This window comes from Trifolium pratense, linkage group LG3, assembly GCF_020283565.1.
Source record: "Trifolium pratense cultivar HEN17-A07 linkage group LG3, ARS_RC_1.1, whole genome shotgun sequence".
NCBI lineage: Eukaryota > Viridiplantae > Streptophyta > Magnoliopsida > Fabales > Fabaceae > Trifolium > Trifolium pratense.
This window is the reverse complement of record NC_060061.1, coordinates 22013471-22077322: the sequence shown is the minus strand read 5'-3', so window position 1 is coordinate 22077322 and position 63852 is coordinate 22013471. Positions and strand designations below refer to the sequence as shown.

The 63852-nt window shown below is 32.2% G+C and overlaps 10 protein-coding genes across 14 annotated transcripts; 6 read left to right on the top strand and 4 right to left on the bottom strand.

Moving 5' to 3' along the window:
* Window positions 1–4452: 4452 nt before the first annotated feature.
* LOC123914767 (long-chain-alcohol oxidase FAO1-like) lies at window positions 4453–22416 on the bottom strand. The gene is made up of 3 exons (XM_045965939.1): window positions 22372–22416; window positions 5263–6334; window positions 4453–5150 (listed from the first exon to the last, which is right to left on the bottom strand). Exons 1-3 carry the CDS (start codon window positions 22414–22416, stop codon window positions 4453–4455), a joined length of 1815 nt encoding a protein of 604 aa, XP_045821895.1.
* Window positions 22417–30527: 8111 nt separating this feature from the next.
* Window positions 30528–31271, top strand: LOC123914766. Its single transcript, XM_045965938.1, has one exon. The coding sequence runs from the start codon at window positions 30528–30530 to the stop codon at window positions 31269–31271; it is 744 nt and encodes a 247-aa protein (XP_045821894.1).
* Window positions 31272–38520: 7249 nt separating this feature from the next.
* LOC123917329 lies at window positions 38521–39732 on the top strand. The gene has a single exon (XM_045969018.1). It carries the CDS (start codon window positions 38766–38768, stop codon window positions 39669–39671), a length of 906 nt encoding a protein of 301 aa, XP_045824974.1. The 5' UTR covers window positions 38521–38765; the 3' UTR covers window positions 39672–39732.
* A 1601-nt stretch (window positions 39733–41333) lies between these two features.
* On the top strand, window positions 41334–42439 carry LOC123917330. The gene has a single exon (XM_045969019.1). The coding sequence runs from the start codon at window positions 41490–41492 to the stop codon at window positions 42339–42341; it is 852 nt and encodes a 283-aa protein (XP_045824975.1). The 5' UTR covers window positions 41334–41489; the 3' UTR covers window positions 42342–42439.
* Window positions 42440–43112: 673 nt separating this feature from the next.
* On the bottom strand, window positions 43113–44995 carry LOC123917337. Its single transcript, XM_045969030.1, has 2 exons — window positions 44605–44995; window positions 43113–43644 (listed from the first exon to the last, which is right to left on the bottom strand). The coding sequence occupies exons 1-2, from the start codon at window positions 44831–44833 to the stop codon at window positions 43541–43543; spliced, it is 333 nt and encodes a 110-aa protein (XP_045824986.1). The 5' UTR covers window positions 44834–44995; the 3' UTR covers window positions 43113–43540.
* Window positions 44865–45574, top strand: LOC123917334. The gene has a single exon (XM_045969024.1). The coding sequence runs from the start codon at window positions 44982–44984 to the stop codon at window positions 45483–45485; it is 504 nt and encodes a 167-aa protein (XP_045824980.1). The 5' UTR covers window positions 44865–44981; the 3' UTR covers window positions 45486–45574.
* Window positions 45575–48505: 2931 nt separating this feature from the next.
* Window positions 48506–49602, top strand: LOC123917332. The gene has a single exon (XM_045969021.1). The coding sequence runs from the start codon at window positions 48533–48535 to the stop codon at window positions 49370–49372; it is 840 nt and encodes a 279-aa protein (XP_045824977.1). The 5' UTR covers window positions 48506–48532; the 3' UTR covers window positions 49373–49602.
* A 1368-nt stretch (window positions 49603–50970) lies between these two features.
* LOC123917331 lies at window positions 50971–52619 on the top strand. Its single transcript, XM_045969020.1, has one exon. It carries the CDS (start codon window positions 51564–51566, stop codon window positions 52407–52409), a length of 846 nt encoding a protein of 281 aa, XP_045824976.1. The 5' UTR covers window positions 50971–51563; the 3' UTR covers window positions 52410–52619.
* Window positions 52620–52809: 190 nt separating this feature from the next.
* Window positions 52810–55606, bottom strand: LOC123917336. Of its 4 annotated transcripts, none has more exons than XM_045969028.1 (3): window positions 55287–55606; window positions 54604–55120; window positions 52810–53172 (listed from the first exon to the last, which is right to left on the bottom strand). In XM_045969028.1, the coding sequence occupies exons 2-3, from the start codon at window positions 54899–54901 to the stop codon at window positions 53030–53032; spliced, it is 441 nt and encodes a 146-aa protein (XP_045824984.1). In that variant the 5' UTR covers window positions 54902–55120; window positions 55287–55606; the 3' UTR covers window positions 52810–53029. The 4 variants fall into 4 exon arrangements, with proteins under 4 accessions (XP_045824984.1, XP_045824983.1, XP_045824982.1 ...); XM_045969027.1 differs by having other exon boundaries at window positions 52819–53172; window positions 54598–55123; window positions 55283–55606; XM_045969026.1 differs by having other exon boundaries at window positions 52819–53172; window positions 54598–55120; window positions 55283–55606.
* Window positions 55607–56236: 630 nt separating this feature from the next.
* On the bottom strand, window positions 56237–59202 carry LOC123917333 (replication protein A 70 kDa DNA-binding subunit C-like). 2 transcript variants are annotated; one of them, XM_045969022.1, is made up of 3 exons: window positions 58822–59202; window positions 58650–58729; window positions 56237–57508 (listed from the first exon to the last, which is right to left on the bottom strand). In XM_045969022.1, the coding sequence occupies exons 1-3, from the start codon at window positions 59094–59096 to the stop codon at window positions 57186–57188; spliced, it is 678 nt and encodes a 225-aa protein (XP_045824978.1). In that variant the 5' UTR covers window positions 59097–59202; the 3' UTR covers window positions 56237–57185. The 2 variants fall into 2 exon arrangements, with proteins under 2 accessions (XP_045824978.1, XP_045824979.1); XM_045969023.1 differs by having other exon boundaries at window positions 56237–57505; window positions 58822–59164.
* Between the last annotated feature and the right edge of the window lie 4650 nt (window positions 59203–63852).

Genomic DNA, 63852 nt, shown 5'->3' with positions numbered 1-63852 from the left:
GATTTTTGTACATAAAAATTCATAAATAATTCATCTTACGTTAAAACATTCTAAATTTTTATCAGAGATGTTCTTGTAATATTATAAACATTAATATAAAAGAGAATTAAAAAATGTGAGAATTTACAATAGTTTGATTAAAAGTATGGACGAAAAATCTTGACAGAAAAAACTTCAGGATCAAGAAGTGTGAAAAAATCTTCAAAGACTAAAACAAAAAATCTCGAAAACTATAAGAACCAAAAACATATTTAACCTTAAAATTTATATTCGTTATAATAATATTCGTAAACAAGAACAAGACACAACAAGCTCTTGCACCGTGGAACTCGCAAAAACTAAAAATCTTTATGAATTGAAACTCAAGTTCTACAAAATTAAAATTGAAAATGTCACCGAAAGACTGATTACATAAATTTCTCTCGACTTGTATTTTTCCTTTAAGATTAAGTTTTCAAGCAGCTCAATTTTAATTCACTACAACAAATTTATACTACTTTTTGCGATAATTATTATAGTCGTTTGAAATAACTTCCTGAATTTATGCAAAATAATTTATTACAAATAAATTAAGAATTTAATAATAATTAAATAATTTTTAAAATTAATAGGTCTAAAACTACATATTTAAAATTTTTGTACTACTAAAATATGTCAATTTTTTTATATAAGGACTAAAATTATATTTAACTTTTTCTATAATATATATTATATATAGTTTAATGGACACTATTCTGTCAATATTTTCTTTATTTTATTTTTTCTTTCAAATTAATACAAAAATAACACACTATATTTATTAAAAATAAACAATATGTATTTATTAAAAAACGAAAAATTACAAACAAAAAATAAAATTGCATGCATGAATGCATGCATCCTCTCCACATGTCAATTCTCTCTTCTCTCATAGCATGCACCGTCTCCACATGTCTACCATGCAAGCCTTGTCTGTTTAATGATACTGATGCAGCTATGTTTGGTCATGATTTTCTTACATACTATTAAGTGCCTTTAGTGCAAACCCTGCTATCTGGAGCAGGTGTTAGGTAGTGGAGCAGAGCAGGTGTTACATACTTGCTTAATATTGTTTTTTATTTTGACTTGTGTCATTGCATTAATTGTAGCTCATAGGAATGCACAATAAACGGAAATGGATCAAATTGATACTTTTTAAATGTAAGAGACCAAATTGAAACCTAAAATAAATGTAAGGGATTAAATATGTAGTTAAATGTGTAGTATCCTAGATAGTTGTCTAATCACCTTTCTAAACCCTAATCCACTTAAAACAATGAAAACCTTTCATTTAGTCACATCACCCACTTACATCCATTTAATGTGTAATAATAATTAATTATTATTATTATTATTAGATTATTATTATTATTATTATTATTATTATTATTATATTATTGTTGTTGTTGTGTTGGGTTATTTTTTTGTGGTTGTTTTATGTTACTATTCATTTTAATTTATTTTTTTCATTTTATTATTTGTGTATTTTATTATTTTTTGTTCGAAATAATTAATGATTTTGCTAATAATCTTTTGTCTAATCTTTGTGTATATAAGAAATTGGTCGATTGTCAGCACTACTTACTTATGATTTTGGTACGCAAATTCATCGTCACGCTCTTTTGGTTGATCCAAATTAAAATCAATTTGAAGTGTTAGTAAAAAAATAAATTAATTAAAATTTAATAATGGTTGTTATGCTCCAATATGTTTCAAATTAATATAAATGACATATTCGATAACGAAGTAGTTTATTCGATTCAGAATCCTCCATTGAGATTTATAATACAAAAAAACTTATTTTTCAACATCAATTTATTTTCTGTGGTCAATCATATGTTGTCATTTCCAGAGTTATTTTAAAGAATGAATTAAAGATATTGCTAACCAATGTTAATGAAGAAGATACCAAGGTAACTCCAAATGTGATGTATAAATAAGTTTTTTTTAAATGTATAAACACATATTTATCTATATCACATTTAGATAAGTTCTATTGTTACTATTATTTTGATAATACCTATTATTTCAATTTTAAATATACAAATAATTTTTTGACGTTATAGAATAAAACAACGCATAAGACTCGTGCATCGCACGGGTAAGCGTCAAGTGCCGGAACATCTGATTAAGCATAATAAAAATAGAAGAAAAAACTTCAAATTAATATTGCTGGTAACATAGACTAGTCTAATAAATGGTCTATAATAAATATAAGGAATAATTACCTTTAGATTGATCTCTAATAGCATATATGCACCCTCTCCTGTCTCTCCACATGTCAATTCTCTCCTCTCCATCACTTGTCTCACAATATTTTCTCTCTTTTTTTTTTATTAAAAAATAAAGAATATTCATTCATTGATAGAGTACATATATATATACAATACAAATTCAAATTCGATAAAAACAAAAAACATAAATCTGCGAACAAACTCACTGTATCTATATTAATAGTATAAAACGGCAAATTACATAAGCCTATAAAATGACTATATTGAAGTGTCCGGAATGTTCATGCCTCCGAATCTGTAATGTTGATGACACCAAAATCGACATTGATTGGATCTACACTAGATCAAAATTAATCTCCAACCTAAAACAAATTAACACTGCACAAAAACGGAACAACAAAGTACTCCGCACACAGATGAGACATCATAATACTTCGTACAAAGACAGGACAACAAAATACACCGTACGAAGATGAAAAATCAAAACAAAAATATGTGAAAATCACACTTATTTACCATAACGAGAAGTAAAAATAATTTGGAGGAGTGATTTCGGACTAAAATTGACCTTAAATCATCCCTCTTCGATAGAACAAAAAGGAAAAAAAATTGGTAACAGCTTGGATTAAAATAAAAAAGAGAGACATTTTCTCTCTTTGGAATCTTTGTAAACTAAAATTTTGTATTTAATTTTTTAAAAAAATATTGTGATAAGTAAACGTCTGATTGTAATTTTAAATTTTTTAAAAGCATTAGATCAAGTGAATGTAAAAATGAATGATTTTATGATAAAAGCGATTAAATCAGTTGACACCATCATGGACATAATTTTAAAAGCATTGGATCAAGTGAATGTAAAAGGTTTTTTTTTTTGACTTGTGTCATTGCATTAATTGTAGCTCATAGGAATGCACAATAAACTTAAATGGACCAAATTGATACTTTTTAAATGTAAGAGATCAAATTAAAACCTAAAATAAATGTAAGGGATTAAATATGTAGTTAAATGTATAGTATCCTAGATAGTTGTCTAATCACCTACCTAAACCCTAATCCACTTAAAACAATGAAAACCTTTCATTTAGTCACATCACCCACTTACATCCATTTAATGTATAATAATAATTAATTATTATTATTATTATTAGATTATTATTATTATTATTATTATTATTATTATTATTATTATTATTATTGTTGTGTTGGGTTATTTTTTTGTGGTTGTTTTATGTTACTATTCATTTTAATTTATTTTTTTCATTTTATTATTTGTGTATTTTATTATTTTTTGTTCGAAATAATTAATGATTTTGCTAATAATCTTTTGTCCAATCTTTGTGTGTATAAGAAATTGGTCGATTGTCAGCACTACTTACTTATGATTTTGGTACGCAAATTCATCGTCACGCTCTTTTAGTTGATCCAAATTAAAATCAATTTGAAGTGTTAGTAAAAAAATAAATTAATTAAAATTTAATAATGGTTGGTATGCTCCAATATTTTTCAAATTAATATAAATGACATATTCGATAATGAAGTAGTTTATTCAATTCAGAATCCTCCATTGAGATTTATAATACAAAAAAAACTTATTTTTCAACATCAATTTATTTTTTGTGGTCAATCATATGTTGTCATTTCCAGAGTTATTTTAAAGAATGAATTAAAGATATTGCTAACCAATGTTAATGAAGAAGATACCAAGGTAACTCCAAATGTGATGTATAAATAAGTTTTTTTTAAATGTATAAACACATATTTATCTATATCACATTTACATAACTTCTATTGTTACTATTATTTTGATAATACCTATTGTTTCAATTTTAAATTTATCACCTATACAAATAATTTTTTGACGTTATGGAATAAAATAACGCATAAGACTCGTGCATCGCACGGGTAAGCGTCTAGTTCCGGAACATCTGATTAAGCATGATAAAAATAGAAGAAAAAACTTCAAATTAATATTGCTGGTAACATAGACTAATTAAGATTTTCAGAAAGATAACTTAGTGTAACATGTATGTGTTTACGGCCTTATGTGGTATGGGGACCTCGTGTATAAGATCACAATAAATACATTGAAAAGTCTAATAGATATGATTTGCTAATTTTAATCCTTAATTAGCACTAATCAGAGATTTTAACATATATCAACATTTGCCACATGCGTAGAAAAATAAAATCAACAATTTTTTTATTCTTGACCCTTTCTAAGAAAATCTACAATTCTACTTGAGATACAATAAGCTGTTGACTGAATAGTAATCATAGGATTAACACCAATAGCAGTAGGAAGAACACTAGCATCACAAACAAACAATCTTTCAGCTTCCCAACTCTCACCATTTTCATCAACAACACCCTCATTTTGATTCACACCCATTCTACAACTCCCTATTTGATGTGCAGAACTATACAAATTCCAGCTCTCACCTGGCCACAATACTCCATCCATAGGACACACACTATCTATAAACTCTTCAATTTCATCTTCACTGATATTCTCATTAATTCTAATTCTTTGACCATCACTTCTATGTGTCCCTACTTCAACTACTCCTGCTGCTATAAGAATTCTCACTGCTTGTTGTAAACCAGCTCTCATATTCTCTTTATCAGTTGAATCCAATTTATAGCTTACTCTTCCTTCCTTTGTTACTTGTCCACTTGATTTGTCCCTTATTATTGTGATTAAATGTGATGTTCTTGGAAAGTTTAGCATTCTTTGTTTGAAGTCTAGTCCTGATTCCCATGGACATAGTGATGCAAATGATGCTGGTCCTAGTAATGGTGTTTCAATTATGGCTCTTATGTCTGATTTTAAATCATCACATGTTGATGATGATAGTACTTTATGAACAGATGTGATTATACCTCCCTCATAGACTTTACCTGTTATAAATCATAGGATGAAAGAGATGAAGATTACTTCGTGCCAATAACATGGTTAATTACCAAAAAAACTAACTAAACTCTTAACAAAAAAATTTATTTTAAATAATACCTTTGAGATCTGATTTTGATTCTGGAAAGTATCCCCATATCATTAACACAGGGTGGAGATGAAGGTTTCTACCAATGTTTTTATTCTTTAAACCACTAGATATCATCAATGGAGGTGTCAGAAGTGCACCACCTGCAGAAATTGTTACTTTGGCCTCAATTTGTAGCTTCATTGTGACTCTACTCTTTAAAGTCTTTGCCAAAACACCCAAACATTTCTTCTTTCTTGTATTTCCACTCCTGTAATTACTTTCAAATAAAAACCTCTCAGCTTTGCATCCTGTTATTATCACACCACCTTTTTCAACAGCATCTACAAGCCATGTAACTTGAGTCCCTTGTTTCTCTCCTTTTGGACAACCATAACCACGTGAACCACAATAATGATTGTTCCCCGATGAATTTCTTGGAACATAATCAACTTTTAAGCCAAGATTTTGACACCCTTTTCTCAGTACTTGATTTTGTAACCCTTCTTGTGTACAATTTTCATTGACACCAATTCTCTCACACACAGTTTCCATAGCAGATAGATACTCTAAGCTTGAAAATATGGAAAGTTTGTGTTCCTCTGACCATTCTTTTAACACTTTTTTTGGTGTTCTTATGCAAACTGACCAATTAACAGCTGAGCCGCCACCAACTGTTGAACCTGCCAAAATAAGTATTCTTGAATCAACAGAAGCTAACATTCCTCCACATTCATATTGTTGATCCATCGAAGGACCTTCTAGTGATGAATAATCCTCTAGAACAAAATAGTTTCCTTTCTCTAGAACAAGCACTTTGTGTCCTGCATTTGAAAGGACAGAAGCTGCTACACCTCCTCCAGAGCCAGATCCAACAACTACTGCATCAAATTTTATTTTGAGTGTGTTGTTTTTGGAGTCTAGTGTAACATTGAGGCCTTTGTTAATTAGAGATTGTTGAAGAGTTGAGTCATTTTCGTGCATGGTTTCTATAATCCCTTTTTCAAGGGGTCTCTTTTTGCTAAACTTTCTAAGAACATCACATTTAATCACAATAATAAGGGACAAATCAAGTGGACAAGTAACAAAGAAAGGAAGAATAAGCTATAAATTGGATTCAACTGACAAAGAGAATATGAGAGTTGGTTTACAACATGCAGTGAGGATTCTAATAGCAACAGGAGCAGTGGAAGTAGGGACACATAGAAGTGATGGTCAAAGAATTAAGATTAATGAGAATATCAGTGAAAATGAAATTGAAGAGTTTATAGATAGTTTTTGTCCTATAGATGGAGCATTGTGGCCGGGTGAGAGCTGGAATTTGTATAGTTCTGCTCATCAAATGGGGAGTTGTAGAATGGGCATGAATCAAAAGGAAGGTGCTGTTGATGAAAATGGTGAGAGTTGAGAAGATGAATGATTGTTTGTTTGTGATGCTAGTGTTCTTCCTACTGCTATTGGTGTCAATCCTATGATAACTATTCAGTCAACTACTTATTGTATCACAAGTAGAATTGTAGATTTTCTTAGAAAGGATCAACAATCAAAAGATTGTTGATTTTACTTTTCTATGCATGTATGAATTCGCAATGAATTTGGTAAAATCACAATAAACTATACTATATTTGTAAACACTAAACACTTATAGGACATGAGATGAAGCATTGGGATCACGTGGGAGCTATAATGGATGTGAATTAAAAGAAATGTGTTGTTGATGAAAATGGGGAAGGCAGCCCTTCATTATATAGTAGTTATAACTTATGGCACATGGTGTAGTAATATAGGTGACATGGACAAGTGGTAAATTTGTCGACCATGGGTCAGTTGATATTTTACTAATAAATTAATATTAATTAATTAGGATCATTGCAAGTGGTAATGTGTACCAATAATACTCTTTATTGATTTATAGTACACTTTTTTCTTAAACAAGATTTATACTCTCTCTTATAAGTAAAAACATTATTTTTTAGATTTGTTCAAAAAAATAAGTCAATAATATAAACTAAGGCACCGTTTGACCGAACTTATTTTCGACTTTTTATTCCAAAAAAATAGAATTTGAGGCAAACAGTTTTCTTTAAAGTACTTATAAAAAAATTTGCTTAATTTTTATGTGTAAAATACATCAATAATGAGTTTTTGGTAAAATTAATATATGCAAATTTTTTTTGTGGAAAATGAACTTTTCGGCTGCTCCCCTCTTCGAATCCTCACAAACGTAAAACCATATATCCTATAATTAACTGATATGCTTTGTTTTTTTGTACATTAACTGATATGTTCATAATATGCACTATTATTTAATCACCTTCATGTCATGTGCATTATTATTATTATTATTATTATTATTATTATTATTATTATTATTATTATTATTAAAAAGTGCACTATTATTTAATTTTTTTTATAACAAAAAAGGCATTATTATTAGTTTTCATTGTACTATTAATTAAAAAAATAAGAACCCTGTAGTATTTTTCTTCTTCAAAATATGAAATTAATCATTTCAATAATTATACATGTATTTGGATTAAATTACACCTATAGTTCACAAGTCCCAGCACAACTGACAAAAAAATGTTAAAATTGTTAAGCTGAACGCTATGATCGGGGTTTAAACTCCGGCTCCCTCACACCGATAATGTTACGCCGTGTAATAATATTTTAAAAAATATAAATTTTATAAAATATTATTTACAATGGATTTAAAGTATATGTCATTTAAATTATTTATATAAAATTTTACACAAATTTAAAATTATTTGATTTGTTATTGAGACCTACTAAAATTTAAAATTTATGCACTTTACTGAACATTAGGGAAGATTTAACTACAAATAGGTTAGGTTTTCCTTATTTTAGATGTTGCTAGCTAGTTGTTTTGTTTCCTTTGTTGAGGATTTAGGCTTGGTCCCCCTCTTTTGTATCCCACTTTTTATTTTTATCTATGATATTTGAAGTTAAAAAAAAAAAAAAAAAATACTGAACATTTCTTATTTTTATGAATTTCAAAAACATATTGAATTATTTTAGATTTGTGTAAAATTTTACATAGATGATCTAAATAATATATACTTCTAATCAAATGGTAGATTTTATAATATATTATTAGTTAAAATGTTATATTTATTTAGATAAAATATTGCACACCAAATTTTAATATTTGTTTATTATATTTTTAAAATATAATATCCCTAAATATAAATGATTTAATAAATTTTTTTATGAAACAAATATAAATTAGAGTTTACTTTAAGTTTTTTAAAAATGAAATCACCACCAAACAACTTTAACTTTTTTTCTAAAGCACTTATTTTAAACTTTATTTTAAAGTAGCTTTTAAACCGTAAAAAAGTTTGGTCAAACGGTACCTAAATACATTACTTTTTCAATGAACTTAAAAAGTAATTTTTTTTTACTTATAATAGTGACCGGAGAAAGTACTATTTATCGAAGTTTATGAATTTTCATGGAATTATATAGCAGTTTTTGTTTTTTATTTTTTATAATGAATTATATAGCAGCTCTGATATTTTTAATTGTATACTATGTAATTATTATTTTTTATTGACTTTTGAAATTGTTTTAGAAAGGAAATTATTGGTGGTAATGAGCCATTAATTCTTGCTGGTTTGGGAAATTAACAGTTTTAGAAATATATTAATTTTTTAAGATACAGATTTGAGTAACCTTGAAAAAAAAACAGTTTTTTTTTTTTTTGGTAGTAGAGAGGGCCTAAGCCCCAGTTTTTTTTTTATTTGACTGAGAAAAAAACAGTTTTCTTTTTAAGTAAGAAAAAAACAGTTTTGGAAACTAATAGTAATACACTATATTATACTTTACTTTTTTTTTTTTTGACGCATTTTTTTTTATTATAATATTTATACTATACTTTTTTTTGACGTAAGATTTATACTGTACTTAAAAGAAACAGTTTTGGAAATTAATAATACACTTTATTGATGAGTGAAAGAAAAATTGATTTTTTTTTTTTATAATTAGCTGTAGATCGAACCCGGGATCTATAACGTACTATTCAAGTTCCTCACTACTAGACCAAACCAGCTGTGAAAATTAATAATACACTTTATTTATGCTGTGGCTTAAAAAAATTGACTTTAGGTGTTAGTAAAAAATAAAATTTGTTAAGTTTGGTAAAAAAAAAAAACTGATACTTTTTTTTTTTTTGACAAGACGCAAAACTTTGCACCGTAAAGTTAAGGATATGCTTTTCTTTTTGGTAGAGTTTTCAGGATTTTCTAATAATACACTATATTTTTTTGACGAATCTAATAATACACTATATCGAAAAAATCAATAATTTTTTAGATATACTATAGTTTAATGGACACTTTTCTGTCAGTATTTTCTTAATTTTTTTCTGTCAAATTAATACATAAATAACACACTATATTAAAAATAGGAGAATATTAACATGTGCACGTATGAGGAATTAAAAATAGAAATTATAACTTTAAAAATAAGCAATATATTCTACCAAAAATAAATAAATAAAATAAAAATTATATTTATTAAAAAAACGAAAAAGTTACAAACAAAAAAGATAAAACTATATATTTATCAAAATATATAAGGAATCAAAAATAGAAATTATACTTTAAAAATAAACAATATTCTACCAAAAATAAATAAATAAAATAAAAATATATTTATTAAAAAAACGAAAAAAGTTACAAACAAAAAAGATAAAACTATATATTTATTAAAATATAATTATGCTACTTTCAGGCTCTTGTGTAATTTTTTATGTTTCTTCTGGCTAGTTGTGGCTTAACTTTTGTATAATGACTGACTACCTTTTAGTTTCTCATCTTGTGCTTGAGGGGCTGCGTTTTGTTTTAATATAATTTTCTCTTAGTTTCTTAAAAAAAAAAAAAAAAAAAACTATATCCTGAAAAGCAAACAATATTATATCCTAAAAAATATAACAAACAAAAATAAGTTAAAAAATCATTTTTTTAATAAAAAATTTACAAAACAAACACATTATTATTATGCTGAAGAAATATAAAAAAATACTAACTTCTTAGGTATGTAGAGACAACAAGAAATAGATCTATCCTTCAAAAAAAAAACAAGAAATAGATCTAGTTCAATGAAAAGTTTATAAAGAGCTGGATTAGACCTGATTTAGATCTGGTGCAATAATGTAAAAACAAATATTCAGATTATATAACAAATAAATTGAAAACATTAAAAATGTTTAGATTATATTCTTATGGTGACTCACATATTTAGAGAAGGTAATGTTTGTGCTGATAAACTAGAAACACAGGGTTATCTCTTGCTCATATGTTTGTGCTGATAAACTAGCCAACATAGGGTTATAGGGTTATTGAAAATAATAGAGAAGGTAATGTTTGTGCTGATAGACTTAAAAACACAGTGTTATCTCTTGCTTATACGTTTGTGCTGATAAACTAGCCAAAATGGGGTTATTGAAAATAATAGAGAAGGTAATGTTTGTGCTGATAAACTAACAACACAGGGTTATCTCTTGCTTATACACGGGTTATCTCTTGCTTATACGTCAGCACAAACTAGCCAACATAGGGTTATTGAAAATAATAGAGAAGGTAATGTTATTGAAAATAATAGAGAAGGTAATGTTTGTGCTGATAGACTAGAAACCCAGGGTTATCTCTTGTTTATATGGTTATGGTGTTGTCTGTATTCTCACTGGTGAAATAGATATATACAGGTTAGAGTGTGAAGTCAATCATAGAAAATTAATATAATTACACATAATGAAAAATAATTACAAACATAATTATACTTAATGAAAGAATATTCTTTCTTTCTATATCACCTTATTTTAGATTTGTATTATGTACCAAAAATAAATAAAAATTGTATCGGTTTTGGTCTAGTCACTTTTTTTTTTTTAGTGATCTTTCCTTATTAATTTTTTTTTGTACTGATCTTCTTTTTTCTTACATAAGGGTACTGATCTTTCTTATTTATATATATTTGGCTTAAATGTGTAAAAGGTCCCTGCACATATGGGCCATGTGAGTTTTAATCCCTGCATTTAAAAAAAAATTCATTTTGCCACTGTTTTTTCATTTTATTTTAAAAATGGTCCCTAAACCCATTTTTTGCTGAAATGACACATTTTTGCTGATGTGTCACTGTTGACTGGACTTTAGAGTTGATGACTCATTTAATTTTGCAGTGAATGAACCAAAATACCCTTAAATAAGTAATTTTTTAAAAGTAAAATGAAAGTGACACATCATAAAAAATGGGTCTAGGGACCATTTTTAAAGTAAAATGAAAGTGCAGTAGCAAAATGAAAATTTTAGGACCTTATTAAAATTGCTTATTTTTTGAATTTATGCAAAATCGTTTATGTAACTAAATCTATATTATTTATAAATTTTTACAAACAAAAATTGTATTTTTATAAACTATATTTTTTGATAAATGTAATTTTGCCAAAATTTTAATATGTACTCTGCTCACATCTCTTTTTTGCTACACCACCGTAAGAGTCCGTTGGTATGAAGGAAAAAAAGTGGGAGGAAAAAAATTACGCAAATCAATGAATGAAGATGGACTAAAGTTAGTCTAGGTTCATTCATTGGTTTGCGTAATTTTTTTTCCTCCCACTTTTCTTCCCTCAAACAAAAGGACTCTAAATATTTCATCATCACCATTAATTTATTAAAATAGTAATTGGTGGGATAAATATATTTTTGGACCGTACAAAATTATTAAATTTTATTTTTGGTTCTTATATAAAAAAAAAGTGACAAGTTTTAATTCTTAAACAATTTTTATGCATGTAGTTTTAATTCCCACTATTTCTCAAAATTTTGAAAATTGATTTATCTATATTATAATCTATGGACAAAACTTATATCAAGTTTCATACATCCTGTTTTATCTGTTATCCAACCAAATTAAAACACGTGGATTAACCTTTAATGAGTTCATGGTTTCCGTCTTCCCTAACCTACCTTCACAATGACATTTTTTTGGTAAAAAAAAAAACTCAACCAGATCTTTCCAACCCATACTACCTAGAACACCAACCGAGTTAGAAGAGTTAGTCACTATGTTGTCGAATTCGGAAACCAACAAGTCAACAACAATATTCTGATTCATTTTTCTGAAATTGATTTTTGGTGTGATATAGTTTTGCTTATACAGATGAATTGAAACTTATGTTCTCATGAATCCTGATGATTTGTGTGATTAGAACTTCACGGAGAGGATGTGAGCGTCGGTGGAAAGTTGATGACAACCAATTATGTGATGTTTTTAGTAGTAAATTAGGATAGTTTTAATAGTAATTGAAGCCCAAAAGCAAGCAAATACCAAGAAAAGTGAAGTTACAAGACCCAGAAGCAAGAAAAGTGAAAAAAGCAACTAAAAAGGGTAAAAATGTAATAAAGCAACGCAACCATCGTATTCGTACCCACGATGAGTCTCAGCGTGGCGCGATGAGAATGCGGTGAAAATTGAAGAAAATTTGCAGAAAATCTTTTCCATCGTGGCACGATGATGACTTGAAGAATACGCAGAAAATCCTAAGAAGATCTTCCATCGCACCACGATAGGATCCATCGTGGCCACGATGAGGCAAAAATACACGCCATCGTGGCCACGATGGGTGTGATTAATGCGCAGAAAAAGCTCAAGCCCAACTGAAAACTATAAATAGAACCTCCTTCCTCCACTATTATTCATTCCAAAATATTCCAACACATTCCAGAGTTAGGAGAACTCTAAGGAGGAGGCAAGGAGGTCAGGGAACTCCAAGGCCAACAAGATTCTTTTCTTTCTGTTTTTTGTAATTTAATTTTTCTAGGTGGAGTCGAGAAACTCTCTTACGAATGCTTGGTTGTATAATTTATATTATTTGGGTATATATTCAGTTATTTCTATTATAAACTCTTTTATTGTCCGGTTTTATATTTATTTTAATATTGATGACATTAGAATTAAATATTTTTTTTGGTACATAAAATACTAATTTTTTTTTGTACATAATATATTAAATTTATTGGAAAGAGAAAGTGTGTGCAAAAAAAATTATTGGTAAATTAAAATAAGGATATAATGGGAAAATAAAGTGCAAAAATAAACTTTCTTAATTTCTTTTTTTTTTTTCTACAAACAAAAAATAAAATATCATGCATGCACCCTCTGTACATGTCAATTCTCTCTCTCTCCTCTCCATCACTCATCTCTTCTCTCATAGCATGCACCCTCTCCAGATGTCAATTCTCTCTCACAAATAATGAGCAAGGAACAACATGCAAACATGCAAGTGTCTTACTAATCCTGATCACGTCTAAAAACCAATCACCTAATAAGCTTTTACCAATATATAATTCTAGAAAAACAAACACCTAGTTGTAATTTCAAAATAAAAACCACCTAAAACTAATGGCTTTTGCTAATATAGAAGATTTACCATAAATTGTTATTATTAATGGGTCTCAATAACATATCAAATAATTTTTGATTTCTTTAAAAAAAATATGATTAAAAAAAAATGAATAATCATATGATATAAACATTCAATCCAATGATGAATTTTATAAAATTTAGGGTTAAATATATTTTTGGTCCCTATAGTTTCTCAGAATTTTCGTTTTAGTCCTTGAAGATTTTTTTTTCACACTTTTTAGTCACTACTTTTCATTTAACTCGTGCATTTCATTCGGACTTTAATTTTTTTTCTACGGTCATGTTTAGTATAATATATGAATCTCTCTAACAAAAGTTACATTTTTTTTAACAAGAGATGAATTAAATCTGAAATATTTAGATTTTTGTACATAAAAATTCATAAATAATTCATCTTACGTTAAAACATTCTAAATTTTTATCAGAGATGTTCTTGTAATATTATAAACATTAATATAAAAGAGAATTAAAAAATGTGAGAATTTACAATAGTTTGATTAAAAGTATGGACGAAAAATCTTGACAGAAAAAACTTCAGGATCAAGAAGTGTGAAAAAATCTTCAAAGACTAAAACAAAAAATCTCGAAAACTATAAGAACCAAAAACATATTTAACCTTAAAATTTATATTCGTTATAATAATATTAGTAAACAAGAACAAGACACAACAAGCTCTTGCACCGTGGAACTCGCAAAAACTAAAAATCTTTATGAATTGAAACTCAAGTTCTACAAAATTAAAATTGAAAATGTCACCGAAAGACTGATTACATAAATTTCTCTCGACTTGTATTTTTCCTTTAAGATTAAGTTTTCAAGCAGCTCAATTTTAATTCACTACAACAAATTTATACTACTTTTTGCGATAATTATTATAGTCGTTTGAAATAACTTCCTGAATTTATGCAAAATAATTTATTACAAATAAATTAAGAATTTAATAATAATTAAATAATTTTTAAAATTAATAGGTCTAAAACTACATATTTAAAATTTTTGTACTACTAAAATATGTCAATTTTTTTATATAAGGACTAAAATTATATTTAACTTTTTCTATAATATATATTATATATAGTTTAATGGACACTATTCTGTCAATATTTTCTTTATTTTATTTTTTCTTTCAAATTAATACAAAAATAACACACTATATTTATTAAAAATAAACAATATGTATTTATTAAAAAACGAAAAATTACAAACAAAAAATAAAATTGCATGCATGAATGCATGCATCCTCTCCACATGTCAATTCTCTCTTCTCTCATAGCATGCACCGTCTCCACATGTCTACCATGCAAGCCTTGTCTGTTTAATGATACTGATGCAGCTATGTTTGGTCATGATTTTCTTACATACTATTAAGTGCCTTTAGTGCAAACCCTGCTATCTGGAGCAGGTGTTAGGTAGTGGAGCAGAGCAGGTGTTACATACTTGCTTAATATTGTTTTTTATTTTGACTTGTGTCATTGCATTAATTGTAGCTCATAGGAATGCACAATAAACGGAAATGGATCAAATTGATACTTTTTAAATGTAAGAGACCAAATTGAAACCTAAAATAAATGTAAGGGATTAAATATGTAGTTAAATGTGTAGTATCCTAGATAGTTGTCTAATCACCTTTCTAAACCCTAATCCACTTAAAACAATGAAAACCTTTCATTTAGTCACATCACCCACTTACATCCATTTAATGTGTAATAATAATTAATTATTATTATTATTATTAGATTATTATTATTATTATTATTATTATTATTATTATATTATTGTTGTTGTTGTGTTGGGTTATTTTTTTGTGGTTGTTTTATGTTACTATTCATTTTAATTTATTTTTTTCATTTTATTATTTGTGTATTTTATTATTTTTTGTTCGAAATAATTAATGATTTTGCTAATAATCTTTTGTCTAATCTTTGTGTATATAAGAAATTGGTCGATTGTCAGCACTACTTACTTATGATTTTGGTACGCAAATTCATCGTCACGCTCTTTTGGTTGATCCAAATTAAAATCAATTTGAAGTGTTAGTAAAAAAATAAATTAATTAAAATTTAATAATGGTTGTTATGCTCCAATATGTTTCAAATTAATATAAATGACATATTCGATAATGAAGTAGTTTATTCGATTCAGAATCCTCCATTGAGATTTATAATACAAAAAAACTTATTTTTCAACATCAATTTATTTTCTGTGGTCAATCATATGTTGTCATTTCCAGAGTTATTTTAAAGAATGAATTAAAGATATTGCTAACCAATGTTAATGAAGAAGATACCAAGGTAACTCCAAATGTGATGTATAAATAAGTTTTTTTTAAATGTATAAACACATATTTATCTATATCACATTTAGATAAGTTCTATTGTTACTATTATTTTGATAATACCTATTATTTCAATTTTAAATATACAAATAATTTTTTGACGTTATAGAATAAAACAACGCATAAGACTCGTGCATCGTACGGGTAAGCGTCAAGTGCCGGAACATCTGATTAAGCATAATAAAAATAGAAGAAAAAACTTCAAATTAATATTGCTGGTAACATAGACTAGTCTAATAAATGGTCTATAATAAATATAAGGAATAATTACCTTTAGATTGATCTCTAATAGCATATATGCACCCTCTCCTGTCTCTCCACATGTCAATTCTCTCCTCTCCATCACTTGTCTCACAATATTTTCTCTCTTTTTTTTTTATTAAAAAATAAAGAATATTCATTCATTGATAGAGTACATATATATATACAATACAAATTCAAATTCGATAAAAACAAAAAACATAAATCTGCGAACAAACTCACTGTATCTATATTAATAGTATAAAACGGCAAATTACATAAGCCTATAAAATGACTATATTGAAGTGTCCGGAATGTTCATGCCTCCGAATCTGTAATGTTGATGACACCAAAATCGACATTGATTGGATCTACACTAGATCAAAATTAATCTCCAACCTAAAACAAATTAACACTGCACAAAAACGGAACAACAAAGTACTCCGCACACAGATGAGACATCATAATACTTCGTACAAAGACAGGACAACAAAATACACCGTACGAAGATGAAAAATCAAAACAAAAATATGTGAAAATCACACTTATTTACCATAACGAGAAGTAAAAATAATTTGGAGGAGTGATTTCGGACTAAAATTGACCTTAAATCATCCCTCTTCGATAGAACAAAAAGGAAAAAAAATTGGTAACAGCTTGGATTAAAATAAAAAAGAGAGACATTTTCTCTCTTTGGAATCTTTGTAAACTAAAATTTTGTATTTAATTTTTTAAAAAAATATTGTGATAAGTAAACGTCTGATTGTAATTTTAAATTTTTTAAAAGCATTAGATCAAGTGAATGTAAAAATGAATGATTTTATGATAAAAGCGATTAAATCAGTTGACACCATCATGGACATAATTTTAAAAGCATTGGATCAAGTGAATGTAAAAGGTTTTTTTTTTTTTAATCAAGTGAATGTAAAAGATCTTAATATGTACTTGTTTCACTTGCTATGGGATAAGGTCTGCGTGTCGATCCATTTAACCCGCAGTTTGCATGGATTTAAGACAAATTTTTTTGGTCTGTTTATATTTTGTCTGTGTGGGTTAGATCATTATTAAAATCGTGAGTTATGCGGGTCAAATAAGTTGGTTCGCCGGTTGGTCCACGACCCCTCTCTCTCTCTCTCTCTCTCTCTCTCTCTCTCTATATATATATATATATATACACATCTTATCACTTATAAATTACTCTCTCCGTTCTTTTTTAAGTGTCTTTTTGGAATAGTAACATCAAATTAGCGAAATGTATTTTTGCACATTTTCTTCTTATTATATTCTAATTTTAATCCACCCATAAATTCTTATTTATTTGCACGTTTTATCTTTTCGATAAATTTAATATGTTATGTACAAAAAAAAAAATTATTATCTTTCTGTAACAGGAAATAAGTATTAGGAATTAAGTAGTTTATTTTAAATAATTTATTTTATGTTATTTTACATTTTTATCCTTTTGGGTTGTATTTAAAGGCATTGTGTCTCACTTTGATTGTAACAGGAAATAAGTATTAGGAATTAAGTAGTTTATTTTAAATAAATTATTTAAAATAAACTACTTAATTCCTAATACTTATTACCTGTTACAATTTCTCTTGTAACAAACTTTAGTTTTTTAAATTTATAACATTAATTAGTTTTATTGAAAAAGATAAAAGTAATTGACAAATGGTATAATTGACAAATTATACTATTAAATACCAAAACGACAGTTAAATAGAAACGTTAAATCTACCGTTAAAAGACACTTATAAAGGAACATAGGAAGTATAACTTAGTGTGTCCATGTCCAAATCCAACATCTCAAAAAAAAAAGTCTATTGTAGTTTTTATTAATATAATTTTTGTTTATTTTATGCATTCGAGGTGTGTGTGAAGAAAGAATGACAATAAGAGCCAATTGAATTTTACTTTGTTTGCATTACTTGCATAGATAAGATGGATAAATTCAATTAAAAAATGTTACTAATTGATGGTGGCTCTGCAAGTGCACAGAATCACAACCAAGTAATAAAATGACAAGTTATCGTTCTCCACAGGGATTGTGCCAAAATTACTAGTTTCGCTTAGGAATAGTTTTGCATTCGCTTTGTTTTAGAGATAGTTGCGCGGATAAAAGTAAATTACAGGAAAGTAAATGACAGAGAAAATAAATAAAGGTGTGTGTGTCCACGCAGGGTGGTTAAGTGTTTTCGAATATCTCCCTTACTCCTGCTTGGTGGTTAATTCTCCTGTTCCTCTCTATCAAGATTAAATTTATAAAATAGGTTCAGAAGCACTCGTTCGCTATTTTCTATTACAAACTGGTCAGAGTCTAGTTTAGGTTGTCTTTGCTCTGCTTAAATATCCTCACCCCAATCGGTTCCACTTACTCGTTTAAACTTTGATATCATTACCCTTAAGGCTCAATGTGTCGGAAGCTGTCACGCGTGCTTCAAACTAGTGTTAACTCTGACTTCAGGTAGAATTTATTGTTCTTTACTTAGCTTTAATCCTATACTAAGACATAAGATACTGAATTTAATGGTCTCATGTTGGACCTTAGCACATTGTCCTCTGTTCGGGATAACTAGCTTCGTTTCCTATCCGATATCCACTGGCTCCTTAGATTTTATTCTAATGTGATCAATATTAAAATAAATATAAAACTGGACAATAAAAGATTTTGAAAGTAGAAACAGTTGAATTTATACCCAAATTATACAAAACCAAGCATTCGTAAGGGAGTTCCTCAACTCCACCTAACCTAGGAAAAATAAATTACAAAGACAGAAAGAAAATAACTTTGTTGGCCTTGGAGTTCCTTGACCCTCCTTGCCTCCTCCTTAGAGTTCTCCTAACTCTAGAGTGAATATCACTATTGTTGAGTGATTTCTGAATATTTTAGGAAGGCTCTATTTATAGTTTTTCAGCTGAGTTTGGGCTTTTTTTGCGCGTCCATCGCACCCATCGTGGCCACGATGGCGTGTAATTTCGCCTCATCGTGGCCACGGTGGAACATATTGTGGTACGATGGAAGATTTGATCAAGATTTTTTGTTTTCTTCAACCGTCTTTCATCGTGCTACGATGACAAGTCATCGTGGTACGATGGTAAAGATTTGTTGCAGATTTTCTTCAATTTAAACCGTCTTCTCATCGCACCACGCTGGATCTCATCGTAGGTACGATGTTGCGCGATGTTTATTACGTTTTTGCCCGCTTTTGCTGTTTTTTCCACTTTTCTTGATTCTGGGCCAAGTAACTTCACTTTTCCAGGTATTTGCTTGCTTTTGGGCTTCAACTACTATTAAAACTACCCTAAATTACTACTAAAAACATTATATAATTGACTGTCATCACTAACTTTATTTTTTTTTATTTGTTACGTACAATTTATATGTTATAACATAAAATTATTAACAATATAATTTTTTTAGCTTTTATAATATCAACATTTTAGTTTATTTTTTTGAAAAAAGTGATTTTTAATTTATTTATTTTTTTGTAATAGTCCGCGGGTCAATCATTTAACACGCGGCCTAACGTGGACCGAACTCAGATCAACGTATGTATCGATCATAACTCATTTACATTAGCTCACATGCTTGTTCACCATGTTCAATGTAAGGGTGATCGCGGTGCGGGTTGGTTCGGTTTCGAGCATAAAAGTCATCTTAACCGCGAGATAAAAATGCATTCGGTTTGGTTCGGTCGGTTTTTAAAAAGTCATCCAAAACAAATCAATGCGGTTAGTGTTGGTTCGGTTTGTGCGGTTTTTCATGAGATAAAAAATATGATAATATTTCCAACTTGTTACAAAATAAACATAGAAAATTTTAATTTATTTTATTGTTTACATGATACAATATGCATATACAAAAATTGCATATACATAATAACTTATTTTTAATACCAACAATATAGTTCTGGATCGCGTGAAATGATATCGTTTTACAGCCTATTGTTTTATGGACTCAATTTGGGTTGATTGCTAATAGTTGATATAGTTAAGTTAAGTATTGTGGTTTGATTTGGTTCAGTTTTCTGAAATGAAAACCGCAAACAAAACGAAATCGTGCGGTTTAGACGAAAAATGATCCATGCGGTTAAAACTAAATGCGATTTTTTGCAATTTCGGTTTGGATTGTTGACGGTCGGCTCTGCAAGTGCACAGAATCGCTACCAAGTAATAAAGTGATAAGTTATCGTTCTCCACAGGGATTGTGCCAAAGTTATTAGTTTCGCTTAGGAATATCGTAGTTGCCTTCGCTTTGTTTGTTTAAGAAGGTATCTTTGCGGGTACTTTAGTAAATTGTAAGAAATAAATGCAGAAAATAAATTGCGGAAAATAAAAGGTGTGTGTGTGACCACACGGGGTCGTTAAGTGTGGTCGGATCCCTCCCTTACTCCTGCTTAGTGGCTTAATTATTTCCCTCTTTAAGGATTTAGACTCTTGAAAATAGGTATGAAGTATTTTCCTGCCTTATTTCTATTACAAGCTTTTACAAGGCCTAGTTTAAGGTTGCCATATCTTTATTTACACACCATGATCCAGAACTCCACTTTTTCGTTTAAACTTTGGTCTCATCGCCCTAGGGACCCCTAAATTATAAGTTGTCACGTATGCCCTAAACTAGTCACAAACCCTGCAACGTAGAAATTATCGTTCTTTCCAATCATATACTAAGACGGCAGATACTGAATTTAATGGTCTCATGTAGGCCTTAATATGTCATCCTTCGGTCAGGATTACTAGCTTCTTTCCTATGCGATATCCACTAGGTCCTTAGATTTTATTCTAATGTGATCAATATTAAAATAACTAAAACCAGACAACAAAAGAGTTTGAATAGAAATAACTAAAATTTATAAATGTTATAAATAATACAACCAAGCATTCGTAAGGGAGTTTCTTGACTCCACCTAACCTAGGAAAAATAAATTACAAAGAGAGAAAGAAAAGAACCTTGTTGGCCTTGGAGTTCCCTGACCTCCTTGCCTCCTCCTTAGAGTTCTCCTAACTCTCTTGTGAATATTGAATTGTTCTCAATATTTCTGAATATATAATTGTGAAGGAGGAATGTTCTATATATAGTTTTACAGCTGAGTTTGGGCTTTTTCTGCGCATCCATCACACCCATCGTGGCCACGATGGATCCTATCGTGGTGCGATGGAAGATTTCTTCAGGATTTTCTGCGTATTTTTCAAGTCATCATCGTGCCACAATGACAAGCCATCGTGCCACGATGGTAAAGATTTTCAGCAGATTTTCTTCAATTTTATCTGTTTCTCATCGCGCCACGCCCAGACTCATCGTGGGTACGATGGTGCGCTTCTTTATTCTATTTTTTGTCCTTTTTTGCTATTTTTTCCACTTTTCTTGCATCTAGTCCTTGTGTCTTCATTTTTCTCGTTATTTACTTGCTTTTGGTCTTTATTTACTATAGAAACTACTCTATTCTATTACTAAAAACGTCATATAATTGGTTGTCATCAATTGGTTCAGTTTACGATTTTACTTTTGGATTGGTTCCGATACGATCACCCCTAGTTCAATGTGTGGGTTTATGTGGGGCGGGTGAAATGGGGCGGGCCAACCCGCATACCCAACTCTGTTGTTGACATCTCTTTTTGCCACACCATCGTGAATGTTTCATCATCACCATTAACTAATCAAATTAATAATTTGTTGGGTTAAATATATTTTTGGTCCTTATAAAAAAAATGACATATTTTAATGCCTATACAATTTTTATGCATGTAGGTCTCCACTATTTTTCAAAATTTCAAAAATTATTTTATCTATATTATAATTATAATTATTTGCCTTACTCAAAACAAATAGTACATATGACATTATCAGGTTTTTTCTCAAGAAGCAAATTCACAAGTGACATTCTTTTAATAAGAACAAAATATTAATTTTATGATATTTTATTTTGTACTACTAACAATCTAAGGGAACACAGTAACCAACATTTTATTTCAGAAATGCTACCATTAAACTCTCTGACACTCTCCTATAGATCTGACCGAATCATCACATCTAAAGAACATTCTTATCTGAGCACTCGATTTAGTGGGACCGTTTATGGGTTGGTTTACATAGAAAAACCAGACTCAAACCTACCTTCATCACCTTACCCATTTTTCTTCCAAAAAACCCAGACCCCATTTTACTATAATGACGAACCAAAACATCACCATACTAGTTCTATTGTATCCATAGTTTCTGGCGGTAACCTCGTGAGGGAAGAGTCATACTCTATCCTAAAGCGAAAGAACCCAGATTCAGATCTAAAACCCATAGAGAGATATTAAGGGTTAGATTAATTATTCCAGTTTCAGATTTAGGGCTCTGTTACGATGACACATAATTCTTAAGAACAATTCACAAATACATCTACTTATGGATATAGAATAAACACAGAAGATAATTAAAAATGATAAATTGAATTGCAAATAATATAATTTTTTTCAAACCAATTACATGTATCAAATATTCATAAGGCAGTTCATCTACTTGACCTAACCTAAGGAATTTAGCTACTTATAATAGTAATCATCATCATAACAAAAGAGTTTAGAAAAGTACACATAAGAATAATCTTGATAAAACGTTGGGGGAATTACTCCCTATGGGAGAGTTCCTCCTTTGAGATCATTGCCTTCTCCCGGACTATTGGAGTGTTCCTTCTTGAATTGATTTTAATTATGGCGGTGAATGACTCTATTTATAGGCTTCTTGGGATTGGACTTCACGCACTATCGTGCTACGATGTATCTCATCGGGTGACGATGCCTTTCATTGTGGCACAATGAGAGCTGTAAGATACACTGTAAATTAATTCTTCATCGTGGCACGATGTACCCCATCGTGGGACGATGCATTTGAGCATATTTTCTTCAATTTTTGTTTCTTTTTGTGTAATTTTTTCTACTCTTTGCTTCTTCATCAAATAACTTACTTTTTTTAGGGTTTTTTTGCATGCTTTTGAGCTTGAAAACCTACTAAAATAACAAAAATTAACCTAAAAACCGTAACACCCCAAATTTAGGAATACTTATTTATTTTGTATATGATTTTTATGTGTTTATGTATGATTGAGTTATTTGGTGGGTTAGAGATTGGACATTATTAGGAGAAAAATAATTAGAAGCACATTAATGAGTTGGAGTAGGGATGCAATGGGTAGGGTATGGTACTATAGTACCCATCTCCATACCCTCGGATTGAAAAAATACCCGTACTTATCCTCATACCCGCGTGGGTAACAACTTTTGCCCCTGTCCCATACCCTATAGGTACCTAGGTACCCATACCCGTACCCGTTACCCGCATTTTTACTAAAAAGTAAATTGATCAATTATAAAATATCATATAATTTTAATACAAACTAAATAAATTTCAAAGATTTTATTATTGACTCATGAAAATTATAAACAAAATTATTACTAACTTTATGTTAAAGTTCATATTTATGTTAAATATTCACATTATTTTGTATTATGTTATAAATAAATATTTTTATTAAAAATATGTAATAGTTTAATAGAGTTGTATTGTTTTAAATTGATTTACATATATTATTATATAATAATATAAATAAAATAAATAAATAAATAAATATATATATATATATATATATATATATATATATATATATATATATATATATATATATATATATGGGGTTTTCTAACTTAGACCCTAGTTAGGTCTAAGTTAGCAAGGTGCACCTTTTGAGTTGGACAAAAATACCCTTTTTTTTTTTTTTTGAAACAATAGAGCAACTGGGGCATGTATGTAATTTGCATCATAAAAATACCTTCTTTTTTTTTTTGAAACAATAGAACAACTATTACATTTTTTAAATTTCTTCCAAATTTCGACCTCATTTTACGTGCGAATCGAACGCCGATTTCAAAAAATAATACCGGAAACCTTTGTAAAATTGAAAAACGATCAAAATCCATATATAAGGAACGTCGAGTTTCGTTGAGTATTGAGGGAGATCGAACCGGGTCAAAAACCGGGTCGCACGACCCGTTTCTGCATAAAACGGGTGGGAGGGACGATGAACAGTGCGCGTCGCCCACGCCCACTCTCACCGGCGGCGCGTGGGGGCGCGTGCGGCCTCAGGGAGGCTCTATTGTTTTTTTATTTTTTCATAATAAAATAGTAGATAATATTCTGGAAATTTTGGTATATTGTATGAAATTTTTGGAGACCCGAAACTATTTTTAGTTAATTAAATGAGTAAAAAGGTAATTAAAAATATTATAATTCCATAAAAAATTTCCAAAAGTTTATGTAAAGTACTATGAATTATTTAGAACCCTTTTGTGTACCTCACTCTCCCTAGTTCAAGTCATGAAATTATTTTCACAAATTCCGCTGATTATTTAAAACCATTTAACAAATAATAATAATAATTTCATAGATTTGTACTCTGAAACCAATTGTTTTTTTATTTGTTTCTAATAAAATATTAGATAATATTCTGGAACTTTTGGTATATTTTATGAAATTTTTTGAGACCTGAAACTATTTTTCGTTAATTAAATGAGATAAAACGGTAATTAAAAACTATTGTTTGCTTCTGAAACCATTTAGCTGGAAGAATGGTTTCAGAGAGTTATACTGTGAAACCATTCTAGCAGTAAAATGGTTTCAGAAGCAAACAATTAAAAATCAACTCCCCTGAAACCATTCTATCAGTGAAATGGTTTCAAAGTACAACGCTCTGAAACCATTGTACCAGCTAAATGGTTTCAGAATGGTTTCAGAAGCAAACAATTAAGAAATTACTCACTGAAACCATTCTACCAGTAAAATGGTTTCAGAGATTTATACTGTGAAACCATTCTACCAGCTAAATGGTTTCACAGTATTATATAAAGATAATTAAAGGTAGTGAAAAATTGAGTTTTTTTTTTGTGTCCAAATCAAACGAACCAAGTCTCTATTTGTAGACAAAAAAAAATTATGAATTTTGGTATAAAAATAAAAAAATAAAAAATTAATTTACAACGAAATAATTGAGTTTAAAGTATTAAATGAAAAAAAAAACACGCCAACCACCCAGCAGTTGACACGTGTCCTGCTTTTTTAAAATGAAATTTTCTCTCTCCAGGCGCAGATCTAGTGTGGTGCACGCGCTGGCTTATCATGGAGATGGATGATCTGGACTGTCTGATTGATCCGACAGCCATGATGAGATCATCTCTTGGCCGTCTGATGGAAATCAACGATCTGTAACGGTGGTCCTGCGGTAGGCGCGCGACACTGGATCGGCGCCAATATGTTTTTTTTTTTTAAAAAAAAAGAAAGGGTATTTTTGTCCAACTCAAAAGGAGCACCTTGCTAATTTAGACCCAACTGGGTCTAAATTAGCAGCCCCCTATATATATATATATATATATATATATAGGGGTTTTCTAACTTAGACCCTAGTTAGGTCTAAGTTAGCAAGGTGCACCTTTTCAATTGGACCAAAATACCCATTCTTTTAATTTTTGAAAGAATAGAGCAACAGGGGCATTTCTGTAATTTTACATAAAAAAAAATAACAACACGCGCCCCACCTTCTTAAACAATTAATAGACGTGGATCCAGTGTCGCGCGCGTACGGAAGGACCATGGTTACAGACCGTTGATTTCCATCAGACAGCCAAGATGTGATCTCATTAAGACTGTCTGATCAATCAGACAGCCCAGATCATCCTGATCTATCAGATCATCCTGTCTGCGCCACACTAGATTATAAGCTGGAGAGAGAAAATTTTGCTTTTGAAAAAGGCAGCCACGTGTCAGCATATGAATGGGTCTTCGTGATTTTTTTCATTTTATACTTTAAACTCGATTATTTCATCGTAAATTAATTTTTTATTTTTTATTTTTTATACCAAAATTCATAATTTTTTTTTTCTCTACAAATAGAGACTTGGTTCGTTTGATTTGGACACCGAAAAAAAAACGCAATTTTTCACTACTTTAAACTCGATTATTTCGTCGTAAATTAATTTTTTATTTTTTATTTTTTATACCAAAATTCATAATTTTTTTTTCCCTACAAATAGAGACTTGGTTCGTTTGATTTGGACACCGAAATCCTTCTGAAACCATTTATATGGTAGAATGGTTTCAGAGAGTTGTAATCTGAAACCATTTTGCTGGTAGAATGGTTTCAGTAAGTTGATTATTAGTTATTTGCTTCTGAAACCATTTAGCTTGTAGAATGGTTGCACATAGTTGTATTCTGAAACCATTTTACTGGTAGAATGGTTTCAGTGAGTAATTTATTAATTGTGTTTGCTTCTGAAACCATTTATCTGGTAGAATGGTTTCAGAGAGTTGTAATCTGAAACCATTTTGCTGGTAGAATGGTTTCAGTAAGTTGATTATTAGTTATTTGCTTCTGAAACCATTTAGCTTGTAGAATGATTGCACATAGTTGTATTCTGAAACCATTTATCTGGTAGAATGGTTTCAGAGAGTTGTAATCTGAAACCATTTTGCTGGTAGAATGGTTTCAGTAAGTTGATTATTAGCTATTTGCTTCTGAAACCATTTAGCTTGTAGAATGGTTGCACATAGTTGTATTCTGAAACCATTTTACTGGTAGAATGGTTTCAGTGAGTAATTTATTAATTGTGTTTGCTTCTGAAACCATTTATCTGGTACAATGGTTTCAGAGAGTTGTAATCTGAAACCATTTTGCTGGTAGAATGGTTTCAGTAAGTTGATTATTAGTTATTTGCTTCTGAAACCATTTAGCTTGTAGAATGGTTTCAGAGATTTGTACTCTGAAACCATTTTCCTGGTAGAATGGTTTCAGTGAGTTGATGTAAGGTAGTGAAAAATTGAGTTTTTTTTTTCTGTGTCCAAATCAAACGAACCAAGTCTCTATTTGTAGAGAAAAAAAAATTATGAATTTTGGTATAAAAAATAAAAAATAAAAAATTAATTTACGACGAAATAATCGAGTTTAAAGTAGTGAAAAATTGCGTTTTTTTTTCGGTGTCCAAATCAAACGAACCAAGTCTCTATTTGTAGAGAAAAAAAAATTATGAATTTTGGTATAAAATTTAAAAAATAAAAAATTAATTTACGACGAAATAATCGAGTTTAAAGTATTAAATGAAAAAAAATTAACGCAGTCAATCATATGCTGACACGTGGCCTTACCTTTTCAAAAAGTTTCTCTCTCCTCCCATCCTTCCACCCACGCGCGCCTGTCGGCGCGTGTGGTGCACGCGCGTGAATTTTGTCCTATAATCGCGTGACACGTGTCCTGGGGGGGAAAAAGAAGTGGGGGGCGCGTATAAAATTGCAGAAAATTACAGAAATGCCTCTGTTGCTCTATTCTTTCAAAAATTAAAAAAATGGGTATTTTTGTCCAACTCAAAAGGTGCACCTTGCTAACTTAGACCCAACTGGGTCTAAGTTAGCAGCCCCCATATATATATATATATATATATATATATATATATATATATATATATATATATATATATATATATATATATATATATATATATATATATATATATATATATATTATGTGCACCCATACTCGTTCATTTTTGCGGGTAATTACCCATACCCAAAATGCGGATTTTTACCCTATGCGTTGTCGGTAATTTTTGCGGGTACCCTCTAAGTATGAGTCAAGTTGTCAACCCTAAGTTGGAGGAGAAAATAAGATGAGGGAGGTGTAATTTAAGTAAATGCAGGAAAGTGGGTTATGTGATGGAAAAACAGTAGACAATGAAATGAAATGAGCCTATTGGACTAGGGAGAGTGGATTGTATGACTTTAGTAATTAGGAGGGTGCAAATAGAAAATCTGTAACGATGAGATATTTTAGATTAGGATGACAATTGAACGTTTTGATAAGTCTTAATAACATATCAAATTATTTTCAATATTTTTTAAAATATTTATGGATGATCTATACGATTTGTATTCGTTATAGTAGTATTTGTAACTTGTGCACGGTGAGAGACTTTATATAACATTATCGATACACTGCTGAGCTGGATAATTCTAATAGGTCCACAAACAGTGTTTAATATATAAAAATTATTTGTGAATCTATCACAATTGTCCACCTCAGAAAAATTCACCTTTAAATATAACATATAAAGGGTCCGTTTGGATTAGCTTATTTTTGAGCTTATACAAACGGCTTAGGCAATAGGGGTGCTCAAATCCAAACCAATCCAAAAAATAACCGCAAACCGATCCAAAAAAACCGAAAACCGCAAAAAACCGAATATTTTTGGATGTGTTTGGATGTCATTTTGTGAAAACCGCTGGATCGGATCGGATTTTGGATTGATTTTTCAAAACCGATCCAAACCGAACCAAACCGCATACATAATTTTTAATAGTTATTTAACTTTTTATTATTATGATATATTGCATTATCATATTAATTCTTGGTTTTTAATTTTCTCAATAATACTTATTAGTTCAATTTCATCTATTTGTTTTTACTATTTCATAGGTTTCAAATATATTTGATAATTATCATTGCAAAATATTAATTTTTAACATATTATGTGTTATATTTCACGTCAAATATATTATTTTATCATCTATTTATAATATTAATATTTAATTAAATAAAATTTAATTTGTAATTTGGATATCCAAAAACTAATCCAAATTAAACCGCACAAAATTGGATCGGATTGGATTGGATTTTTTTAATTAGCCATCCAAAATCGAACTGAACCGCAAGTAATTTTAACTTTGGATCAGATGGATTTTTGCCACAAAACCGATCCAAACCGAACCGCGAGCACCCCTATTAGGCAATTTTTATGTATTATTATCAGTTTGTCAAAGTAGTTTATGATAAAATATCTTATAAAAATACAATTTTCACTAATGTGAACTTATAAAATAGCGTTAAACCTAATTTATATTGCATAAGTTGTTTGGATAAGCTCAAAAATAAGTTAATCTAAACGAGCCCAAAAGTTATTTCGAAGTCTCTGTGGGATGGGGATAAGATCTCACCCATCGAGATTAGTCGTCGCTAACGGTGGAGAAAACTTCGTAAAAAACCCATCCATCTTCAAACTTCTTTCGGGGGCATTTTTCCTCGTCCCATTCTCACGCGGAAAAATTATCCATTGGTGGTCCCCAAACGAGACAATTCTTTCGAGATTCCCATTTACATATCAAATTGACATCCTTAGTTCATAGAAACAAACAAGTTTAAGAGCCGATATCAAGATCAAAATTGGAATACAAAACCGCTAGATTTAGTCTAATAATAGTATGTATGAGGTTTTAAATTCGATTTTTATAAGCCACTAGGTTTAGTCTAATGGTGAGGGGGTTTGGGTAGCATGCTAGAGGTCCTGGGTTTAATCTCAGCTCCATTGTAAACCAAAAAAAATTGGATTTTTAATGACATAAACAAATATAAAAAATTGGCATTGAACTTACTTGGCATTAGGGGTGGGGGCTTTTTAATTTTTTATATTTTTTTACTTTTACCGAAAATTGAGCTTGGAATGAGGAGCCCAAATCTCAAGCCAGTAATATTTTTCTCTCATATAAAACTTCACGTTTCTTTTTCTGCCAAAATTAGGGTTGTTTGTTTCATTCATTATTTCATCTGCCGTCGTGCTCCCTTTATGCTAGTATTTATCCTTTTATCTTATATTGTAATGAATTACTTATTAACTTAGTTGATGTTTCTGTTAGTTTAATTAAGGGTAATTGTAAGTGTTATTTAATTAAGGGTAATTGTAAGAAATTACTTATTAACTTAATTAATGTTTCTGTTAGTTTAATTATCTCTATTCTCTGCTGTAATCTTCTCTCAACTCTTAATTATCCCTATTTTCTGTTAGTTTAAAAATAGGAGGTAAGAATTTTAAGGAATTGTGAAGTTATAATTCAACCTGCTTAACTTCACAATCTTCTCTCAATACAATCTGCTAGTATTTTTTGTAACATCAACTAGGAGGTAAGAATTGTGAAGTTATAATTCAAACTATTAAAAGAAAAAAAGTATTTGGCGGGCCGGCCAGCCAACTCGCCAATAAGACGAGCTTGAGTTGTTGAACCCGGACACCTAAGTTGCTCCGCCCCGCTTTTGGGCGGGCTTAAACAGGGCGGGCCAAAACGGGGAGGGCATGCCCACTTTGCCACCCCTACTTGGCATAAGCTTTCTTCAATTCACAGTTGGAATATTCATCTCACTCCCAAAACCCTAGTCTCATATCTCAGGTCTACTGTTTAGGGTTTTATCGCTCCCTATGGCGTCGACTCCGAAACCAACATCGCCGGAGATACCGCCGTCAAAAGTGCCTCTCATCCGTCAAAACGTTGATCTCTTAGCTCAAAAACTTGTCTCGATTGAACATTTCCAAGGTAACAAAAAATTTCCTATGCTACATGTTGACAGAAAACTCAATCATGAATTGTGTGTACCTTGGAAAGATGCATTGATAGTTAAATTACTAGGTAGAGAGTTAGAATTTAACATCATGAAAAACCAATTGAAGAATTTATGGAACTTACCAGATTTTGATTTGATGGAATTCGGAAATTGTGGTTTCTATGTGGTCAAGTTTGATATGGAAGAGGATAGAACAAAAGTCATTAATGGAGTCCCTTGGAAGTTATTTGATCACTATCTTTCTGTTTGTCAATTTATGTCTACCATCGACAAAATTAGGGTTTGTAGGTCGATGTCGGCTGATGCACCGAAGGAAACTGTTAAAACCATGGTTTGGGTGAGAATTCCAAACCTGCACCCTGTCTATTATGATGAAAATTTTCTGTGGGCTCTTGCATCCGCTATAGGAAACCCTGTTAAGGTCGAACGTGGAAGATTTGCTAGAGTGTGTGTTGACATTGAGTTGAATGAGGATTCCGTAAGCAGTGTTGGAATCAATGGAAAATGGTATCCAGTTGAATACGAAGACTCTGTTATCATATGCACACAATGTGGTTTCTACGGCCATCGTTGCAGCAGCTGCGCTTATATCCATCGGTGACACATGGAAATAGTTTAGGGAATATAACTAATGTTTTGGGAAGATTAAATGAGATTAACTACTTTTCTTGAAATGTGCCAATTATTATTTTTGCTTATGATGAAGTACCTTGTTAGTTTACAATGGAAGCAACATTTAGAAAATATATATGCTACATGTTTTCTAGTCTCAATGACTGTGAATGACTAAATAAGAATAATGTTGAATTTTTATGTTGCATACTTACCTCATGGCATTGGTATTTGCAAATTTCGCGACCAAGCAATATCCATTTTATAAGAAACTTGCCAGCATCCGTTTGTTATGTGTGTACCCTTTACCTTACGGCCTTTAAAAAAAGGTATGGTGCCACCAGCAGGCAAGTTTGCAGACTGAATGATGTTTAAGATCATTAGACAAAGGCTTCCAGTACAATGCATGAACCATAAATTATGCATTTATTTTGTATCAGCAACCTGCAAATATTCCATTTTTGAAACAATTATGTGATTCCAAAGTTAAATATGGTAGTCTTGAGTTGGAAGGCCTAGTGAGTAGGAAGCACTGAATAAACAATATCATGCTAGATCGGATTCAAGTTAAGATGATATAATTGTCATCCAAATCAATGACATCAAGGAGGAAAAATGTATACCTGTCTCCTTCAATACTTATGCTATATATGAAGCATATGCAGACTATTGAAATTCAAACTTGAGAACAAATTGTACATACTATCTTTTACTCTGATCCCTTTATTGTGTTATCTGACATAAAACAAATGGAAGCAAACAGAAAGAACTCTATGCACAATTCAATGAGCATTTGCAAAGATTGAAGGATTCTGAAGTCACTACCACTTCTTTATCATCATCTTCAATAAGTCACAAACTAAGTGCCTTGCAGGATTTGGATGATTGTGTTGATAAGTTGCTATAGTTGTCAACTACTCAACAAACCTTGGCACTTGATGACTTTACTGATTAGAAGGGTCTTCGAGGCTTTTGGATATTTGTAGCATAGTGCAAGGTACTACTGGAGTTGAATTGATAATTGAGAGTGAAAAATACTCATTGAATTCAAAAGGCCTTATGAAATTTGAAAGGAATAAAAAACCATTTGATTGCTTCTTCTTCAAGCAAAGACGGTATGATCTTGTTATCTTAAAAGAAGCAGAAACTGTTACTGTCAACAAGAGTGACTTATGATGATTCTCAAGAATCAGATACAATGAATTTGTAAAGGTGGATGCAACTTTGCAATCTCTCATCAGTCATAAGGTCTTATCTGTTGAGAATGTTCTCGGCAAATATGGAAAATTTGGAAATTTGCATTGATGATTTGAAGTTTCTCTTCTTAACATCTTTAGCCAATAGTTGGAAGGGAAAAAAAAATCAAAATTTCAATTAGGGTTTGTTTGATCTACAAAAAACAGAATATACTATATAAGTACTCGGCGGAACAACCGAAGAAAAACTTTTAATATATTTAACAACTTCTTGTCTTTGACGATATTTAGTAGAAAAAATGTTATTTTGGTATTTTAGATGACATCCACTTTTAATACACCCACTTGGATGTATGTACTGTACTCCGTAAGTTTCTTGTAAACATGGATATCCATTAAACCTAACCATCACATTATGTACATTGAGTTACATTGGAATTGGGAGGAGTCATAAGTATTACAGCACTTTAATTTGTTTACGTTTTTCTCAAAATCATTACATGTATTCCCACATAAAGCATTTAATCACTTATCAGCTGTTCAATCCCTTATCCCACATAGAGCAGTCAAACGGTTGTATATGGCTTTGTGTATTCCCATGAATACTCCACCGAAGTAATGTGTACATCACTTCCAAAGAAAACTTATGTTTTCCCAAAAGAAAATTAATGACAACCGTGATAGGGAGGGAGGACTAGTATTTTGTTTTCTGCTTATATATACTGTAAGGAAGAAAGGAGGTAACATAAACTATCACTATTATTAGTTCTATAGAAGTGCTAGTGTTTTTATTTTATAGCTCACCTCACAATGGCATTCCCTTTTCAAACCTCAAGTCGGCAGCCAACATCACCGGTGCAAGATAAGGAGACCGAGAGGCATACCTTGATGTCTTTCAGAGATAAAGTCTTGGACGGCACTAAAGTGCCTGTGATGTGTGAAAAGGTTGATCTGTTATCTCAAAAACTTGTGCGGATTGAACATGCTTATGACCATGGTGGTGCTGCCGGCAAATTTTTTCCTATGCTACATGTTGACACAAAAGTCATTGATGAGTTGAGTGTACCATGTACTTGTAGTCAAAATAATTGGCAAAGAGCTAACATTCGACATCATGAAAAACCAATTGGAGAATGTATGGAACTTAGCAGGTAAATTTGATTTGATGGATATTGAAAATGGTTTTTATATGGTCAAGTTTGATAGAGAAGAGGGTAAAACAAAGGTCATCAATGGAGTCCCTTGGAAATTGCTTGATCACTATCTCTCAGTTTGTTGATTTACCTCTACCATTAATACAACAGGGACATCGGTCACCAACAAAACCATGGTTTGGGTGAGAATTTCTGGCCTACACCTTGTCTACCATGATGAGAATTTTTTGTTGGCTGTTGCATCGGCAATAGGAAACCCAGTCAAGGTTGATCTTCATGCTTTGTGGGTCGAATTTGGAAGATTTGCTAGAGTGTGTGTTGAAATTGATTTGGATAAGCCTGTGGTAAAAAAAGTTGGAATTAACGGAGAATTGTATCGAATCCATTACGAAGACTCACATATCAATGCCTTATGCACAGAATGTGGCTCCTACTACCATGTTCGCAAATACTGCCCTTCTCTATATGTAGAATACACAATACCCACTATACGTTCAAGAGACTAATAGCCCTGTCGCATTTGCATAGGGAGAAGGAGGTGGGAGGAGTGCGGTAACCACTCAAATTCAGGAGACCAATCCATGAACCATAGAGAATCAACATTTTCAAAATATATGCTACATGTTTTTTGTTCTCAGTGTGCGTTTGACTGGATAAGAATTAATGTTTAATTTTTATTTTATGTTGCTTACTTAATTACCTCATGGAATTTCCCTACCAAGCAATTTCCTTTATGGTGCCACTGCCAGCCAGAATATCCTGTTTGTAATTTGTATACCTTTACCTTACACCTTTTAATTTCGTGTTTCATGTTTGAAGCCTAAGATTTATCTTGCCCTTAATTCAGCAGACAATTTTGCAGACTGAATGCTGTTTGAGATTCATAAAAAGGCTTCCAACACAATTTTGCAGGGTCCATATATTTTGAATTTCTTTTTGTATCAGCAACCATATAAATAATTCCAATTTTCAAACCAACATGTGATCCATAGTTAAAAATGTAATGGTTTCAGTTGTGAGGCCTAGTAGTAGTGAGTAGGAAGCATTTAATAAACAAAATGTTATATCTTAATTTTCAAATCAAGATGATATAAAGCTACAAGGTTTAGTCTAGTGGTGACGGGTTTGAGTAGTATGCTAGAGGTCGTAGTTTCAATCCTCAACTCCATTGTAAAATAAATAAATAAATAAATCAAGATGATATAATTGCCTGCTCACTAAACAAAAGGCCTTAAGAACTTTGAGAGAAATAAAAAATAAATTGATTGCTTCTTCTTCAAGCAAAGACAATGACACTTGTTCTTCTTTTATCCTTGTTATAAGATCTTTAGAATATTTGTTGTTGTTTGTCTCTGGTTCCAAGGGACAATATCAAAGACGAATAGATGGTCAACAATAGCTAAGTTGATGCACCCAATTAGTGACTTGTAATGATTCTCAAGGTCTCATCTGTTGAGAATATTCTTGGCAAATAAGGAAAATTTGGAGATTTGCATTGATGATTTAGAAGTGGGTGTTGATCACCTTTAAAAGCAACTCATTAGAACAAGAGTTTCTCTTCTTAACATCTTTAGCCAATATATAGTTGGAAGGGAAAACAAATTTGATTTCTGACTTCTGAGCCAAGTGGTAAACTAATAAATAATGAATTGGTCCAGTCCAAGTGGTAAACTTTTTGAGCCACTTAAGCAAGTGGTCAAAAGTTCGATTTCTGACTTCTGCTTATGGAAAGAATGATGTCTGAATAACCACCAAATAGTCCATTTAAATGTCCACCTTCACAATTTCCCGCCTTCTTGCTATGCAATCCTTAATAGTTTCGCCATATAGGTAGTGGTTTTACCAAGGAATTTCACAAATCTCTCTATCCAACAACCGCGATCATCTCAAAAAAGACCACCACAACCTGTCACTCCAACCCCTTTCTTCGTTGAACCATCTGTGTAAGTGAATACCTTCGGCTGCTCCTTTACATCACACATTAATAATTTATGTTTGTTTATTCTTCTGTTGCGCTCCAGCCTCACTAATAGTATCATAGTCGCGAACATATTCAAGCACTTCACTTCAAGGTTTTTGGACCTATAAACTCTGCATTGTGAACTCTCTCATTCTGCCACTGCCATATTAAATAAGACGATGTAGCCCATATTCTCGCCCATCGTGTTATTCTTTTACTGGCAGATGGGGGAGAATATTTGTAAATGCGGAATCAGTGAGGCACACACAGAGGACTTTGATGATCACATGGCAAACTATTCTTTTACTAAAGTTTTTTTTTTATGATATAAATTTATGGTGATGATGGGGAGTGGTTATGGTGCATAAGCTTTTTCCTTATGCACTATTGCATAAATAATGAAAATTGCTTAACGCGCCCCCCAGATTGCTTAGCGCCCCCCGATATGCTTAGCGCGCCTCCCAGATTTTCTCGCGCCCCCAGTTTTATTTCGTCCCCCAGTTTTTTTCTCCCCCAAATTTCTAGCGCGCTCCCCAATTTTTTTTCCTCCCCCAGATTTCTAGCGCGCCCCCCATTTCCAATTAAATAATTACTTTTGTTCCTTTGAAGTACATACTATAAGAACCCATTTTAAATTAATTGTGATGAATGATTATATAGCCATATTTTAATTTAAAATTACATACTAAAACATGTACTGTAACTATGGTTTCATTTATCACAATTAACATAAAACTATTAAGTACATCTAATGGTTTTTGAGTACATATCTCTGAAAACCATTCCACAACAAAATGATTTTGACATGATTTTAGTTTAAAACTAACTACTAAAACATTTAACCATACATAATACTCTAAAAATTATCCCTAATCAATAAACTAAAATTTAATTAATCAAAATTTAAAAAATAAAATAAAATCTGGGGGCGCGCTAAGTAATCTGGAGGGTGCGCTAAGCAATATAGGAGGCGCACTAAGCAATTTTGGGTATTTATGCATGGTGCATAAGTCCTGCATTATGCGCCATAACTTTACTCTTATGGGATGGTGCCTTAGTCGAAGATATGGAAGATTTTAGGGTCCGTTTGGTGCGCAGGATAGCATAGTGACATGATAGGATATAAAACAGGATAAGGATAGGATAAGATAACAGCAGGATAACAATTATACTTAGTTATCATATCCTATGTTTGGTGCACACAAGATAACAAACATGATAACTATTATATTTTGTTTTTAATACATACTTGCTCATAATAATATGATAAGATATATAACATATTTAATTGACAAAATTACTCTTGTAAAACAATTGTTATTTTTTTAAAATTATTTTGTAATACTTTGAATTTTATAAATAAAAAATATAAATAAGTAATCAAATAACTTTATATAATTTAAAATAAAAATCATGAGAAAATAATCAAGTTTAATTTTTTATATGAATCATGATCAAATAAATAACTCAATAATATATACATGTTAGATAAGCCAAATAAATATATGATATATCTCATACGTAAATAATAAAACTACTATTGCAAAAAAATTATATTTAATTTTTTATAAAATTTAAATTAATATCCCTATTTGTCAATTTTTTAATAATCATTTTACTTTAAAATATTGTAATTTTAGTAAAATTTTGATTTTTTAGAATATATAAATTACAAAATTACCCCTATGAGAAAATCACATATATATTTAAAAATTAATTATTTTATTATTTATATTTTATTAATTTTATTTTATGTATTTTAAAATATATTTTATAAAATAAATCAGTAATTATTTTTTTCTTCTTATCCTATCCTACTCCAGCTCAAATTCAGGATAAAAATTATAACTGGAGAGACAGGATAGGATAAGCTTCATGATTAACTTATCATATCCTGCTGTATCACCAAACACTGGATTGCGGCAGGATATGATACAATTATCATATCTTATCTCTTATCCTGTGCACCAAACGAGCCCTAAGAGTACTTACAAAGAGTACTTACAAATATATTTACATTACCTCCCTCCAAGACACAATGGTTTTGACGTAATAGAAAAATATTTCGATTCTATTTTTTTTTTTCAAGTTTACCACACAAGCAAATCTTGTCTTGAAAAATGAAAGATAATTATATTACCAAAAAAAGAAAGATAAGGCATAAATAAACCTTCTTTATTGAAGTTTTTGAACAACCTGAGATTCCAAATTGCCAACCAAAGTTGAATGATTTTTTTTGTATTTTCTTTAATGAAACTATCTCTTAATAAAGTCATGTTTCTCACATTAAACAAGTTGTCGCATGTTCGACCTCTGATTCTTGCGTATGGAGAAAATTAGTTGCTTAGATATGTTCCCCGACAACGATTAATCACGGTGGAAATTTGTACCTATATATATAAATTATAATATTGTTAAAAAAAGTCTTATTTCTCATATATGTAATAAAATAAAAACATAATAATAACAAAAATGATGAAGGAGAGGAAGGAGGTGGAGTAGCATTAGCAATTGGAAACCTCTCCACATCAATTATTATCAAGCACACATCACATGGGATTTTCAAAGTCAAATTGAATCCATATACTGCTGTCAAAGATTACAAGTGTATAGTTAGGTAAGTTGATGATTAAAAATTGTCAAAAATGAAGTCCCTTCACATGTCCTTTTATTTTATGAATCTAAAAATTCAATGCACAACGTGATTTTTGTCTTCCTATAATCACTTTGTATATTAATTATTACTTCCATTTCTTTAGGAAAGACTGCACAGAACTTGCTACTAATATAGTATATGTACAACTAATTCAATCTGTATTTTGTACTATAGTTTCATTTATAACACAACAAAAGTGATTCTATTTGTAAAAATCAATTTTATGCTTGCATTAATTGCATTCAAGTAACACCTTGCAATGCAAACGTGTGTTAAATGACAAAAACATTAAGTACTGTGAGTTGTAATGTTCCTATGCAAGAGACATTGTATGAACATTACTGAGATTTTTCATAGATCTGAATCTAAATCAGTTAGGCCTTTTATGGATTTTTGTTACTATTTGATTCCTTGTGTCTCTTCAACTTTCAATATATATTGAACTAATCTGAAAGGTAGATCCAAATTCAAAAGTTCAAAAGAGCTTTTTTTCTCTTTTGTGAAAAAATCAAATCAAATGGCTACTACTATTCCTTTTAGTCCAACATCACATCACCAACCTCGCTCGAAAAGCTTGCCATCGAAACCGCACCCTTTAATCCTACAATGCAATCAACATTTAGCAAGTTTAGAGTCTTTCGATGAAATCAACACTTCATCGTTGTTCAGTCGAAAACTGACTGATCTTCAAGCCTTGCATGATTGCGTCGAAAATTTGGTGTTGTTACCTCTTACTCAACAAGTCCTTGTCAACGCACGTCAAGAGAAATGGACTGACGAGCTTTTAGAAGGGTCTCTAAGGCTACTAGATGTGTGTTCTGTAGCAAAGGATTCTCTAATTCATACAAAGGAATGTGCGCGCGAACTTCAATCGATTATGAGAAGAAAAAGAGGAGGCGAAATGGAGGTAACATCCGAGGTGAGGAAATTTTTGGCTTCTAGGAAGGTAGTAAAGAAAGCAATTCTCAAAGCTTTGGAGAATTTGAAGTCAAATGTGAAGAAAGGTAAAGGAAAATTATTATCTCCTAGCAATAATAAGGATCATGAAAAAGTGACTTTGGTTAGTTTGTTAAGAGATGTGGAAGTGATTACTCTTTCAATGTTGGAGTCACTTTTGATTTTTATCTCTGGACCGGCGCAATCGAAACCAAGTAATTATTGGTCTTTGGTTTCAAAGCTTATGATGCAAAACAAGAAGGTTTCTTCCACACAAGAAACTGTTATCAATGAGTTTTCCAATGTTGATGCTGCATTGCAGTCTTTTGTGTTTAATGTGACAAGAAAATCAGATAATGTCAATCATTTGCAGAATCAATTGGAAAATTTGGAGTCTGTTGTTCAAGTGTTTGTGGAAGCACTTGAACCTCTTTTTAAACGGTTTATTAGGATTAGAGTTTCCCTTCTCAACATCCTTAATCACTAGTTGTATAAATTTGAATTAATGTTTTGTAATTATGTCATGTCAATGAATCAATGAAATTGGCTTCTATTTTACTTTTAGAAGAAAATCATTCTCTAACTTTTTAAGTTACATATATTGTTTAATTTCTTCTGTTATTGTGTTTCTTTGCACATATGAAACCATTCTCCAACTTTTTATACTTTGATGCATCCATTTCATATTGAAAACTTCCTTTTTTATGGTTGTGAAACTTATATCATTGATTTTAATTTAAATACAGAAATCCCTTTAGAGAGGAAGGTATTTCAAATATTTGCCTCTTTTCATGTTTAGAGTTTAGGGTTAGTGAGTATTGAGTATCTAATGATATACTAATGACATAGGCCTACAACACTATATTATGGCTAATACTGATAATTGAGATTCAGCTTTTCTAAAGCGAACAACTTATTTAGGGTGTAAAGTGCAAATTATCAACGCTTGATTAACAAATCAATGGTAGATATTACAGTTAGATCATAATGTTCCTAGTGGAATCTTTGACCTCTCCCGACTGAATATAGTCTCGTAAGGTCTCACTTTGTGTAAAAAGTGTGTTTTCCTTTTTTCCTTGGCCTCCTCCCCTTTTGTTCTATCTCGCCAACAACTTTCCTAGCAGATTACTTTCCTGCCATAGTCCTTTGCTAGTTATTGTAGATATCGTGGTGGGTCTATCGATCTCGAAGTGACTCTTCTCTCCTGGTACGTGGACGTACATGTACCAAATATGAGTGAAACGGGTCAAGAGAGGGGAAGAATGAACTGAATATCAACACTATGACCAAGTGTGATGAAACTCGGTCAACATATATTTCAACTCTTTGAGTTTGGTCAGAGACAGACGAGATTTTACTGCGGTCCACAACCCCCAAGCGTGAAGCCTATAAAGATGAAATGCTTAAGGAATTTTGTTGACACACACATGAAGAAAGGCGAGGTTTTACAATGGTTTTAAATTAAACAAATCACGAGTTTGTTAAAATAACAACCCTTAATTTTCTTACATTACGCTCTAATTATTTGATGGTTGAGTGAGATGCTGAGAAATTTCGTATCCCTTTAACTTTCTCTCTTGTGCAACTTCACATACATTCAAATACATCTGTTTAAACCAAGACTCAATAAGACTGCACTGGTATAGAAAAATGGTAACATAAATTATCTTGAAAAAAGTAACAATACTCTTTAAAAAAATAATTATTTTGAACGTGAACTTCTGCAAATCATCATGCATCAATTAGTTTATCACATAATGAGACAGCTAACTGCAACAAACAAAATGATAACATAAATTAATAGGTGTCTAGCTGGGGACACTGCATAAACATCGCCACCAAGAAGAAGCTGAAGATCAAGATATCGACTTCCCTTGCCTTCAATATGTCCTGTTGTAGGAAGACAATTTCTGAGACTAAGATAATTTATGTTATAAAACAGCATCTTCTCATCTTCCAACAAAAGCTCCCTTTACAATGCATGCATTATGCATTTCTAAGTATAAAGTATTACATTGTAAAGATGCCATTTTGTAAGAATCAACGCGATTCACAAGAAAAATATTGAGGGATGCGTTGGAAGCTTGGTGCATGGAGAGCATTGCCAGATCATGGTGAGGTAGCTGAGATCCAAATCAATATGATAAAATTGTATACAGGTTAGGTGACATTTGAGGAACAAGAATATTCTTCTTGTCTCTCTTAATTGCTATATATGAAGTGGAAAAAAAACCAACCACATAAAACTCATTTTTGAAACAAACTCTTTTAAACCTTCTGACTTTCTGTTCTCTAAGAAGAAAAAATGGCAGTCATTGAAACAAACACAAAGAGCTCTCTACATCTTCGCAGCAACAGTTTACCCTCCACACCTCACCCTCTTCTATCACAATTTGAGGACAACTTGCAAAGGTTGAAGAGTTCTGAAGGTGCCTCTTCAGTGTCATCTTCTTCAATATGCGACAAACTTAATGGCATGCAGGATTTGCATGACTGCATCGATGACTTACTTCAATTGCCAGTTAAACAACAAGCCTTAGCACAACAGTGCAACGAAAAATCCGTTGATGAACTACTAGAAGGATCTCTTAGAATATTGGATATCTGTAGTACGGCTAAAGATTTCCTTTCGCTATCAAAGGAAAACATGCATGAACTACAGTCGGTCATCAGAAGGAGAGGAATCAAAACTGGATTGACACTCGAGGGTGTAAAATATTTGACTCTTAGGAAGAACATGAAGAAGCAAATTCGAAAGGCGTTGGTGAATTTGAAATCATTGAAGAATGAGTTGATTGCTTCTTCCTCACCTATGCTTGGATTCTTGAATGAAGCAGAAGCAGTCACCCTATGCTCATTAGAACATTTGTTTCTGTTTCTATTTATCTCCGATCCAAAAGGACACTCAAAGAACGGCAGATGGTCAGCAATATCTAAGCTGATGCACTCTAAAAGAGCAGTTTGTGATTCTCATGAATCAGAGACAAATGAATTTGAGAAGGTGGATGCAGCTTTGAAGTCTTCATCTACTGAAAATTTTCAAAATGATATGGAAAATTTGGAGATGTGCATTGAAGACCTGGAAATAGGAGTTGAACAAATCTCAAGAAAATTAATTAGAAATAGAGTTTCACTTCTTAACATCTTCAACCACTAATCATAGTGTATATATCAATTTTGCACACTCAATTTTCCCCCATGAGTGTTACATAACTGTACATGAATGTGATTGTATCTTCTTTTAATACTAATTATATGGATCAAATCCTTATTAGTCCTACATCTATCTATCTTGCAAAGTTCCCTTCAAAATTTAATCTTTCAATTTTCTTTTTCTTTTTCTTTCAAACAATCTTCACTAAAGTAAGAGAAAGGAAAGAGAAGTTAAATCAATAAAAAAAAAATCACTTCTAGAGTAACCAAATTATTCAAAGTAACTTATTAATATAATTCAATATTTATTCATTAACCTATAAATGTTAAGAGATTTCTATTACTATAGATTATGCCCATATGATCAAGGTCTATGTGATGGAATATCCTAGTTGTCAATCACAAAACTGGCATTAGGTTCATATTAAATAAAAAACCTTGCACATGTGCTCGAGTTTTATATATGCTAATAACAGCGATAACTAAGTTAGTTGCGTTTTATCTACTTAAGATCAGAGAATTAATACCAGAACAAGAAGATTCCTCTTGCTCCCAATTGATCCACAGAAAGCAGACAAGTTCAAATTTTGCATGATATTTTAGAATAGAAAGTAGCTTCTTCTGCAAACAAATGATATAATAGCCATTAAGTTGCATGAGTTAAAAATATAGGGATGAGTTGGAAGATGCACGCATGTATAGGAAACATTGCGACTTCAGCAAGAGAATAGCTAGGAAGCTGAGAACCAAATCAAGAAAATATAACTACTGGGTTGTTTATCTTTTCGTTCACACGTTTATAGCCTTATTTTAATGCATGGAAACAATAATGAAGTTCTTGTCTATTCCAAAAAGACATGCGCAGAAGAATTGCAGCCATTGGTTTATCCATCATAGCAGTCCACACACGTGCATGCATCAGATGAATTGCCTTATTAAATGCAAGTCTTTGATAGAATATGAATACTTGCATTGAAAAAACATAAAACTTGTAGTACATTTTATTGATCAGAGTCTAATACCTTATGAAAACTACAGGTTACGCATCTTCAATGGCCCGGTGCAGATGGTTTCTGATGAGGACAATCACGGCAGCAGATGTGCCTGACAGAAAAGCTGCAGAGAAGGGGTTATTGCCTTCGGTTCAGGATTTTGCAACACTTTCAACTTCAAGGGGGAAGATTGTGGAAAAAGTTTCTAACCCTAGTTAGAAACTGATCCTTTTCGGGCTTGATATCTGGATGATAAGGCTGTAACAGGTCGTTGATTCCGGAATGTTGGTGGTTGAACTCCATTGAGAGGGGTGCCTGCATACACTCCAACGGTCAAGTCAGTAGGCACCAAAGGTGATAGGTATTTAGGGTTAGATGTGACATAGCTGGCCTAGACCATAAGGTAGGCTAATGGTCAGTGCGGCATGATCCAGCGGCCCGCGTGTCCCAGCGAGTGTTAATCATGTGTGTTTTAGGGCATGGCCACCGTATAGTCCACTTAGTTAAGCATGGATCAGGTAACCCGGTCCAGTTCACGAATGAGCTCTGGCACAGTCCGGAATAGAAACCAAACACGTAACATAAACAGACATTAAAAAAGTCTAAAACAGACTTTTGTCCTATACTTTTGCTGATTCATTTTTTGGTGCCCTATTTCTTTTTTTTATTTTGGTACATTTTGGTGCCCTATTTCTAAATCTGAAAATATAGTCTCTCAATTTTTAAAATTTCATAAATTATCTCCACTACTTTAAAAATGCCAAGCTACCAAAACAAACATGTTTTTTTATATGCCCTTCACCAGTATGCATCAATTATTTTCTAACTTGTTTATGAGACAGAGAACTAACAACATGCCAAATGGTAGCATAAATTAATAGATGACTAGCTGGTGACATTGCATAAACATCGCCACCTAGAAGTAACCAATATAACAGTAGCTGAATATTATGACTTCCCTTATATTAAATGTTCTGTTGTAGGAAGACAATTTCATATGCTATTATATTATAAAGATGCCATTTGTAAGAATCAATGCGATTCTGAAGTAAAGTACTCAGGGATGAGTTGGAAGCACATTGCATGTGGACCATTACCAGATCATGGTGAGGTAGCTAAGATCCAAATCAAGATGATATAATTGCATACAGATTAGGTGACATTTGAGGAACAAAAATATTCATCTTGTCTCCTTTAATGGGTTGCTTTGTTTGCTATAAATATGAAGCGAGAAAGGCAACAGGAACACAAGTTTTAAAATTAACTCTTGTATACCTTCTGACTTTCTTCTGTTCTCTAAGAAGAAGAAAATGGCAGTCATTGAAACAAACACAGCGAGCTCTCTGCATCTTCGCAGCAACAGCTTACCGTCTGCATCCCACCCTCTTGTATCACAATTTGAGGACAACTTGCAAAGGTTAAAGAGTTCTGAAGGCGCCTCTTCAGGGTCATCATCTTCGATATGCAACAAACTTAATAGCATGCAGGATTTACATGACTGCATCGACAACTTACTTCAATTGCAAATTGAACAACAAGCCTTAGCACAGGAGTGCAATGAAAAATTTGTCGATGAACTACTAGAAAGATCTCTTAGAATATTGGATATCTGTAATGCAGCTAAAGATTTCCTTTCCCTATCAAAGGAAAACATGCATGAACTACAGTCGGTCATCAGAAAGAGAGGAATCAAAACTGGCTTGACACTCGAAGGTGTAAAATATTTGGCTCTTAGGAAGAACATGAAGAAGCAAATTCGAAAGGCGTTGATAAATTTGAAATCAATGAAGAATGATTTGATTGCTTCTTCCTCTCCTAAGCTTCGATTCTTGGAAGAAGCAGAAGCAGTCACCCTATGCTCATTAGAACATTTGTTACTATTTATCTCCGATCAAAAAGGACACTCAAAGCACGGCAGATGGTCAGCAATATCCAAGTTGATGCATTCAAAAAGAGCAGTTTGTGATTCTCATGAATCAGAGACAAATGAATTTGAGAAGGTGGATGCAGCTTTGCAGTGTTCATCTTCTGAGAATATTCAAAGTCATATGGAAAATTTGGAGATGTGTATTCAAGATCTAGAAATAGGAGTTGAACAAATCTCAAGAAAATTAATTAGAAATAGAGTTTCACTTCTTAACATCTTCAACCACTAATCATAGTGTATATATAAATTTTGCACACTCAATTTTCCCCCATGAGTGTTACATAACTGTACATGAATGTGATTATATCTTCTTTTTAATACTGAATATATGGATCAAATCCTTATTAGTTCAACATCTATCTATATATCTTGCACAGTTCCCTTCAAAATTTTATCTTTCAATTTCCTTTTTCTTTTAAATGTTCTTCACTAAAATAAGAGAAAGGAAAGAGAAGTTAAATCAGTAAAAAAAAATCACTTCTAGAGTCACCAAATTAAAATTATTAAAGTACTTATTAATATAATTTAAAATTCATTCATTAACCTATAAATGTTATGAGATTTATATTACTATACATTATACCTTATATGCTCAAGGTCAATTTGAATGCATATCCTAGTTGTCAATCACAAAACTGGCATTAGGTTCATATGATTAAATAAAAAACCTTGCACATGTTCTCAAGTTTTATATATGCTAATAACAGCAATAAATAAGTTAGTTGTGTTTTATCTACTTAAGATCAGCGAATTAGTATTAAAATTAGGAGCTACTATCATGCATTATATTAATAATGTACTAATTGTATTAATGCCAGAACAAGAAGATTCCTTTTGCTCCCAATTGATCCATAGAAAGCAGACAAGTTCAAATTTTTGCATGATATTTTAGAATAGTAAGTAGCTTCTTCTGCAAACAAATGATATAATAGCCATTAAGTTGCATGATCTGCAGAGATTGAAATTTTATATTAGCAACATGCAGTGATGCTGTTTATTCATGTGATGCCAAATTAAAAATATAGGGATGAGTTGGAAGATGCACGCATGTATAGGAAACATTGCGACTTCAGCAAGAGAATAGCAAGGAAGCTGAGAACCAAATCAAGAAAATATAACTAATGAGTTGGTATCTTTTTCGTTCACACGTTTATAGCCTTATTTTAGGGCATGGAAACAATAACCAAAGAAGTTCTTGTCTCTTCCATAGAGACATGCGCTGATGCGCAGAAGAATTGCAGCCATTGTTTTATCTATCAGAGTAGTCCACACGTGCATGCATCAGATGAATTGCCTTATTATTATCAACAAAAAAATGAATTGCCTTACTGAATGCAAGTTTTTTATAGAATATGAATATTTTCATTGAAAACATCATAATCATGGAAGTGAAGAGCAGAGTGAAACAAAGTATTAGTTGGATGGTTTCCTCATGTGAGAGACATCTCTAACAATTTTGTGATAATATTAGATCCACCTTAACCCACGTGGGGTTGGTCTAGTGGTGTTGGCTTGGGTCCTTGGAGTATGCTCCTCTCAAGGTCTCATGTTCGATTCCCCCTGGTGCCAATTTCGGTGGGCTAAGTCCATACTGAGCAAAACCAAACTATGGCTTTAAATGGGACCCCCGCAAGTGGGCGGTGGGATTGGTCCCCCCCTTGGATTAGTCGGTCCTAGGGCCAGATACCAAGTTTTCAAAAAAAAAAATATTAGATCCACCTCTTGATTAATTGGCTTAAATTGTTTTTCCTTTGGCTAAATTAATCAATTCAAGTGGCGCTATCAATTTTCTATTGCTTCATACGTCAAGTAGATCTATATTTCGTACAAGAATAAATGAATTCTCATGAAACCGCATCGGAGCTCAAATGCAACTATGGAAGTAACTAGAAGATAAACCTTGTACAATTTATTGATCAGAGACTAATACCTTAGGAAGATAACAGGTTGCACGACTTTGATGGATCGGTGCAGATGGTTTCTGATGAGGACAATCACGGCGGCAGATGTGCCCAACAGAGAAGCTGCAGCAAAAGAGTTATTGCCTTCGGTTCAGGATGTGGCAACACTTTCAAGTTCAAGGGGGAAGATTGTGGAAAAAGTTTCTAACCCTAGTTACAAACTGATCACTTCGGACCTGAGATCTGGATGATAAGGTTGTAACAGGTCATTGATTCCGAACCGTTGGTGGTTGAACTCCGTGGAGAGGAGTGATACCTGCATACACTCAGATGATCAAGTCAGTAGGTGCCGAAGGTGAGAGGTATTTAGGGTTTGATGTGACATACCTGGCCTAGACTGTAAGGTATGCATATAGGTGGAGGATTAGGGTTTTGGAGAACCTAGAACCATCTCTTGGACACCTGTCCGTAGGCTGATGGTCAGTGTGGCATGATCCGGTGGTCCGCATGTCCCAGGGAGTGTTAATCGTGTGTGTTTTAAGGCGTGTCTACCGTACAGTCTGCTCAGTTAAGCATGGATCAGGTAATCCGGTCCGTTTCACGAATGAGCTCTGGCCCAGTCCGGAATAGAAACCAAACACGAAAACATAAACACATATTTAAAAAGCCTAAAACAAACTTTTTGTCCCATATTTTTTTGGTTTACAATGAGCTGGGGATCGAACCCAGGACCTATTTTGTTGATTCATGTTTTTGGTACACTATTTTTAAATCTGAAAATATAGTCTCTAAATTTTTTAAATTTCATGAATTATCTCCACAACTTTAAAAATGGTAAGCTACCAAAACAAACATGTTTTTTTATAAGCCCTTCTAATTTTCAAATAACAAACATCACAAGAAAAGGCTACAAATAATTATTGATCACCTCAGCTTGGAAAAATTATTATTTTGAACGTGAAGTTCTGCAAACCAGTATGCATCAATTACTTAGTAGATGTATAGCAGGGGACACTGCATAAACATCGCCACCAAGAAGTAACCAATATAACAGACAATTTCATATACTATTATATTGTAAAGATGCCATTTGCAAGAACCAATGTGATTGTGAAGTAAAATATTCAGGGATGAGTTATAAGTATCATGCATGTGGAGCACTACCAGATCATGGTGAGGTAGCTAAGATCCAAATCAAGATGATATAATTGCATACAGATTAGGTGACATTTGAGGAACAAAAATATGCTTCTTGTCTCCTATAATTGGTTGCTTTGTTTGCTATAAATATGAAGCGAGAAAGCCAGCAGAAACTCAAGTTTTCAAATAAACTCTTGTATATATACCTTCTAACTTTCTGTTCTCTAAGAAGAAAATGGCAGTCATTGAAACAAACACAAAGAGCTCTATGCATCTTCGCAGCAACAGTTTACCCTCCGCACCTCACCCTCTTGTATCACAATTTGAGGACAACTTGCAAAGTTTGAAGAGTTCTGAAGGCACCTCTTCAGCTTCATCTTCTTTGATATGCGACAAACTTAATAGAATGCAGGATTTACATGACTGCATCAATAACTTACTTCAATTGCCAATTGAACAACAAGCCTTAGCACAAGAGTGCAATGAAAAATCCGTTGATGAACTACTAGAAAGATCTCTTAGAATATTGGATATCTGTAGTACAGCTAAAGATTTCCTTTCGCTATCAAAGGAAAACATGCATGAACTACAGTCAGTCATCAGAAGGAGAGGAATCAAAACTGGATTGACACTCGAAGGTGTAAAATATTTGGCTCTTAGGAAGAACATGAAGAAGCAAATTCGAAAGGCATTGGTAAATTTGAAATCAATGAAGAATGAGTTGATTGTTTCTTCCTCACCTATGCTTGGATTCTTGAATGAAGCAGAAGCAGTCACCCTATGCTCATTAGAACATTTGTTACTATTTATCTCCGATCCAAAAGGACACTCAAAGCACAGCAGATGGTCAGCAATATCCATGTTGATGCACTCTAAAAGAGCAGTTTGTGATTCTCATGAATCAAATGAATTTCAGAAGGTGGATGCAGCTTTGCAATCTTCATCTACTGAAAATTTTCAAAGTGATATGGAAAATTTGGAGATGCGCATTCAAGATCTAGAAATAGGAATTGAACAAATCTCAAGAAAATTAATTAGAAATAGAGTTTCACTTCTTAACATTTTCAACCACTAATCATAGTGTATATATCAATTTTGGACACTCAATTTTCCCCCATGAGTGTTACATAACTGTACATGAATGTAATTATATCTTTTCTTGTACTGAATATATGGATCAAATCCTTATTTGTTCAACATCTATCTATCTTGTTCAGTTCCCTTCAAAATTTTATCTTCAATTTCCTTTTCTTTCAAATATTCTTCACTAAAATAAGAGAAGTTAAGAGAAGTTAAATCAGTACAAAAACAATTCACTTTTAGAGTCACCTAATTAGTAAAGTAACTTATTAATATAATTTAATATTTATTCATTAACCTATAAATGTGACTATAGATTATGCCCATATGATCAAGGTAGATGTGACTGCATATCCTAGTTGTCAATCACAAAACTAGCATTAGGTTCATAGGCTAGGAAGCACTGACACTCCTCAGATTAGGTGTGTCCGTGTCGGACACGTGTCGGTGTCCGTGTCAGACACCGACACTTATGATTACACTAAATTATGTTATTTTTCCAAATTTTTATCGGTGTCGACGTGTCAGTGTCAGTGTCCGTGTCGTGTCCGGTGTCCGTGTCTGTGCTTCATAGTTCATAGGATTAAATAAAAAACCTTGCACATGTTCTCAAGTTTTATATATGTTAATAACAGCGATAAATAAGTTAGTTGTGTTTTATCTACTTAAGATCAGCGAATTAGTATTAAAATTAGGAGGTATCATGCATTATATTAATAATGTGTACTAATTGTATTAATACCAGAACAAGAAGATTCCTTTTGCTCCCAATTAATCCATAGAAAGCAGACAAGTTCAAAATGTTGCATGATATTTTAGAATAGTAAGTAGCTTCTTCTGCAAACAAATGATATAATAGCTATTAATTATGTGTTTGGTTCTGCGGTGGACAGAATTGATTTTGACATAATTAAGTTTGACAAAATTGATTTTGATAGAATTGAGTTTGATAGAATTGATTTATGTTTGTATATATTCACACAAAAGTGAGTTGAACAAAAAATTTGAGTGTAAAAATCAATTCTAGAATGAGAAGCTACAATTTCTAGCTTCAAGTAGAATCAATTCTGGAGCCAGAATCAATTCTACTTTTGAGAAACCAAACAAGCCAGAATCAATTCTACGGGTCTAGAATCAATTCTGGCTGCTCCAGAATTGAAACCAAACATACACTAAGTTGCATGATCTGCATACACTCCAAAGATCAAGTCAGTAGGCACCAAATGTGAGAGGTATTTAGGGTTAGATGTGACATAATACCTGGCCTAGACCATAAGGTAGGCTTATATAGGTGGAGGATTAGGGTTTTGGAGAACCGAGAACCATCTCTTGGACACCTGTCCTAGGGACAGGTGTAGGCTAATGGTTAGTGCGGCATGATCCGGCGGCCCGCGTGTCCCAGTGAGTATTAATCGTGTGTGTTTTAGGTCATGACCACTGTATAGTCCGCTCAGTTAAGCATGTATCAGCTAATCCGGTCCAGTTCGCGAATGAGCTCTGGCCTAGTCCGGAATAGAAACCAAACACGTAAACATAAACACACATTAAAAAACTCTAAAACAGACTTTTTGTCCTATATATACTTCTGCTGATTCATGTTTTGGGTGCCGTATTTCTAAATCTGAAAATATAATCTCTTAATTTTTAAAATTTCATAAATTATCTCCACTACTTTAAAAATAGCAAGCTACCAAAACAAACATGTTTTTTTTATATGCTCTTCACCAGTATGCATCAATTATTTTCTAACCTGTTAATGAGACAGAGAACTAACAACATGCCAAATGGTAGCATAAATTAATAGATGACTAGCTGGGGACATTGCATAAACATCGCCACCGAGAAGTAACCAATATAACAGTAGCTGAAGATCATGACTTCCCTTATATTAAATGTCCTGTTGTAGGCAGACAACTTCATAGACTATTATGTTGTAAAAGATGCCATTTGGTAAGATCAATGTGATTCCAAAGTAAAATATTCAGGGATGAGTTGGAAGATCCAAATCAAGATAATGTAATTGCATACAGATTAGGTGACATTTGAGGAACAAAAATATGCTTCTTGTCTCCTTTAATCGGTTGCTTTCTTTGCTATATATATGAAGCGAGAAAGCCAACAGAAACTCAAGTTTTCAAATAAACTCTTCTATACCTTCTAACCTTCTGTTCTCTAAGAAGAATAAAATGGAAATCATTGAAACAAACACAAAGAGCTCTATGCATCTTCGCAGCAACAGCTTACCCTCCGCACCCCATCCTCTTGTATCACAATTTGAGGACAACTTGCAAAGGTTGAAGAGTTCTGAAAGCGCCTCTTCAGTGTCATCATCTTCAATATGCAACAAACTTAATAGCATGCAAGATTTGCATGACTGCATCGATAACTTACTTCAATTTCCAATTGAACAACAAGCCTTAGCACAAGAGTGCAATGAAAAATCTGTCGATGACCTACTGGAAGGATCTCTTAGAATATTGGATATATGTAGTACAGCTAAAGATTTCCTTTCGCTATCAAGGGAAAACATGCATGAACTTCAGTCTGTCATCAGAAGGAGAGGAATCAAAACTGGATTGACACTCGAGGGTGTAAAATATTTGGCTCTTAGGAAGAACATGAAGAAGCAAATTCGAAAGGCGTTGGTGAATTTGAAATCATTGAAGAATGAGTTGATTGCTTCTTCCTCACCTATGCTTGGATTCTTGAATGAAGCAGAAGCAGTCACCCTATGCTCATTAGAACATTTGTTACTATTTATCTCCGATCCAAAAGGCCATTCAAAGCACAGCAGATGGTCTGCAATATCCAAGTTGATGCATTCAAAAAGAGCAGTTTGTGATTCTCATGAATCGGAGACAAATGAATTTGAGAAGGTGGATGCAGCTTTGAAGTCTTCATCTACTGAAAAATTTCAAAGTGATCTGGAAAATTTGGAGATGTGCATTCAAGATCTAGAAATAGGAGTTGAACAAATCTCAAGAAAATTAATTAGAAATAGAGTTTCACTTCTTAACATCTTCAACCACTAATCATAGTGTCTATATGATTCTTGCCACTCAATTTTGCACCATTAGTGTTACATAATTGTACATGGATGTGATTATATCTTCTTTTTTTATACTGAATACAACTATCTAGGGATCAAACCCTTGTTACTTAACACCTATGATCTATATTTCTTGCTCATTTCCCTTTTGAAAGTCTTTTCTATCAACTTCCGGTTTTCTTCGAAATATTCTCCATTAAAATAAGTAACTCTTGATAATACTATGTCATGTTGCTAATATTAACTCTTGATAAATTTGTTTTTCTCTTTTTCGTAAAAAGTTAAATGAAGGATGAAAAAAGAGTTGTAAAATAAAACAATTAGAGTCCTCTGCAAATTAATTATGCCCACATGAGACTCGAGGTCAACTTGAATGCATAATCACAGTTGTCAATTTCAAAACTGTCATTAGGTTTATGATTAAAATAAAAAAACCTTGCACATGTTCTCAAGTTTTATATATGCTAATAATAGCGATAAATAAGGTAATTATGTTTCATATACCGATGACCAGAAAGTTAGTATTAAAATTTGGAGCTAACATTAAATAATAAATATGAAGTTGAGGACACTACAAAATATAGCTATGATAATGTAATAATTTCAATAATACCAAACAAAAAGATTCCTCTTGCATCCAATTGATCCAATGAAGGATGACAAGTTCAAAGACTGCATGCCATTTTTAAATAGAATAGCTTCTTCTTCTGAAAACAAATGATATAATAGCCGATAAGTTGCATGATCTGCAGAGATTGAAATTTTATATTAGCAACATGCAGAGAAGCTGTTTATCCATATGGGATGAGTTGGAAGATGCACACGTGTATAGGAAAGATTATATAATTGCTTTAAATTACTTTATATTGATCATTGTTATGATTCTTCATATTAATTTATACCTAACTATCTATTTTTCTTGATCAAATGTTCAAGGTACATGGTTGTCAAATCAGAGCTCATATCTCATATCTGTTAATCATCAAGCAGTCTTATTTTTGAAGTTCAACATGAAATGAGATGCAACAAAGTCACATAAATTGGTGATGATGATTCATGAAGATCTTAGGTCTCTTTTTCACTCACACGCTTATAGCTTTATGTTAATGTATGGAAACAACAACTTATGCAGTTCCTGTCTCTTCAAAAGAGACATGTGCAGAAAAATAGCAGCCATTGTTTGATCCATCACAGAAGTCCACACATGCATGCAGATATATTACATTATTGAATGCAAGTTTTTGACAAAATATAATTTTTGCATTGAAAATATCAGTCATCTATCTTATATTTCAAACATTTTTTAACCCATTCATAGTTTTTTTTTTTTTTTTTTGAAAACTTGGTATCCGGCTCTTGGACCGACTAATCCAAGGGGACCAATCCCACCGCCCACTTGCGGTGGGCCCATTTAAAGCCAGAGTTTTTTCTCTGTATGGACTTAGCCCACTGAAATTGGCACCAGGGAGAATCGAACCTGAGACCTTGAGAGGAGCATACTCCAAGGACCCAAGCCAACACCACTAGACCAACCCCAAGTGGGTTAACCCATTCATAGTTGATGTGAAGCTAACCACTATCAAACTAAACCAGGGTGAAACAGACCACTACCAAACCAAACTAGGGCTCTGATACCACTTGTTAGGGAGTCTAAGGAGCACCAAGAGTAACAACATTAGATATATGGATCACCACTCAGATATTCAACATTCACCTCATTTATAGTCAATGTGGGGCAACCACCCGCACAAACCCAACAAGTGTGAGTGTCTATATCCGGACCAGTAACACCGCTGCCCGGGTAACCGCTCATCACACCCGGACCACGGTCGGGCATGCTGTTGTAGTCGGCCGCACCAGCTCCATACCCGGACCTCTTCCTGTCATATCTGAACAGGTAACACCGCTGCTGGAAGTACCTGTTAGGTCCTAATTCAACGTGTTTTTGCACGCCATTAGGTAGAAGGTAGGGAATCCCTAAATTGTAAAACCTAGAGCTGCTGATACCATATGTAGAAAGAAATGGAATAATACTTTCACATGTTATTATTACAGTTTTGGACTGTATATGTTGGGAAAAGAATTAGAATCGTAGTTGTCTCATGAATTAAGAATAATAATGAGAGAATCAGATAAAAGTAAAAATGGAAAGAATAAGGTAAAAAAAACACCTTCACCTATGCTTGCATTCTTGAAATAAGCAGAAGCAGTCAGTGTGTGCTCATTAGAACATTTGTTGCTATTTATCTCTGATCCAAAAGGACACTCAAAGCACAGCAGAAGGTCAGCAAAATACAAGTCGATGCCTTCCACATGAGATGGTTCTCCCTCTTTTTCCTCCTCATCATCACTAACAATCTCACCATTACTCACTCTTTTGAACATGTTCATAGCAGAAAGATCAGTATTATTGTACTCGTCTCTCTCCCAACCCAACTTCATACATTCTAATTCTAGCATGAAATCACTCCACATCTTGTCAAACTCAATTTCCTTAGAAGTTATAAGATTGTCCCAAAAATCATCAAACTCCTTCAAATTGGCGGACAATTTAAGATCGTCTTCACCCTTGTTAGAATAATATTACGATTTGCTTTGAATGACAAGCAGGGGTAGGTTCTTCAGTTTTCTTCTTCTCCTTAGCCTGGGGATTGTCCTCGTCAGTGGAAGCCATTTGTACAATCCCTGTATCACCTGCTAACAAAAATACAAGGAACAAAAAAGCAATGTAATTTTTCATAGCATACGATACAAGAAATTTGCACTTACATATATGTGCAGTTAACCCATTAAGGTTCTTTCCAACGGCAAATAAGGTAGGAACTACTCAAGAGGTTGGTGAATTCAACTACTTACTTACTTCTTTATCTTCTTTTTCATCAAATTCTCCAAATTCCAAACCGCATATCAATATAAGTGAGACCGCGAGCTTGTAAAAATGTACGTTCGAAGGAGAGTTTAGTGTCCCTATTTATTAGACTATTTTTTAACTAGCAATGGTAAGGGGGTTCTTTGTAAGGAGAGTTTGCCACTCATTTGAATCCCACAAGGCTCGAAGGATTATCTTCTGCAGTTACGTGCAGAGGATACCCGAGTTACACCAAATAAAAAGGGTCGTGCTAACCGGTGCCCCGGGGCACCGGTTAAGGAAACCAAAAAAAGAAAGTTTTGAAAAGCTAATGTTCTATATAAGCTTGTTGTATTTTTCATCTATGTATAATTAAAGATTTAAATAAGGAATTAACATTCATGATATTAATATTTGATTAAATAATAGATATGAAATTGAGGACACTGCAAAATATAGCCATCATTATACATGCACTGTATTGATACCTGAAACAGAAGATTCGTCATGCCCCTAATTGATCTGCTGAAGGCAGACAAGTTCAAAGACTGCATGCTATTTTAGAATATAATAGTTGCATGATCTGCAGAGATTGAAATTTTATATTAGCCAAATGCAGAGATGCTGTTTATCAATGTATAGTGCCAAGTTAATTGAGTTGGTCTCTTTTTTATTCACATGCTTATAGCTTTATTTTAGTGCATTGAAACAATAGCTAATGCAGTTCTTGTCTCTTTAGCAGAGACAAGCGCTTCAGAATTGCAGCAATTGTTCTATCCATCAGAATCATGGAAAATATCAGAATTGCAGCAATTGTTTTGATAGAATATTAATATTTGCATTGAAAATATCATAATCATGGAAGTGAGAGAGCAAACTGAAACAAATTATAAGTTGAACAATGAAACAGTAGGTCTGATTAGCTTATTACAAAATACATTTGAGTCACTGCTGCAGTTTATCTCAGGGACAACAGAATCAAAGTCAAGTACCAGCTGGATTTTGATTTCCAAGCTAATGCAGACCAAACAAATTGGTAAATGAATTTGAATTTGCCCAACTTGATGAAGCATTGCAATCAAACAAATTTGAAAACATGATAAGGCCACAAAAACCAGTTGGAGAAACTGCAGCTGCTTATTCAAGACTTGGAAGAAGGCTTGAGTTTTTTTAGGCGTTTAATTTATCCATGTGCTGCCAAGTTAAAAATTCAGTGATGAGACGGACGCAGAATGCATTGGAATCATTGTCGCCTTTGGCAGATAATAACTAGGAAGCTGATAATCAAAGAAATATAAGGTAGATTAAACCACTGAAACATAGTCTCTAGTTTTCATTTCTTGAGGGCAGACAAATATTTTTCTTGTCTCCATTATTCGCTTGTGTGCTATATGTGAAGGTGGACTAAACCACTGAAACGTAGTCTCCACTTTAAAGAAACTCTACATTTTATCACCCAACCTTTAACCCTCTCGTGTTCTAGTAAGAGAAAATGACAAAGAGGTCTCTGCATACTGGCTGCAATAGGTTGCCTTCTGTGCACCTCATCCTTTCATATCAGAATTAGAAGAGCATTTGAAAAGATTGAAGGTCTCCATTTCTAAATTCATATATGGCTTAACAAATCGTAATATTTTAAACATGCACACATGCATGTGGCACAAACTTAGCCGAAATATGTATCAATATTCATCAAATGCAAGGCCGAACAAAATATCACGTATTATCCAGAACTAGGGGCAACGTTATGCCAATAAAACCAAAAGAAATTCAAAGTCGGTTTCAAAACTAATTACACATGCTAACTAGAGGTGTTCATACGTCGTTCAACCTCAAACTTGGGAACATTATGTTTGCCTTTGATTTCCCGTAGTTGGACTGTGCACCAGCATGAGACGGTTCTCCCTCTTCTTATTCTTCTTCCTCCTCATCATCACTAACAATCTCACCATTCTTCACCACTTTGAGCATGTTCATAGCAGAAAGGTCGTCGCCTACAGAGCTTAGCAAGACCGCTTGAGCTTGAGCATTTTTGAAACCGAGTTTATACTGTGCAGTGCAAAGCTCACTGACTACCTTTTCCAACTCAGCTTTCTTCGTCAAAGCAAGTTTCAATCTTGGGATAGATTCTTTGGCTGTCCTCTTTTTCCTCTTCTCCTTAGCCTGGGAACGATTGGGGAGGTCCTCGTCAGCATAAGACAATGGTACATTCCCCTCTGGCAGAATCTCACCTACTAAGTACTAACAAAAAATACAAGGATCAGAAAAGCAATATAATGCTTGAGAGCATACGATACAAGGAATTTGCACATGCAAATTAACCCATTAAGGTTCTTTCCAACGGAAAATAAGGTAGGCACCACTCAAGTTTGGTGGATTCAACTATTTATTTACTTTATTTTCTTTTTCATCAAATTCTCAAAGCTACAAACCTCATATTGAAATAGGGCCGTGGGTCAAAGTGGTTTTGATATCAAATTCTTTTTTAGCAGGTACATAGTATTTCAAAAGGCCTTGAAAAAAGACCATGTATTTGAGTGCAATTGAGTCAGAGTCACATTCATCATGTACAGCATTGCTTTTGAACTCAATAAAAAGCAGATTAAGTCCAAGCCGGCTAAAAAAGGTCTCAAACAATTTACAGATATACATATTCTCCTTTGTGATCATCAGTGTGTCACGTTCGTCCTCTTTGCACGACAGACTCCAAATGAAACCTAAAGAACACCCACTGTTAACCAGATATATAGATTCCATCATCGTGGTAATATTAATATCCTCGGATCGAAGGTACACAGATTCATAATCTAACACTTTGGGTTTCACCAATGAACGGTAGTCCAAATAATCAAAGGATGAATTGTTGTCCTTGATCAAACAATTGGCCGCAAATCAGCCTCCCCAATCCTCATATAGCTTATTAGAGTATCTATTTTGACAGATATCGTGCGGTTATATCTTATGCGCGTTCCACTCGACAATTATTAGACAACCCGTTGCCAAAAATGGGGATATTAATTACAATCAAAATTACAAACATATTATGTTATCTATACATTGAATAAGCTTGCATTTTGGACTTAAATAATATCCCAATTTTTTTTATTTTTGTATTAACCCTCTACTTCTTAGGGGAAGGGGGCCGGTAATCCAAAGTTCAGCCATAAGGTAAGAAGAGTCTGGCCAAGAATTGTTCCCATCGGGAATCGAACTCAGGTTCTCCCGAACAATTTGTACCATGAGGAACTCATTAACCACTCGAGCACAATATCTTAGTTTAATCTACCAATTTTTTAGCAACAACAAAAAAAGTACATCCTCTCATAAAAATAGTAGAGAACTAAAAAACACAACAGTCAACAAAAAAAGTCTTACAGTTGTGTAGTGGAACAGGTTTTCCAATCACATAATCACATTTGAAGCTTGCGATCTCTAGCTCCATGATGATAAGAACCCTATTTGTTAAATAATTAATTAACCAATAAATAAGACAATTAATAAATGGTAAGCTTATAAGTTAATAATTAATTTGACTCAATTAACTCACTTTCGGTTCTTGAATTGGCTGAAAAAGTAGTGAGTAAGCGCAACAATGGAACCTATCTTCAATTTTCCATATTGAACCAATTCTTCCAGTTTCTTGGTGATAAATCCAACGATACAATGGGAACCGTCAGAGAAAGTAAGGCCACGGTACCCGTCGACAGTGCCGGCTAACGGCGGTGTCTGCAACGGCTTCACGTCGATAACTTGCAGTACCACCTGATTAAGCCTTTCACCATCGTCACTGCAAATTCCCAATATCCCTCCTTCCGTCAGCATCACTTTCGCCCCAATTAAGAAACCCTAGCTTTGTTTGATCGATTCAGATTTTGTTGTTTGAGACTCAGAATTTGAATTTGAATTTGAATTTGAATTTAAATTAAAACGTATAGTATATAGTATATTATATATTAGCCATAAAATGACATTTTTTTCAATTTATTTTTCCCGCTCATTTAAGTGCCATGCTCACATTCTATGCTTATTAATTAAGAGTCAGAAGTAAATCTCAACCGTTTAAACCAATTAATCAGACGGCTTAGATTTATTCACTTAACACTAGCACGTGATCATCTCTCCCAACTTTCATCTTTGTGATTACGTTATATTTCCTCTTCCCCACCGTCAATACAAACCTCCTTTTACCCACCATCAGCAAATCTCATCTTCAATTCACGTCAGACGACTTGCTATCGATTGTTATTGACCCACTGTCACAATCCGTTGTTTATAACAGGACACAAGCAGCATCACTGTTCACTGTCCAGCATCGTTTTGATGGAGATCTTATTCATCATCGTCTTCCTCGCTTAACCACCGGAAAGGGTTTATCCCTCTCCTCCGTAGTCCCTCTCCCTCGTCTGTCGTTGAAGCTTACTGCGTATTCTTATATGCGAGTGTTTTAAGTTTCCAATTTTATGATTTTTGTTTTATGTTCTTTCTCCTCGAAAGATTAAAGTTTTAGATATTTTAGGGAAAGCTAATCGATTATTGGAGTATGAAACAATTTTGTACAATTAAGAGACTACAATAAGACATTATGTGCTTTGAAGGAACAAATTTTGTTAGCTCGGGATTTTTTGTCTGGCTCCTCTTTCTTGGTGTTTCTTCCTGGTTTTTTCAAATTGGCTTTGTGATATCATGAAGTAAATTACGTGGGTTTATTTCTCTTCTCTCATGAATGATGAATATACATGGTCATTAGAAAACCAGATATTACCGACGTGATGACGACGACGTCCTCTATTTTTTGGCGGTGGGGCAAAATCTCAAGAGAGAAAGAAAAGAGTGAAAAAGTCACGTGGTGATTTCTTGGTTAATTTTATATTTTTTAAATCAAATATTTTGAGCCGTGTGATTAATTGGTTTTAATGGTTGAGATTTGGTGTCAAACTCTGGTGTCAATAGATCATAACTCATTAATTAAATATATAAAATATTAACATTGTGTTCCAAAATTGTCATAAATATACTTGGAACACAAAAGTAAATGGTGAATTAAAATGAAGGTAAAATAGAAAAAAAAAAATTTAAACATTATTTTAATTGGTGATTTTTATTTAGTACTACCAATTTTTCCTTATCTAGTATTGGCCTGTGTTAATTGTGTTGTTCTGGATGCTATCAAGGTGTGTGTTGATTGGTTTATACAGAGTACAGTTAGCTGTATCAATCAACAACTTAGGAGAAAAAGATTTGTGTTCTAAAGGGCTTGAAAAATAATTTTAAAACCAATATTTATTAATTCTATTTAAATAAATAAGCCTCATTTATAAATTTGTCTAAGGCCTCCATATGTATTGGGTCAGTTCTGTTATAGGAAGTTTATATGAATCATTCAAATTTAATATATTATATGTATTTCAAATTTAATCTTTGTTGTTACAATACTTCCAAAATTAAAAACATATTAATAAAAAATATTCAATTATCATTCTTTATAAAAGATGTGTTGAAAAATCACCCAATTTATATATGAAAATATTAAGAAAAAATAATTTAATCAATTGTAGAATAGCAATATTCAAAATTTTGAGATAATGGGAATTGGAAAAGTCTTTTAGGCTTGGTTAAAAGAGATCATTAATGAGAGTTAAAAATTACAAAATAAAATAAATAAATAAATAATATGAAAGTGGTTTAGGCGGGATAATTAGAAGTTAGGAGGAAAACCTTGTTTTCTGCCTTAATATATAAAGGATAAAGGATATATAAAGGATTTTTTTTTACAATGAAGCTCCTTTGATGAGAGAGATAATTTTCATTTCTCTACGATTCACATTACATATTGGGGTTTGTTTGATTGCAAATTTCACAGTTTTTGACTTGGGAAACAAAATAGATATGTTGACAGTGGGTATGGTGGAGTCGTTATTTTTTAGAAGAAAGCTACTAGATATTGCCACAAGTTTGGAGGAAGATGAGAAGTTCAATCCAGACAATAATACAAAAAATAAAATAAAACTCTCCACAAGGAAATTCAGTCGCCAAGTAAAGGTTTAAAAATGAGTGATGTGGCATTAAGTGAATAGAGTGTGTTTAAAAGGGTGTGACCCAAACATTACTCTTCATTATTAATAATAGTAGTAGTGTAATTTTTGGATGGCGGTTGGAGCTTTGTGTCGGTGGAACTTCGCTGTGAACCTCCAAAGTCTGTCAGCACCACCACTTTTAAAATTAATTAATTCAAAAATAGTAATATTTATTGGACCGGGTGTGGATATGAAAATTTTACCAAGGCCCAACAAGAAGTAGCTCAATACGATCAAATCCACAATTTTGAATAATACAAGGCGGGATGAATAACGAGGGCGCCAACATCTGAAAACTGTGGCGCTAAGTGAGGAAAAATATCTCTGGTGCAAATTAATAAAAATTCCTATAAAAAAACATGTTTTGGGCCAGTGCAAATTTAAACATGTTTTTTATATTGGGAATTAATAAAAACATGTTTAAATTATTTAAAGTTTGACACCTGGTTTTAATGGTTTAAAAAATAATCCTAATAATTTAGACATGTTTTATTAATTCCCAATATCAATAATATTTAAATAATTTGTATACTATAAAAAAACATGTTTTGGGCCAGTGCAAATTTTCTCCACCCTATCCATTTTTTCGCGCGCCCTACAAATTTATCAAAATACTTTCAATCGTTAAATTCTCATTTTCGTAACGTCCGTTACTTAAGTAGGGGAAATGTAAAAGAAAAAGGCGTAGGACGCGCGAGTAACCAATACGCTGGCAAAACGAAATCTCAATAAAATATGTTTTAGGGTTAGTAAAAAAATCTGTTTTGGGCTTATTTTTACTCAAAAATGGTCTTGTGCTGAATTTAATCATTTGATTCACTAGAAGAGTAGAAAAAAAACTATTAAAATGTTTTTAAAATATTTGTAAAAAAAAAAAAAAAACCTTAAATGTAGTTTTGGCCCTCAAAGTTTCACAATTGCTTAATTTTGGCCTCCTACGTTTCAATTGCTTGATTTTAGCTCCCTAAGTTTCACAATTGCTCGATTTTAGTCCTCCAAGTTTCAATTGCTCGATTTTAGTCCCCCAAGTTTACCCTTTTTGCATTTGGTAGCCCCCGTTGAATTTTTTGATTAAAAATTGGTTATGTGGCATTTTAAAATTAAATAAGTATTTAAAAATAAATAAAAATAGTTTTTTTTAAAACTAAATAATAATTTTTTTTATTATATGTAGTTTATAAAATAATTTTGTTATATAAAAAAGTAAGAAAAAAATTTATGAACTATTTTTTAAAAACTTTGTAAACTTTTTTATAAATAAAAAATAATTATTAAACCTTTTATTAAAAAAAAACAATTTTTAATACATTTTTATAAAACCAAATATTATTATTTTATAATTTTTTAATTAAAACATATTTTTAATTTTTTTTTAAATGTCACATAAGCAATTTTTAGTCAAAAAAAGTCAACGGGGCTAGCAAATGCAAAAGGGGGTAAACTTGTTGGGCCAAAATCGAGCAATTGAAACTTGGAGGGCTAAAACTGAGCAATTGTGAAATTTAGGGGGGTTAAAATCAAGCAATTGAAAAGTGGGGGGCCAAAATCAAGCAATTGTGAAACTTGAGGGGTCAAAACTGTATTTAAGAAAGAAAAAAACCAAATGCATACAATGATCATGTAAGTTTTGTGTTTGTAACAAATAAATTCATTAAGTTCTTTACGTAATAAATAAGTCGTTTAAATTTTTTAGCTAACAATAAGTCCTTTAAGTATATAATTTATTGCACTATTATCCTTACAATTATCCTTCATAAATCCAACACCTTAAAGTTTTGGGTGAAAATATGGTGTCAAATTCGTGATTGTTCTTAGTCCAATATTGATCAAACCTAGTAAGAACCCCCCCCCCCTAGCCCAACAGGTATCATAGCTTAGTTCAACTTGATGGGAGAGCAATAAGACAATGGTGAGACTCACACTCAAGGGTCCCACATTGATTGAAGAAGTTGATGTTGAACAAAATATAAGTAAGATGATCTATAAACAGAATGTCTTAAAGATTTTTGGTGAAAGTGTGGTGTCAAAAATTATTTGTGTGTGATTGTTCTTAACTCAATATGTTAATCGAACTCAACGAGACTTCCCCTGACGGCCCACCGTTCCCAAATTTTAAGGGTAAATATCTACCAGCTACAATTTCAAATAGCGAATTGGTGATCTACTCTTATATATTATTATATTTACATGTGATTGTAGATGATTGTTAGAGGTTGTGCACATCTTTTATATTATAAGCTTGTATACAAAAGCAAACCCTAAACCCTAATTTGTTTTCCATGTTTTCCCTCCATTTTATCTTGCAATTTTTATTAAAAAATAATACAATTTTGTCTTAGCTATGATTCGAACCCGCAACCCTTCAATGCAAGGCAATATTTCCAACCACTATGGCAAGTATACGAATTGTGATTAAAATTATGTGCAATAATTGATAAGCACCATCAATTTTAAAAGTATATCATATCAAAATTATTGTTGACTATATTATTCATCACGAAATA

Bases quoted from the DNA above. Each gene is read 5' to 3' on its own strand.
- LOC123917337 (XM_045969030.1), bottom strand. From the start codon at position 44,833: ATGCAGTCATGTAAATCCTGCATGCTATTAAGTTTGTTGCATATCGAA. The intron at 43,645-44,604 runs GTATACAAGAGT...GAGTGTATGCAG, and splicing joins GAACAGAAGAAAGTCAGAAG to GCACCCCTCTCAATGGAGTT.
- LOC123917334 (XM_045969024.1), top strand. From the start codon at position 44,982: ATGCATGAACTACAGTCGGTCATCAGAAAGAGAGGAATCAAAACTGGC.
- LOC123917330 (XM_045969019.1), top strand. From the start codon at position 41,490: ATGGCAGTCATTGAAACAAACACAAAGAGCTCTCTACATCTTCGCAGC.
- LOC123917336 (XM_045969027.1), bottom strand. From the start codon at position 54,901: ATGTGGAGTGATTTCATGCTAGAATTAGAATGTATGAAGTTGGGTTGG. The intron at 53,173-54,597 runs GTGTTTTTTTTA...CAATCTCTGCAG, and splicing joins GAATGCAAGCATAGGTGAAG to ATCATGCAACTTATCGGCTA.
- LOC123914766 (XM_045965938.1), top strand. From the start codon at position 30,528: ATGGCGTCGACTCCGAAACCAACATCGCCGGAGATACCGCCGTCAAAA.
- LOC123917333 (XM_045969022.1), bottom strand. From the start codon at position 59,096: ATGCTGACGGAAGGAGGGATATTGGGAATTTGCAGTGACGATGGTGAA. The intron at 58,730-58,821 runs GTGAGTTAATTG...TTTAACAAATAG, and splicing joins AGCCAATTCAAGAACCGAAA to GGTTCTTATCATCATGGAGC. The intron at 57,509-58,649 runs GTAAGACTTTTT...GTTAGTACTTAG, and splicing joins ACCTGTTCCACTACACAACT to TAGGTGAGATTCTGCCAGAG.
- LOC123917329 (XM_045969018.1), top strand. From the start codon at position 38,766: ATGGCTACTACTATTCCTTTTAGTCCAACATCACATCACCAACCTCGC.
- LOC123917332 (XM_045969021.1), top strand. From the start codon at position 48,533: ATGGCAGTCATTGAAACAAACACAAAGAGCTCTATGCATCTTCGCAGC.
- LOC123917331 (XM_045969020.1), top strand. From the start codon at position 51,564: ATGGAAATCATTGAAACAAACACAAAGAGCTCTATGCATCTTCGCAGC.
- LOC123914767 (XM_045965939.1), bottom strand. From the start codon at position 22,416: ATGGGGTCTGGGTTTTTTGGAAGAAAAATGGGTAAGGTGATGAAG. The intron at 6,335-22,371 runs GTAGGTTTGAGT...TCCAATTTATAG, and splicing joins AAATGGGTAAGGTGATGAAG to CTTATTCTTCCTTTCTTTGT. The intron at 5,151-5,262 runs GTATTATTTAAA...GATTTATAACAG, and splicing joins ATCAAAATCAGATCTCAAAG to GTAAAGTCTATGAGGGAGGT.